The sequence below is a fragment of the Mercenaria mercenaria genome, chromosome 17 (genome assembly GCF_021730395.1).
Source record: "Mercenaria mercenaria strain notata chromosome 17, MADL_Memer_1, whole genome shotgun sequence".
In the NCBI taxonomy this organism is placed as follows: domain Eukaryota; kingdom Metazoa; phylum Mollusca; class Bivalvia; order Venerida; family Veneridae; genus Mercenaria; species Mercenaria mercenaria.
Window position 1 is genome coordinate 31107877 of NC_069377.1, and position 64228 is coordinate 31172104.

The 64228-nt window shown below is 34.4% G+C and overlaps 2 protein-coding genes across 2 annotated transcripts; one reads left to right on the top strand and one right to left on the bottom strand.

The window, feature by feature from the left end:
- The first annotated feature begins 794 nt into the window (after positions 1-794).
- On the top strand, positions 795-21397 carry LOC123537104 (interferon-induced protein 44-like). Its single transcript, XM_053527575.1, has 7 exons — positions 795-908; positions 14170-14721; positions 15232-15302; positions 15921-16118; positions 16646-16789; positions 20049-20220; positions 20519-21397. The coding sequence occupies exons 2-7, from the start codon at positions 14187-14189 to the stop codon at positions 20833-20835; spliced, it is 1437 nt and encodes a 478-aa protein (XP_053383550.1). The 5' UTR covers positions 795-908; positions 14170-14186; the 3' UTR covers positions 20836-21397.
- Positions 21398-57106: 35709 nt separating this feature from the next.
- LOC128549951 (uncharacterized) lies at positions 57107-58378 on the bottom strand. Its single transcript, XM_053527746.1, has one exon. The coding sequence runs from the start codon at positions 58376-58378 to the stop codon at positions 57107-57109; it is 1272 nt and encodes a 423-aa protein (XP_053383721.1).
- Positions 58379-64228: the final 5850 nt, after the last annotated feature.

The window sequence follows — 64228 nt, forward strand, 5'->3', positions numbered from 1 at the left end:
CTTTCACATTATATCATTTCATAATTCATTAAAAAAAAATCAATATTATTTTTTGAAATGTATATATAGTCTAAATAATGAGACCTCGGGTAGACCAATTTTAAATTATGATATTTTACATTGTCTACCTGAAGGAGGGGAGTATCGCCCAGTCAGAAAAATATAACGATATTCAACTCTCGAGTACAATTATTTGGACTAATAAAATGTAATGACTGACACAAAATGAATTGACAAACACTTTTTAATTATCATTTATAATGTATAATGTTTCTTCCTTCTCAATATTTGACAATTAATTCTTAGGTGATCAATTAAAATTCACAATATGTTTAAAAATGAGTTATTAATTAGAATACTGTAATAATAAATACATCTGAAAAAAATAACCATATCTTAACTTGACAAAATTTTGAACCAGCATTCATTCTTAAAACATTTACAAAAGAATTAAAATCTGTTGGGTTAAGCTTAATATTTTGCATCCAGAGTAAACTAAAACTACACAATTAACTTTTATTTCTTTAACAGCATTTCAGTGTATTTAATTTACCATCAACAGTAGATTATTATTGTACATAGCTATAAGGCTAACCTTTTTTAATTCTCAATTAGAAGTGTGACAAACACTTTCTATTTAATCAAATCAATTATAACTTGAATAATCAATAATTATTACTGCCTACACAATAGATATCTATAGTATATAAATAAGGGAGGTGTAAAGTCCTAGGGTGTAAAAACCTGGGGGAGTAAAGTCCAAGGGTGTATTGTCCCGGAGGTGTAATGTCTTGATACCATTGCATGGCATTAAAGCCGCGGCGATCAGATTGTAGCGTAGCTAGGCAGCACCCCCATAAACGACTGTACTCCCCCTCATTCCTGTTGCAACCGATGAAAGGCCGAAGGTAAGGAATCGTCTTCAAATTAATTATTTTGCTGTATACGGTATCTATGTGTATGCAAGGGCGTAGCAGCTGGGGCGAGGAGCGGCGAAATGCCGAACTCGTAAATTTTTGAAAAGGCTAGAAAATATAATTGAAAATAAATACAGCGGTCTTCCATTTATCATGAAGTGCATCGGCGACTGATATGTACATCTTGTCATATCGCTGACACCTTGCTAGATCACCTTGCAATGGTGACATGGTATTGTACAAATCGATAATCCGCAACGACCAAGGTCGCTGTATTTTCACGCACCACAGACTCGGATTACAGGCAATACATTAATTAATGAAAGTTAATCGTATTTAATTGCTTACTGCCAGTTGTGTCTCAAATTCTGCCGCCAAAGGAAAGTATGTTGAGTAAAACACAAACGCAAATCGGGATCTTTAGATGTCTTTACATAAAATATATTAAGGTGATGTCACTTTTTGAATTTCCAGTGAATAACAAAAAACCAAAGAATATTCAGTTCTTTCCAAAAACCGTTATATCATGATTCAACCAAATAGTTTCCTTTGTCTACCAGAAAGGAACAATTCTTATATCTTAATATTGAGATTTGGTACCTTTATAACAGACAATAAACTAAAACAATAGACATTCATATGTGACGTCGGTGAGCTCAACAAAGCAATTTCAAGCACAAATATTAATGTGGAATGTAAAGTAAGTTACACATTACAATATCCGTCCAAGATACTTTCAAAAACAATGCATTTGCAGAATAGAGAGATAAAAATAATTTTGACAGCTCGTGAAAACTAATGACAAATTTTGACAGGTATATGATGACTCATGACCTAATTAATTTTTTTCTGTTATTTCTAACTTCCAGTTTGATTTTCATAAAATGGGTATTCTTTATTGTAGCTTACAATTCATACATTAAAACAATAAAAGAATATATCGTTACCTCACTGTCGTTTTGTCTATCCATCTCTCGTACGAATTCCTATTGTTTCAGTCATTTGTCAGTAATTAGAGCAACTCACAGTGTTGCAATCATACAAAACACATCCCTTATTTTCACATAGATATTGAGGATTTATCTAATGAGCACATGTATTGGAAACACAATTTCAATACCGACTGTGTATTGTAATAATGCTAAACTATCTCAGCTGTGACATCTCCTTAAATATGTTTGACACTTAAACATATTGTTTGAAAATCAAAGGCACTAATCATAATGATTAAATTCAACGCATAAAATGTAGAAAAATCCTCATAGATTTTACAGATCTAGTTAAATTAACAAGTATTACAGCTTCTACATAAAAATATAAAAGGTCAATCAGCCTCGCAATTTTGCATTCCCTAATCGATCATTTGGTAAAAAGAACCCTGAACTCCGTTCATTCAACCCTAAACAATGAATTGCGTTTTAACTTTATAATGCCATTTAATGACTAAAATGCCACAATGATTGGATTACCCTTTTAAGCCAGGGTCTTGTGCTCGATCCCCTACTTAGGACATTACTGGTTTTACCCTGGCAAGACATTGTCCTATCTAACATCGTACTGCCATTACAGTGTTTAAACATAGTAAACTGTAAATAGGGGGGAAAACTCGAAAAAAAACCGAGTATGTTCAACAGATACTGAGCAGTCCAAGAAGTCGCGAGATTGCACCATTTACTCTAGCTATATGCAAAATTTTCCCGGGGCCACCCCGGACCCCATTCATAGAAGGGGGACCCCACCTCCCAAACCCACCCCCTCCGTCGCCCCAATGCTCAAATCGTCCCTACGCCCCTGGTATGTGTTGATATAACAGATAAAACAGTCAAGTAATGTTTACAAAATGCTGACAGAATGTCTATATACTGATCACACTTCTTGCATGGAATTTCATTTGGTGAATAGCGCATGTGAAATTTATTTGCAGTTGTTTGCATAGCCTACTCCATAAATGTAAATAAGAGAATTTAGAGAAAGGGTAGACTGGCTCCCGTCCCTACGTTTGTTCTTATTTACATATATCAGTTTTCTTCATTAAGAGGGAAGTAACTCCAGAGGGTTGTTTCTACATTGACATTTTTTATTGCCCCTGGCTCCAAACATAACTTCTGAAACTGCTCCATCTGCATTCGTTTTTTCCATTATAGCAGCACACAATGTACCATTATTGCTGAGTCACCTCTTGCATTGGCCAAAGTATGGCCCGTTTTGGACTTAGAAAGTCCTGGTTAAAGTTTTGTGTGCAAGTTCCCATCTCCAAAACTAATGATTGTATGTATTGAATTGAACCTTCACATGTTTCTTCAGGATAATAAAACCAGGTGATAGCATCAAGTTCCATAACTCTGACATGCATTTTGGCTGAATTATGCCCCACTCCAGACTTAGAAAATCCTTGTGAAAATAAATTTTGCATGCAAGTTCCCATCTCCAAAATTGAATGCAGATGCAAGATTGAAACTCTGTAGATATTTTAAAAATTTTAATGTAGGGTAATATTCCTGCTTCTGGCAAAACATTTTGAATAGCCGAGCATTGGCTGTCTTAGGGACAGCTCTCGTTAAGGTATTAGATGCCTATTATTAATAATAGTAATGTTTACAAAATGGCATTTGCTTGGCATATTCATAAAGGTGACCGTGTTTCGCACTGTTTTGCAATTTTTAAACAATTTTTACCGTGCCGTTTTTTTTTTTAATTTTGTATAACTTATGGTATCTCCTCAAGTTCAAGTAGAGACAAATTTCAAAGTGATGGCCACTATCCAAAACGTTTGCAGAGAATTCACTTTACCATTAATTTTAATAAAAGAAACATCAAACTATTGGTAAACAATTATAAAATACAAAATAAAAATGTCAATATCATTTTTTCTAGGGTGCCTCAAGTAAACAGAATTCTAACTTCAACATTGAAAAAATAAGGTCGAATCCTGTATTTCTGCTTTGAATTTTGCTTACTTCATTCAAAAATTACCTTGGGGCAGATGTAAAACCTACCTAATTTTTTTCCACGATATGTAATCTAGAGAGTGAAAGCAAAATAGAGAACTTTTACCGCATGTAACGCAATATTTTTTAAAGATATGTAACTCTGCCCCTTCTGTTTTAGTAGTAAATTCACTTTGAACAGCCAGAAATCGCTTATCAAATTTTTTTTCTTCCCATTTTTGTACAATAAATCAATTATAAGTCTTGAAAGAAGTAAAAACTTACTAGAAAAAAAGGAAAATAAGGGGAAAAAATTCGGTCCCAGTAGGGCTTGCCCCCCCCCCCCCCCCTCCCCACCCCCCGAGAAAAGCAGTAAAAGTAAGTTTATGGTAGAAATTGAATACTCTTCAAAAAGGAGGTACCCTATTACGCTTCTAATACCTTAAGAATAACACCCAAACACACAGACCAAAAAAATGTGATTAACAATATTTATAATTTAAACTCTTTATAATACACACAGTTCATCACAGAACTGATATAAAGCTTTGTGTAAAATTTCATTAACCTTAGAACTTTAAACTATGAACTCCAGCGTCTGTCATGTTGTCATTAGATATAAAAGTGAAAATAATCTACTGACTTGGTGTCATCTAGAACTGGCCTCACTGACGACAAAAACAGATTTCAAGGCGCTAAACACTTTTAAGCTCACCAGCACCTTTTTTATTTCTTTGTTTAATTAAAAAAATCATTTAAAATACAAACTTTTCTCCAGTGAAACAATATTATTACCCAACAGTCGGTCAGTTAATTACCAGTATAAGTCTGTTTGTTCATGAAACAAGCGCTTTCTTTTCTGTTTTCTTTCATTTCTCCACATAAAAATACATTTTGAACTTTTTTATGTACAGGTTAATTTTACCATAACAGTAAACACTTTCTGCAGCTGGTGTTTCCATATTTAACATTTAATAAAATCTAAAAATTCATAAAAAAAGATCCTGTCAATGAGTTTATGTCACCTCCAAATAATTATCCACATACAACAATGTACAATATTTCACACTTACATTTACTAGTAAACTGTTGAATCATGGATGGGCTCAAGATCATTCTCTTCTAGAAAATAACAAAAAAATGACCCTATCAAATTGGTAAGGAGAACTTGTCATTACATTGGATAGTTAATTACTTTACAATTGATAGGGTTCTCAGTAGTTAACAGTTTACAGGGTTAATCTAGGGTTACATTGGCCAACTTTCACCAGGCTGTATGGTTTAGCCATCAGATAAAATTGTGCTATTTTTTCTAATAAAATGTTTCCTGTATTTATATAAAAAATAACCATGCAGCCAGGGAGCCAGGCTAGAGAAAGGGCTGCGGACAGACGTGATAGTCATGGACTTCTCGAAAGCTTTTGGTAAAGTTGACCATCATAAGCTTATATACAAACTTAAAAATTCGGAAATTGCGCCCTGTAACGTAATTATTCTTGACTTATATAATTGATCTCCCCGGTACAATGACAATTAGACGCAGAACAGCTACAGAATGATCTTTCCTCTCTGGAATCTTGGGAAAAAGACTGGGTCATGGAATTTAATCCAGATTAATGTGATCGAGGTGCTGAGGATCACCTAAAAGAAAAATCCAGAACTTTATCCATCCTTACATCCTCCACGGTACAGAACTAAAAACATCCGACTCAGCTAAATATCTTGGTGTAACCATCGCAAAAGACCAAAACTGGAACCAACATATAAACAATATAATAACAAAGGCAAATAACTCATTAAGATTCATAAAAAGAAATGTGAAAACGAATAAACAGGTCAAACAAGCAGCTTATAACACATATGTAAGATCCCAGTTAGAATATTGCTCCATTGTCTGGCACCACTGAAAAAAAACAACACCTTACCAGTAAAATTGAGAGTGTCCAGAGAGCTGCTGCTAGATATGCGTCTATATGCGTCTATATGCACTATGACTTTTCTGATAGCGTAACTAAAATAATTCAAGAACTCCATTGGAAGTCTCTAGAACATCGTAGAATTCAAAACTCTCATATCGTTTTATATAAAATTCAGTATAATCTTGTCTTTGTTGACCACAGTGAATCACCTGATACAAACTAGAAACCTAAACTTTCTCATACCCCAGTCACGCACCCAGTATCACTCAAATTCTTTTTTCCCCAGAACCATCAGATACTGTAAACTAACACACTGTTTTTCCAGGCTCGCGCGCCCCCAGTCATAATCGTGAACGATTGCTCGGGAGTAACATGTAGATGTAGATGTAGATGTAGATAGAATATGTTGCATAATGGCCCGGACACAAAAAATGGTCCGACCCTATTTTTGACATTTGACCTCTAGTGTGACCTTGACATTGGAGGTAGGGAACTGTGTCTTGTGCGCGACACATCGTCTCATGATGTTGAACATTTATGCCAAGTTATTTCAGAATCCCTTGTATAAAGAAGTTATGGTACGGACACGATAAATGGACTTTTTTACCTTTGACCTCTTAAGTATGACATTAAAGAGAAAAGAAAAAGAAGAGGTCAGGCATTAACTACATATTGCCTATGTGTGTGTGAAGTATGAGATAGGTAGATCTAGGTGTAGTAGTATTCAAGTAATTGCCGGACCAAATTTACGAGGACACGCATACAAACAGACCAGACAGACAGACCGCATGGTGCGTCTTATATACCCCCTCCTTCAAACTTCGTTTGCTTGTTATGCATGTAAGTAAGAAGAAATACTACAAGAGCAAGAGAAAAGCCGATATTTAATAAATAAGTCAGTTGCTTACAGGCATACAGTCTTTTTTTACGAAAATCGCAAACATTTGTACAGTACTGCAAGCAAACATGCATACGGTCCAATCACACCGAATCGTTATAAGCAAATTGGAGGTTTTAGCAATGATTTTATTTAATTTTACGAAACTAGCATTGTTTCTATAGACTTAAAAAATTCTTTGTTTCCGGTAACATGCTAAAAAGATAGGGTAGGTAGGTCGGAATGTTTTTTTTTTTTATTAAGAGAGACTTTTCGGAAATTATTTTTGTGTCAAAAATGAATACTTTTTTGTCAAAAAGTTGAAAAAATTATTCTCCAAGGCCATAAAAACATTTAGGGTCGGGCCAAAAATTTAGGATAGGTCGGGATACCGGAAACAAACAATTTTTTACGCCTTATTCACGAAACAGTAGAATTTATATGTAGATCATTTTTCAAGCAAAAGAATGTACTTTTGGCGCCCACAATATGCAAGTTCCGGACAAAATTAGTGATCAAGCGAGTTTTTTTTTGCTATAATTTTACATGTTATCGGACTTACATATTGTTTAAAAAAATATATATATAAATATAAACACTAACAAAGCACATAAATCACTTCAAAATATATTTTTACAACTTTTAGCGGTTAGTTTATTTTTTGATCGGTCGCAACAGGAAGAGGGGGAGTACTGTCGTTTAAAGGGGATGGGTAGTATGCATAAACAGTGAAAGCACTCTTAAAAAAAAGCTCGGCGTTTGTTTATTTAATTTATCAACTTCTTTTTTTTAAATGTCGTATATATTGTTAAAAGACTCATATATACGATACTTGACCATGATATATTGAAATAAGAAATATCTTTAAAAATGATGGTCGGCGAATTGTAATAAGGAAAGAAGTGTATGAATTTTTCATCTAACATTCATCTTTTATCTAACATTTTTCAAATTGCAAAACTAAACACCGCACTTTAACAATTTAAATGGTTCTCTTTTAATTTTTCGCAAAGGTTTCGTAGGGTTGCAATTTTGTTTCGTTTATCCTTAGACGAATAATTACAGCAGTAGTTTGATGAAGATTCAGGAAGCGGTTCATGAGAAGAGGTCATTATACGTGTTTATATTTTTAGCTAAATTGGTCCCTATCCCCATTTGTAACAAAATAGCAGGAGACCTTACACATCGAGTTTGATAAAAATCCATTACATTTTAGTGGTTAATGCGAAGAAAGGCATATCTACTTTTAGCTATAACGGCAGCATGTCAATACATGCGATCAGCTGTTTAGACGGCATAGAGGCTATGACTACTCATCAAGACGATGTGCAGAACCCATGAGTCAGCCTTGTCGGTTTAAGGTCAAGGTCACAACTCAAGGTCAAAGGTTTGAGCCTGCCATTTTGTGTCCGCTCTATATCTCCTAAACCCCTTGAAGGAATTTTATAAAACTTGGGTCAAATGATCGCCTCATCAAGACGATGTGCAGAACCCATGAGTCAGCCATGCCGGCTCAAGGTCAAGGTCACAACTCAAGGTCAAAGGTTTGAGCCTTCTATTTTGTGTCTGCTCTATATCTCTTAAACCCCTTGGAATTTTATAAAACTTGGGTCAAATGATTACCTCATCAGAACGATGTGCAGAAATTATGAGTCAACCATGCCAGCTCAAGGTCAAGGTCACAACTAAGGGTCGAAGGTTTGAGCCTTCCATTTGGTGTCCACTCTGTATCTCCTTAACCCCTTGAAGGATTTTCATCAAACTTGGGTCAAATGATCACCTCATCAAGAACTCATGAGTCAGTCATGTCAACTCAAGGTCAAGGTCACAACTGAAGGTCAAAGGTTTCAGCTCTGTATCTCCTAAACCCTTTGAAGGATTTTCATGAATCTTTGGTCAAATGATCACCTCATCAAGACGTTGTGCAGAATTCATGAGTCAGCCATGTCAGTTCAAGGTCAAGGTCACAGCTAAAATCAAAGGTTTAACCTTTCACTATCCATAGCAGTGGCGGGGGATTTAGCTGTCTTTCAGACTGCCTTGTTCAGTTATAATATGGCTAGAGACAAAACTGCGTGTAAGCTACTTCAGTATCTTAACAGGACAAACCTGCCTGTTAGTGCCCACTACCGCCATCCATATATTCACTTACGTTAACTAGGTATCTTGATTTTTGTCAGTCAGTTATGATTTACACAGTTTTGATTTATACTCATTGATTCCATATAGAGGACCGTTATTCGCCAATTTGGGTACGGATATTAACTTGATAGCAAGAAAACTTTCACAATAACCACTTATCTATGTGAATATGTGGATTGCAGAAGTGCGCATTAACAGTCAGTTTTGTCATTTTAACATAATTATCTGGATAAGGCCTAAAAATTCTTTGTTTCCGGTAACATCATGCTCAAAAATATTAGGGTAGGTAGGTCAGAATTTCTTTTTTTTTTTTGGAATTTTTTTTTATTAAGGGAGGCTTTTCGGAAATTATTTTTGTGTCAAAAAATGAATACAATTAAGGGGGTTATGCCTTTAGAGCATCAGTACTTTGATTTCTAACATCACTGGCCATGTTTAAAGCATAAAAAGTGTAGTTTTGCAACTTTTTGTTAAAAAGTTGAAAAAAATATTCTCCAAGGCCATAAAAACATTTAGGGTCGGGCCAAAAATTTAGGGTATAGGTCGGGATATCGGAAACACACAATTTCTTTTACGCCTTACACGCAATTTTGCCACTTGCCTGATAATAACTGGATATGTGACATTTTTTTGAGAAAACTGTCTACATAAATAAGTGGATATGTGGTTGGCAGAGATATGCCACCATAGTTTTCTCTCTCCTGAATGGTCAGCGCCTATATTCTATCACTTATAGCATTCAACTACCGTATAGGTATAACCCCGATGCCTTGGCTGTACTTCGACAATAACGCTGAACCCCGTCTTTAATCTGGAGCTCCCCTGCTTTTTCAGTAGATTACCTTAACCTACGTCTCTGTCTCTGCTTTCCGATGCTCGGTCTATATTTGCTGTCGTCTATAGCATTCAACTACCCTTAAGGTAAAACTCCTATGCGCTGGTCCTACAGCTCGAAACCTTGTTGAAATTTTGCAACTCTGCTTTAGTATATGAACTTCAAACGTCTCCTTTTTAATAATTTATCCGCCCTGACAGTGAAGTTGCAATAACTTCCTTATCAAGATACTCAAGGTAGATCTTCACCAAACTTGAACAAAATGTGTTTGGCCATACGTCCTTGGCCAAGTTCGATAACTTGCCGAATCGGCCCAGGCACTTCGGAATTATGGCCCATATTTTCCTTAAATCGGCCCTTTTACTCTTGTCCGCGCTCTAAGTCGAACATTTCTTATCCGATCTTCGCCAAACTTGAACAAAATGTGTTTGACCATAAGTCCTCTACCAAGTTCGATAACTAGTCAAATAAGTGTAGGCACTTCGGAATTATGGCGTTGAATTACCGAAAATCGGCCTTTTAACTCTTGTCCGCGCTCTAAGGCGAACATTTCTGACCCGATCTTCACGAAACTTGAACAAAATGTGTTTGTTTGACCTTAAGTCCTCGACCAAGTTCGATAACTAGCCAAATCGCCAGAAGCACTTCGGAATTATGGCCCTTGAATTACCCAAAATCGACATTTTTACTCTCTTCAAAGGTATATTTGTAGTGAGTAAACTATATATTAAGACTGACTTTCTGTTTAGATGATGACATACATTTATGAAATGGTATAATGAACACAAGGACAAAGAGTTCAGTTTTCAGACTGAACTCAGTTTTTAGACTGAACTGATGGTTATTGTTGACACATTAAGAGATTGCGCTCTGAAGTTTCGTAACGACTTTATGGGTATCACAGACATTGACTGTTTTGCACCGTGCGTTAATACTATCGCCTCCGCGTGCAATCAATTTTCTACCAGCCGAAACCATTGCCTTGATTCCCCACCATTGCTACAGTCCAGAACAAAAGGAGACAAGAAAAGCTGTACAATGACTAAAATGAAGGGGTGGCATACAACAACATAGAAAAAGTGTTGAGAAAAGTATTAGACCATATCTAGTGAATGCTCACTATGAAAGTGCAAACAGAGAGAAAGTGGTTTTAGAATTTAATTGATTTCTCAGTAGCACGCAAACCCAGCTAGATAATTGAGTTCTACTATTGATCGGTGACAGAAATGACCATGGGGGTCTTGTATGACAAGACGATTAAGAAGAGAAAGTGTTGAGAGGACCTCGAGTACACATATAAATGTATATGGGGGACTTCATTCACAAACAAAACCCGCCCGCTGAGCTCATTAGGGAGAGTGCGTTTTGTTATACGGATTGGAGGGTCGTAAGTCCGATCCCCGGGCGGGCCATATGTTCTCCGTGACGATTTGATAAAAGACAATGTGCCTGAAAACATGCGTCCTCGACCTCTGATTCATGTGGGGAAGCTGGCCGTTACTTTCGGAGAACACGTTATACTGGTGCAGAATCCAGGAACACTGGTTAGCTTAACTGTCCGCCGTTTCATAACAGAAATACTGATGAAATACGGCGTTAAACCCAAAACAAATTGACAAACAGTGTAATGACAATCTGTTATAAAGTCGTATGTTGACAAACTGGAATTGGTTACGCCATTAGAACCACGTGGCGCATTTTTCGGAGGTCGAACAGAGGCCTGGTGCTTCTGTCGATGAAGACATTATTATGACGTGACATCGCCCTATCCATGAGTAAATAAAACGGGGAAAATTCCATTAGGTCATCATGAAATTATCACAGAAAACCTTAAAAAATTAGAGGACTACGAGAGTCTAGTAAAGTGCAAATTCTTCCACCAAAAAGTCTTTTCCACCCTGCCCTGCTTAGTAAAATGAATGGTAAGCTGTTGTTTCACCTGTGTTGCTAAACAACAATCACGTTGCACACATACTAAAGAAGAGAGAAGATTTTTAGGTACCTGTTAGCCATACTTATTTGGCTGATCGGGATCTGTTATTTTATAGTTCTCATCCCTCTAACGGGACAGCGACAGTTAAAAGTTACCACGCTGTCCCAATTGGACTTGGTACCTGTGTAACAAATGAGGTGAAACAAAACGGTAAAAAATGGAATAAAGTTGTCAAACTGCACAAACCAGTAAGAAGCACTGGGTGTTCAAATCGCTCCTAATAGGGATCATACTCAAACCTAACTAGCCCTACGTGTTGACCATTTTTATGCCCTAAAGAGATGATCTAAGGCCATGGTGAGCTTCCTGTCAATATGGCGGCGCTAATGTCAAAATCCATGTCATATGTTTCCTCACGCGAAGGGGTAAGTTGCTTTTAACTTTCACAGGGTCACGTTTTAGTGCGCACATGTGCCCTTTGATATTCCATAGATATCGCGGGACGTTTGTATTTTGGTACTTTCGTTTTCGGAATAGGGAATAAAGGTATGTTGAGTTCGTTTAAATTGCAATCATATCAAAAAGAACAATACATTTTTGTAGTACATACATTTTTTGCAAGTTTTATCGTTTTAAATATGTAGACCGTTTCAGTTTGTTGTTGCAAATTAAAAGATATATTTCGATACGCCAGCTTGTGTTAGATCACAAACCTACTTTCGTTTTCAAACTCCAGTGATAAATTCAGGAAAGCAAACAGGAGTCATTAGCGTTATTTTATTTATTAGTAAGAATGGAGGCATGCTCTTTTAATAATACATTATTCACTAGCTAACTCCTTTTGATGTTTTGTAGTCCTATGTATATAAAGTAACTAACTCCCTTTTAGGTTGTATAGTCCGATACCTCTTTATAGGTTCTTTAGTCTTTTATTATTATTATTATACCAGATCTTATATGTATATAAGGAGTAACCAGCCTCCGATTTAGCTCACCAGAGCACAAAGTGCTCATGATGAGCTTTTAGGATCGTTAGATATCCGTCCGTCCGTCGTCCACAATTTCTTAATTAAAAAAACCCCTCCTAAACCACAATGCCAATTTCAACCAAACTTCACAGGAATGTTCTTTCAGATTCTTTCAAATCTAGGTCATCCATGTAGAACTCCACGGCAACCAAGAAGAAAACTTTCAAAAGTCTTCTCCCCAGAAACTGCTGGCCTTATTAAAAAAATGTTCCTTGAGTGACCCTTTACCAAAGTTCGACTTACATTGCGACAGGTTGTTAAGTTCTGACATGGCGTGATTTAAAATGTCCATAAGAACATTATCTTTGAATTGATGAATAATATCGGTTTCCCATTTTTCTTTAACCTAAATTTGTTCACTTGAAATGAAAGATCGACTGTTCATTATGAATCCCTTATTATCAGATACTAGTATAAAGCGCATTAGTCAAAGTTTCTCATTTTGAGCAAGGCAGTTGCGGATGTGCAAAGGATTACATCTATTTTTCCTTGTTCTACACTGGTAATCTATTATAATACAGACTGATATTGACTAAATTGCTTGAAAAGATATTGAGATGTTATGTTACTTAAAGGAAAAATAATCTATTCTGAGAAAACATCACCCTCTGAAAATGCTTCTATGAATTTAGCGGTTTATCAGTTACGCTTATGTAGAAATAAATCTGGAACCTGGAACTTCACAATGAAAGTTGACTAGATCTTTTTTCGATACCATAAGCAATAAAACTAAGCCAAAAAAAAAAAAAAAAAAAAATAACTGCCACATCTTTATGTGGCTAATCATACCATATTTCATCAACAACAATTACATTTTGGACTTTTTCACATTTAACTCCTATGTAGTGTAAACAGTCCTTTTTGCCCTACGTAGAGTCTGCAGGTGCGAAATTTTACTTCCGTTAATAAATCCCACACGCTTAGCGCAATACAGAAAACGCAGACCTACGTATCGTGGTGTCGTGAATTCGATCCCCGGGCAGGGCATATGTTCTCCTCGACGATTTGATAAAAGACAGTGTGTCTGAAATTATTCGTTCTCTGCCGCTGATTCATGTTGAGAAGTTGGCATTTACTTGCAGAGAACAGGTTTGTACTGGTACAGAATCCAGGTAACTGCCCGCCGTTATATAACTGAAATACTGTTTAAAACAGCGTTTAACTCCAAACAAACAAACAAACAAACAGACAAATCTTTAAGATACGAAACGTGCATGCACTCTGCACTTTCACATATGAAGCAAAACTAAATGTATTTTTTAAAGTAAAATGTTTATGATTTTAATGGAGAACATTTTTTCTTAACACATATTTTACATCACAATTATATTAATCATAATCTAGTTAATTTTGAAGAAGAAAAAAGACACGAAAAAGGAGGGCCGAAAAGTGGGCTGCATAATACCAAATACGTGAAAAATGGTACCAGTATCTCCCTTGCTTGGCGCCCAAGAAGTTCATATGGTAAGAGTTGAAAATGACAACAAAAATGTATCACCTTTCTTGAACAGATGGTTTCTGTTCTACTAGTATAATATTAAATAAAATCTACTTCTTGAGAGAAGTGATGGTTTTCTTTTACTCATTTAAGGGGTCAAGCAGTGAACAATGACGGAAGGAAAACTCTCGGAGAAAGATATGGATCAGCTGGAAAAATGGATTGGAACGGGTCCTAAAATATTTACACTTCGGTATGCTATCACACGAGATGGATGTGATCCTACAGTCTTCCATCAGAAATGTGACAACCAGGGTCCTACTGTAACAGTGCTTTATAATCAACACGGCTCCGTGTATGGTGGTTTTACAAGCGTCAGTTGGCAATCAAAGAGTCCCATTTTCGTCAGAGTTGATAAAGCATTTTTATATCAGCTGAGGTATAATGGAAGTGACAGGCAAAATAAATTTCATGTTAAAAACCCCGATAGAGCTGTTATACACAGTAGATCGTGTGGACCATTATTCGGTTCAGGTTGTGATCTTAACACATTTAACACTAAGATAAACAAATCTGGTACTGTCTTTCCTCTCGATGGAAACATGAGCACTTTCGGAACCGATTACAACAACAACGGAGTGAGTACTGACCAAGTAAACAACGGTTCGATGCACGTCACTGAACTAGAAGTATACAGTGTAGCAGGTATCAGTCTTTACTTTTACGATAGATAATTCATACATCTTTAAAAATATATATACTGTATATACAATAATTTTGCGAATCAAAAACCACCTGTCATTTTGATACAAGTGCATGGCTTCCTATCTTAAACTCATCTTCACTTGTAACCTATCAACCAATCTGTTGAAAAAAAAAACAACAAAAGACAAGTTATGACGTCGAATTGGAAACAAAAATGCTTACCCTAGAAAAGGGAATAGTCTTTAGTATCAAGTACTTTATTTCCTTTTATATTGTAGTAATTCTCTTCATATTGAAGTTAACTACATATCGTTATGAGGCAAAAAGATATAACAATGAAATTAAGTTTGATTTATTATTTGTTTTTTTATCATCTAACATAATTAACGTAAAGCTATTCACTTAAGTTCTAGTGATGTCGCATGGCGTTTATTCGAAGCTGGTTTCTATAGAAAAGCTTCATTATCTCTTATATATAGGCATGTAGCGTTCAATGCTTTTCAATTTTAGATGGCCAAAGAAGAAAACCCTTACAGGAAGAAAAAACACCATGGCGAAAAACTAAAGACTGGAACGAAAAGGTTTGATTACAGCACAGAAGTTAAATGAAAGTACCAATAATCCCTCGGGGACATGACCAAACTAAATTTACTTTTTGAGTTTTTTTTATTATAATATTACCTACCTTTTCCGTATAATTTTTCGTTAAATTGTATAACACTTTCCATAATACACATCATTCTTAAGAATTCCATGGGTAGTAACAAGAACTTTTTAAATTGTCAAAATCATTTGAAGTATGTTGTTTGCTACTATAATTTTTTTATGGTCAAATTTGACTTTATCTGTTGAAGAATTGTTTTATGATTTAAAAGGATATATCGAAGTTTCAATAAACACGCAAATTTACACAAGTAAAAGTTGGTTTAATTTTGAAAGAGATTTTACAGCGAAAAAATACATTTTTGGCTACAAAATTTACATTAATGAAGTTATCATAAAGTTCCTTCTACTACCCCCAAAAGCCTTTAGAACATAGTGTTCTTGCAAGATAAAGCCGATGTTCGTGCAAAACGACATAGAAGCAAATGCTCTAGTACTTTCAATGACGTATGCATCACCGTCATAGTATTGTATGTTCAGGAGCTCGAGTTTGTTGATTATTTCAGCTGAAAAAGACCGTGTGTTCATTGTTTCAGTACTTAGATGAACTCAAAGAGGAGACTGTTACATTTAAACCAGTCCAAGACCTACAGATAAGCGAGGCTCGAATTTTGATGCTAGGTCCGGTGGGTGCTGGCAAATCCAGTTTCTACAACACGATAGATTCAATATACCGGGGTCGAATTACACAGCGAGCCTGCAGTGGTAGCGCAGAACAGAGCCTTTCCACTGCTGTAAGTTAAATTTTCTTAATAAATACTATGTATTTTATTTTAGAGGTCTGAAGAAATATTATATAAAGACATAGAATTTGTATCATTTAGTATCGCCACATATTGGACTACAATATTTTTACTATACATGTATGTTCCCACTAAACTGGTGAGACTCTATCACATAGTCAGTAATAAATATTATGAAGAAAACGACTTACCCACCATTTGCTATTTGCCAATGCAATGTCATAAACATTACTGAAACTACATTTTTGAAATTATTGAACAAAATTATTCCTCACATGAAGAATTCAACGTCCCGTGTGAGTCTCGAACCCAAATCGATGAGGGACAAGTGATTTGAGTTCTGCGACCGTAACCACTAGGCCACGGAGGCCCCCTATTAGAAAAATGAGTGAATACCTTTTATAAGGATACAGAGGTGTATCTATTTATTTTTCACTGGAATAATGGTATAACGTTGCACTTGAAAATGATTAAGTATCATTTATCACCTATTTGATTGTTGAAATATGAAATTGCAGTACATACCATATACGGTGAAAGTAGGGTCAGGTGCCTCCTTGAACTTCCGACTGTGTGATACACGTGGTCTAGAAGAATCCATGGGTATCGATGTGCTAGAGTGTAACTATCTTCTTGATGGAAACGTACCAGCTTATTACGAGGTAATTGATATTGGCCCAGCTTCCTTCGCAGTGAAAAAATAACTCAGTAAAATGCCAAGGACGTATACAATTAACAACTAAATAAAATTCGCACCAGGTGAAGTTATTATAATAAAAGTTTCAGTCATACAATATAAATACAGCTGATAACGTATTTAGCTCACCTGAGCATGGAGCACTGTTCTTCCGTCCTTCTGTCGTCTGTCCGTCTGTCCGGACAAACTTTTCTTCAGATGACATCTGCACTGAAAATACTAGTCAGAATTGAACAAGTAACTTAGTCAATAGCATACTGGCATGTTTTTTTCTCTCAAAATTTTCAGCATGGCCGCTTTCTTTGAAAACGGACAAAAACTTTTAAATTACTTCTCATAAACCGCTAGATGGGCCTCCACCAAACTTGGTCAGTAACAACAATTTAAGGTCCCCTCCCACACTTAACATGTGGTCACTTGAAGCCCCATTTAGGGGCTGTTAGAGCTTAGAATTGAAATTCCTTTAAAAAGCTTCTTGATGCATCTTCATCAGGCTTGATCTTTGAAATTATTTTAAGGTCTCTACAAAATATTTTTCAACTAGGTGAGATTAGCCCTTATTAGGGGTTACTGCAGCCTTTTTGTTCCAATGTCAAATTAAATAAAATTTGGACAACCGTTTCTTTTGTCCGGGCCGCTAGAGCTTGAAATAGAAATAGTTTAAATAATTTCTTCGCATGAACAGGCCGGTAGATCTTCACCAAATGTGGTCTGTAGCATCATTGTAAGGTCCTCTCTCAAACTTGTTCAAATGAAACACTGAAGCCTTCTTTTAAGGGCCATTAGTTAAGCACAGAAAAACCTTTCAACAACTTCTTCTCATGAACCGCTGGGTGCATCTTCATCAAACTTGGTCTGTAGCATAATGTTAGGTCGGCTCCAAATTTAGTGCAATTTGGACACTTGGCCATTTTTAGGGGCTGCTATAGGTAAAAAAAGAACTGTTAAGAGACTTTCAGCCTGCTCCAATTATTGTCCTCCGCTTTTTTCGAAGAAGAAAAGGGGCACAAAAATAGGCTGCGTCCGTCCGTCAAACTTCGTGTCCGGTACATAACTCTGCCAAACACGAAGGGATTTGAAATAACTTGGCATAAATGTTCCCCATTATCAGACGACCTGTCGTGCGCAAGACCCAGGCCCATAGCTCCAAGGTCAAGGTCACATATAGAGGTCAAAGGTTAGCAGGGACTGTTTCGTGTCCGGTCAATAATTCTACCATTCATCAAAGGATTTTGAAAGTACTTGCCATAAATATTCCGCATGATAAGACAACATGTCATGCGCAAGACCCAGATCCCTAGCTGTAAGGTCAAGGTCACACCTAGAGGTTAAAGGTTAATATTGTTCTGTTTCTTTTTCGGTCAGTAACTTTACCATTCATCAAGGGTTTTTTTAAATTTCTTGGCACAAATTTTCCCAATAATGAGTTGATGTGTCATACGCAAGACTCAGACCCCTAGGTCCACGGTCAAGGCCACCTGTGGAGATAAAATGTTTTTGTTTTGGTCTATAACTTTTTTGTGCACTGGTGTACATTCAAATAACTAGGCATATATTTTAACCATTACAAGACATTGTGTCGTGTGTAAAGGTCAATGTTACAGGCACTCTAGTTACTCTTAATTTGTACACGAGATTCCTCCCTACCCTTGTATGTTAAAGTGCAATACATGTGTTTATATTAGTTTTTTCTCTATTTCAAAAATGAAAATATGTTTTAAATAAGATGATTGGTATTGATAGATATATAAAAAGCTGTATTGGACCCTTAATAGAGTACCTCCTTTTTGAAGAGTATTCAGTTCCTACCATAAACCTTCAATTCACAGGGGTGGGGGTGGGGTGGGGTGGCGTAGGTTCAAGCCCCATTGGGACCAAAAATTCTCTCCATATTTTCCTTTTTTTTCTAGTAAATTTTAACTTTTCTCAAGACTTATTATGGAGGTATTGTGCAAAAGTGGAAAATTTTCATTTTATAAGCGATTTCTTGCTGTTCAAAGTGAATTTACCTCTGAATCAGGAGGGGTAGAGTTAGACATCTTTAAAAATTTTGAGTGACATGCCGTAAAAGTTCCCTGTTTTGCCTTCATTCTTTAGACTACATATTGTGGAAGAAATGCAGGTAGGTTTTACTTTTGCCCCATGATTATTTTGAATGAAGTGAGCAAAATTCAAAACAGACCTACAGGATTCGACCTTATTTTTTCAATGTAGGAGTTAGAATTCTGTCTAATTAAATCTGTTTACTTGAGGCACCCTCGAAAAAATGATATTTACAGTTTTATTTTGTATTTTATAATTGTTTAACAATAGTTTGATCTTTCTTTTATCAAAATTAATGCTGTAATGAATTCTCTACAAACGTTTTAGACAGTGGTCATCACATTGAAATTTGTCTGTACTTGACCTTGAGGAAATTCAATACATTATACAAAATTTACACACAAAAAACTGCACGGTAAAAGTTATTTAAAATTTGCAACACAGTGTGAAACATGGTCAGCTTTAAAAATATACCAAGCAAATGCTATTTTTTTAAACATTACTATAAGGAGTCCAATACCTAAGCAATTGTAGCCTACGGACTTGCAGAATGCAAGCCTAGGCACAAGTAATAAGTTAATGGTATAATTAGGTAAATGCAGCATTACTATGGTTGCAATACATTAGACTGATATGTAGTCCAACACTGTATCAACATTTTTTCCTAATGTGTAATTGAAAACAATTTATTTTAGTACAATTTACGAGTCATGCATTTCATTTGCTTATTACTTACCTCCCTTTAAAATAGTTGTGACATGTAAATTGTTAGTATTTTGCTCTGTTACTTAGAATATGTTGTATTGGCATGCAATATGTTTTGTCAAAATATCCCTAGGCGGGGGACGTTGGTATCTCTGTTACAAATCAATTTTGTGTGTGTGGTTTTTCCACCAAATTGTAAGAGTCAAATAGTGATTGAACTGTTTGTCATCTGAAACACTAATTTGTGTAATAAACTTCCACTGGCAATGGAACATTTGGCACGTAGAAAATGTTGTAGTCTCTTCCATAATTTCACCCTACATAACCTGTTTAAGCTCTGAAATTTAGTTGAGCAATTTAGGGCCATCATGTTCCTCTTGTTTGTTGCGTTTGTTAATTTTCAAATCAGAAGCGATACGCGTCTTTTTCTCTTTGAAAATGATAATAAGTTATATTAAATATTTTTATCTTTCTAGTTTAATCCTACATCGCCAATCAGTCCAAAGTATCCAGGATTCAAGTCTGACCCCAGCACTAATGACATTGTCCATTGTGCAGTCTTCGTATTAGATTCAACAACGCTCGAAGTGCTGTCTTCAAAGGTTGTTGAGAAAATGAAGGGACTTCGTGGACTAATGAATCAAAAACGTATGATAAATTTAAAATTGCAATTGTTTGAATCGAAGGTTCAAATGGTTCATGTAAAGCTATTAATTAAATAAGAATTATGCACATTTCTCTTGTCTTGTATATTTAATCGCGTATATCGACTTTGTACGAGTGTCTTTTTTAAGAGAAATATTCATCAGAAGGATAATTTCAGGAGAAATTTTAAATGTCTCAAGAATACTTCTGCTTTTTATCATTGGTTCAAATAAAGTAATTTTACAAGATGTGTTCAGGTATGAGGACTCATATTTCTATATGTACATATATACTTTTTCAGGAATACCACAGATTATTCTTTTAACAAAGATAGACAAGCTCTGTAAAGAAGTAGAGAAAAACGTATCTTGCGTGTATCACAGCCCAACTGTCAAGCAAGCTATAGAGAAAGCATCGCAAATTCTTGGTCTTCCACGAGCTCACGTACTTCCTGTGAAGAATTACGAGGACGAGGCTGAGTTGGACGACAACATTGACATTTTAGCTTTATTGGCTCTTCGTAAGATGCTGCATTTTACTGAGGATTTCATGCATAATCTGATTGACAAACGAAATGATGTGCAAGTCGAGATGAAAAAATTGAAGCTCGAAAACTGAGAATCTGCAACGTTTAGCACAATAGAGACCGTTATCTCAAAGTTGATGACTTTTCATATATCTTTTTTTTGACAAATTAATCAGACATGGCACAGCCTGCATAAATGTTTTAATGTAATCTTTCACAACACATTATATGTTCTGCTTACAAAAGGCCACGATACCATTTAAACTTGAAAGCATGATGTAAAAGGTCTTAACAGGACAACTTCAAAGACTTGAAAGTGGTTATGCTAAATTCTTTTCTTTTTTGAACAGTTTGTGTTGACTCCTATTATTTTCGCTAGATGTCTGTCTGCGTTTACACTTGTGATGTGTTCTTTGTTTTCAGTCATTTTATATCGTTCCGTTTAATGTGTTTGTGAATTGTTATCATTGTCATTGATTTTACGCGCATACAGTATGTTAGGCAGAATGCAGTAAGAGGGCTTGGTACTATTGTACCCATTTATAGAAAGAAGTTTTATAATAGAATTAACACTGTTTCTGTTGTCAACGATTGACGCAAAGTCTTTGCTTTTAACCGTGGCATTCGGGATTTAATAAAGTGGGAAGAAATCAGTGTCTTCGTCTGTTTTTGTATAGTCGTTTTTACTGTAGTACAAGGCGAAAAGATGATTTTGTATCCATGTTCCAGATAAACTTATTCACATAATAACAGTATGTACAAAGACACAATTTGACAATACGTACAGGAGACCGATGTCTGCAAAGAATATATAATACAGATTGGTTTTGTTTAAATTTAATACTGCAAAGAAAGGTCTGCATTTTTAGCTCATCTGAGCACGAAGTGCTCAAAGGTGAGCTTTTGTGACCGCTCTGTGTCCGTCGTCCGTCGGTCATCCGTCCGTCGTCAGTCGTCCGTCGTCAACAATTTGACTGTTAACACTCTAGAGGTCACAATTTTGGCCCAATCTAAATGAAACTTGGGCATAGTGTTACTCTCAATAAAATCTTGGATGAGTTTGATATTGGGTCAAAAACTAGGTCACCAGGTCAAATCAAAGGAAAAGCTTGTTAACACTCTAGAGGACACAATTTTGGCCCAACCTTAACCTTCACCCTGCTAAATTTCTAAAATGAACTGGTCCATCATTCAATTTGAGCAGTACCACTTATTATTCAAGGGGTGTTCACTGAATATTTACTGATTGAATAGCGAACAGTGCAGAACATCCGTGCAGTCTGATCTTGGTCTGCACAGGTCGCAAAAGCAGAATCATTTGCCGCCATCAGGCTAAAGGTTAATGAAACTTGGTCAGAATATTACCCTCAATAAAATCTTGGACAAGTTCGATATTGGGTCATCCGGGGCCAAAAACTAGGTTACCAGGTCAAATCAGTGGAAAAGCTTGTTAACACTCTAGAGGTCACAATTTTAGCCCAATCTTAATAAAACTTAGTCAGAATGTTACCCTCAATAAAATCTTGGACGAGTTTGATATTGGGTCATCCGGGTTTAAAAACTAGGTCACCAGGTCAAATCAAAGGAAAAGATTGTTAACACTCTAGAGGTCACAATTTTGGCCCAATCTTAATGAAACTTATTCAGAATGTTACCCTCAATAAAATCTTGGACGAGTTTGAAATTGGGTCATCTGGGGTCAAGCACTAGGTCACCAGGTCAAACCAAAGGAAAAGCTTGTTAACACTCTAGAGGTCACAATTTTGGCCCAATCTTAATGAAACTTATTCAGAATGTTACCCTCAGTAAAATCTTGGACGAGTCGAAATTGGGTCACCTGGGGTCAAAAACTAGGTCACCAGGGCAAATGAAAGGAAAAGCTTGTTTACAGAGTAGAGGCCACATTTATGACTGTATCTTCATGAAACTTGGTCAGAATGTTAATCTTGATGATCTCAAGGTCCAGTTTGAATCTGGGTCATGTATGATTGAAAACTAGGTCACCAGGTCAAACCAAAGGAAAAGCTAGTTAACACTGTAGAGGCCACATTTATGACCATATCTTAATGAAAATTGGTCAGAATGTAAATCTTGATGATCTTTAGGTCAATAGGTCAGAATGTTAATCTTGATGATCTATAGGTCACATTCAAATGTGGGTCAGGTGGGGTCAAAAACTAGTTCACTAGGTCAAATCAAATGAAAAGCTTGTTAACACTCTAGAGGCCACATTTATTACTGTATCTTCATGAAACTTAGTCAGAATGTTAATCTTGATGATCTTTAGGTCAAGTTCAAAATCTGGGTCATGTGGGGTCAAAAACTAGGTCATCAGGTCAAATCAAAGGAAAAGCTAGTTAACACTTTAGAGGCCACATTTATGATCATATCTTAATGAAAATTGGCCAGAATGTTAATCTTGATGCTCTTTAGGTCAATAGGTCAGGTGAGCGATACAGGGCTTTCATGGCCCTCTTGTTTAATTACCGCAGTCAGTACCAATGTACATGATATGCTTGTTACTGTTATTATGAAATTGTGTGTCCAAATCAATGTTTTTCCTCACAAAATACACACAAAGCTGAGTTTACACTTGAACACACCAATTCAAATATAACCATTGTAAGTATTAGGCAATCATTTCGTATTGTTTTGCGTTGTCATATTCATCTGTCCTTTTGTCTGTATTTGACTTCACATATAACATCTCCTGACTTCAGAAATCATCTCCAGTGCGCATCTCTAGTCAGGACCTATACCTACGTAGCAGGATAGCCTGCCTACAGGGATCCGCATGGATCATAAACCGAAAATAATGGACCTAACTAGTGCAACTTTCTAAACGTAGGCTCTACCTGACCTCCCTGTTAGGCCCTAAAGTGGTCCTAATTGATGACTGATAGGGGCCTTATGTTGTCCACCTGTTATAATTGGTTAAATTGCGATGTTTTCCAGGTTTGAGTTATATCGGACCTGTATGTAAGATGCCTGTTGGCGTAGGAAGACTAATAGCAGACTCTGACAGCTCTAGATTAAGTCGTATACGGTCAGTTTTAGAGTTTAACCCCGAACAATCGGGTTTGACCCAGAACCAATACAAAAACGTAAAAAAGTTCGGTCTCTGCGAAACGCCAGATTGAATTTTGCGTTTTCTCCCACTGCATAAAAATGCTAAATTTGCGATGTCGCGCTTTTTTCCTTCGATTTTTATGGAACTTAAAAATACTGTCCTGTTGAGTGGTTTGGCATGTGCACTGCTTTTGTAGCACTTTTCGTTGTGTCGTACTGGTGCGTGCGCCAACGCACCATAACGAAATTTTGGAAGTTTTGTGTGTCGTTTTGTTGTGCGTGCCAATGCGACAACACGAAACTTACAACGCGACAGAACGAAACATAGAACGCGGGAGAATGAAACATTTTACATCGTTTTGTCGTGTACGGCATTAACAAAGGTTTCGTTTTGGCGTGTTGGTGCACGTACCAAAACGAAATTAAATGTTAAATCATTCAAAAGACATAATCAGGTACTACTTCGTCCATATATGCACCGTAGAAAACATTGTATACTGGTATCATGCATTTATACTTTATGCTTGCATTTACTACTCACAGTATCTTGAAAAGGACCCAGTCATGGTTCAATACATCGGCTTGTTTTAGACCCTTGTTATTTCTATGAAGAATTGGCAATCATACGATATCAAATTTAGTTCTCCCATGTGAATCCATACATACAGAGACATATATAGTACTTTATCTTCCATACAGTCATTTCAGTCAAATTAAGTACTCAGAAATATCTTAATCAAGAAGAGGCATTGTTTGGACTTCCAACAGTTTGGAAAGTATTTTAAACAGCCATCAGCATTTGACGGTTAATATAGGACTAAACAAAATGACAAAGTTCCTTCTAGACACGCCCTGTGTCTGAACTAAAACAAAACTCCACATTCAATTTATAACATTCTACCAAACGCCGCATACCACAATCTAAAGCTAACAACTCGAATTGATATTGATAAGGATTTGACATATATATTAAATTACTCACGTAATATTTTAAAGCAAACTTCTTACGTTATGGCTTCGCTCAATGCTTTACATTAGGCGAGTTAGGTGAAAGTGTTCCGAATATATCTCTACAATAATTCTAGAAAAATAAAATCAGTTAGGAGTTTACTAAAGGACGAGTAAAATGACAACATGGATCCCTCCCTCTACATAATTTTCATTTTACCCGCTTAGAGTAATACCCAATAAATCATCAAATAGTTTTAGAATCATACATGACCTTTCTCTCCATAGGTATGGTCAATCTTTTCAAAAGAAATTCTACAGCGACTTTGGAAACTTCTGACCATGTCGTTAATAGTAACCTCTTCATATAAAAGCGGGAAAATGCAGCCTGATTGCAAAAGCAGATTTGGAAGAATCATTTTCGAAATTTCCTATTTTAGCGTTAGACTATCACATAAACTTTGCTTATATTCGAAAAGAAAAAAGAAAACAACATTTTTGACTGGGTTTTGCTGATGGGGTCTTCTAGTTCAGGTCAAATGTTCAAACATTCTTTTACATTGTCTCTCCCAAAGATATCTCATGTCGTTGATGACTTCATTTATTACTAGAGCTGACACCGATGCAGTTCTAAAACTTCGCACAGACCTTAATATACCAGTCAACATGAGAAAACGCTATTGCCTGCAATATGCGTCTCCGTACATGGTATTGAGATTGACACAACATTGATGCTGGTTCGACTTCCTCCTGATAAGGTCAAAACACGAAGTTAAAACGTACAAGGAAATAATAACTCAAGCAAATTCAGTCAACTTTCTGACACTGACTGATTTTGCCTGCAGGTCATAAAACCAGGACGGTGCTTTCTGAGACGAATGCGCAACCTAACAACGGGTCTTCAAACTCAGACAACTTCATAGAATTATGTAAGGAATCAAGAGGAGACCTTGTTCTTTTCTCAACATTTATCAGTCAGTACAAGGCTTGAACATTACTCACTGGGGACCGGTTTATGTGCAAGGTGCTTTAACATTATTTACTGATGCAGCGAGGTCCAAGGTATTTGGTTGTACTTACTTAGAAAAATGGTTAAAAAACTGAACATTAACATACTTGTGTTGTAGCCGACAGCATGAGATATCATTTTGCTTCCAAAGGATCTTACAGATTTCATTACCTATCACATCAGCAATCTTTATGTGCCGTATGGCGGCTGTAAAAGGTCTCTCCGTACTTGGATTCAGCGTTGTTATATTTTCTGGTCCTTTGGGAACATGAAGCCAATTCAACACCTGTGTAATAGAGTTCTGCTTAAGCCGGTGCTAGGGGCATACGAGATGTCGCACTTCCCATTACGTCTCATGAACAGACTAAATCAAATCTGCTATTATTTTACTTGGTTGCATTCTGTGCTCCCAGAGGACCTTCTAGATAACAGATTTTATCATTTATTTAGTATAAACAGAAACGTATCAGTATTATCGTGAACGCACCGTTAAATGCTTTCTGTACAGTGACCCATTTGAAAAATGCCTAAAATTGCGTGGTGTAAAACCGGGTCCTTTATATTTTACAAGTTGAAATTAATCTGTTACAACTATAAAATCCAGTTATTATTTACTCAAAGAATTTTAATCTATTTAGATGTCACCTCTGAAATATAAACATCACAGTTTTCTCATCGGTGCTGTGCACAGGCAACCGTAATAGTTTTTTTCCAAAGAAAAAGTAATGCAAATAATACGCTGGAGGTCTGCAACCTTCCGACGATACATTCGCTTACTAAAGTTGTCTGTATAAATACGCACTGTTAACATTTCACATTTGGGTGTGAAAAATGTCTGTGTAGTCTTATTAGATTCTATCAATGCTACTTGTTAAGCTAGCTGACACATTTGGAGGGGGAGGGGTGGGAGAGGGGGGCGGTTTTTTTTATTGTTGATAAGAAAAAGAAAGATAATGTCCTACATTCTGAATGCCATTACAATTTGCAACTTTTATTTACCAGTTAATGCGCATCTTCAAGATTGAATATTATTCACTGAAACTTCACGTAATTATTATCTACAAACTTAGTATTGTATAGGTACGCTTTAGTCTATATTTATTCAGATGTATTAACGTTGTAAAATAGTGAGTACAGTGGGATGTATCCTCTTAATATAAGATAGTTAACTGGTTTTGTATTATGAAGACGCTGGAAATGGAAACCTTACAAATTTCATATTGTTGTACCTTTCCAAATACGTGCATTATTAACCTTATTTTTGATTGTAAATTGTATAGTTGTAACGAAATTTTATTTTGAAATACATTGGGGGTGAGTATTTCTATTTATAGTTTTAATTATACATAATATCAGACGACGTTACTCTAGAATGATCATCAATATTTCAGCGGTAATTTACATTTAATTTTCAAATGTTGAGAAGTTCATTTGAGTGTGTACTACCATATTTTGTTATTAAGGCTTTGCAGTTGATTTACATTAGAAAACTTACAACTTACTTTGTGTCTCGAATAAACTACCTTATTTCACTATCAGATTGTTAATGCTACGTTGTTTATATTTATAAAATTGTATGTACTTTGAATTCAGTTCTTACATTTAGTAGTCATCTATTTTCCCTTGCCCATCTCATTTTCGGTATTCTGTCCTCCTTTTCGTCAAAATATATAAACACTGAAATTAATTTTTGATGTAGTATAATATTGATATATCAAATATATCGTATGGCCATCTGGTCAGAGACGTTCAAGCTTATTCACTGTTGTTTTCACATAGACTTTAGGCACAAATCAACTTGAGGTTATTCCTTGTTGCTTCCATATATTCTTTAGGCACACATCAATTTCAAGGTTACGAGGAAGGCTTACTAACTAATTGCGTAGATAAAAATGTTTTTTGCAGCAGAAATGAAGTAACTGTTGTGTCGATTAACGATAACAGTCAATGTGGATATAAAAAGTTTCCGATTACACATTACATGTTGTTCTACGAAGGGAGGTTTATACATTTGGAATATATTTTTATATTGTTACTGCTTCCTCAGATTACACCATACATGAAATCAAAGTTATAAAGAAAATTTTAGATGGTTCTCATACAAAATCAAGTATTAGGTCATAAATAAAATAAACACACGCATTGCCAATCAATTTACAAAATATGTGAAAATCAAAATCATTAAAAATTAAACATGTTCTCATACATAATCAAGTTACACAATATGTGGTGTAAAACATAAGTCATAAAACAAACTCTTGTTTCGTTACAAAATCTGGTTACACGGTATGTGGAATCAAAGACATAAATGGAATTGTAATTGTTATCATACAAAATTAGGTTATTTAGTATGTGGAATCAGAGACATAAATGGAACTATAATTGTTATCATACAAAATTAGGCTGTACAGTATGCCAGTATATGGAATCAAAAACATAAATGGAATCATAATTTGTTCTCATACAAAATTAGGCTACACAGTATGTGGAATCAAAGACTTAAATGGTATTGTAATTTTCTCTCAAACAAAATCAGGTTACACTGTATGTGGTATTAAAGACATAAATGGAATTGTAATTTCTTCTCATAAAAACAGTAGTACAGAATGTGGGATCAAAAACATAAATGGAATTGTAACTGGTTATCATACATCATACAGCAGGTCACACAGTATGTGAAATTAAGGCATAAATGGAATTGAAATTTGACTCATACAAAATCAAATGACAGGGTATTTGGAATCAAAGACATAAATGGAGTTGAAATTTGTTATAATAAAACACCAGGTAACAGAGTATGTGGAATCAAAGACATAAATTGAATTGTAATTTGTAATCATACAAAATCAGGTTAAACAGTTTGTGGAATCAAAGACATGAATGGAATTTTAATTTGTTATCATACATAATCAGATTAAACAGTATGTGGAATCAAAGACATAAATGGAATTGTAATTTATTCTCAGACAAAATTGGGCACCAGCCTATCCCTCGGGATTCTGCAAATGTTATAACACGAAATAAAACGTGTCATACCTACAACATATCTTAAGACATGACTATTACATACGACAAACTAAGAAATCATCCATTTTTATGGGGTCTCATTTTCTAGGATTTCGTGGTTGACTTTTGAGATGAAATTTTTATAAGAATTATATCTAAGAGAAAATAGTTTTATTATTTTTTCTTGGTTGCATTTTTATGCATGTTGTTAACAGTCTTTTGGTGTCATCTGACCGCCGTAAAATATCTCCCTGTATTTTGGCTCAGCATTGTGATATTTTCTGGTCCTTTTGGATCGTGGAGTACATTAAGTTGTGTTACTCTCATGTATATACTCAATAAAACTAAATCTGCTTCTGTTTCATTCTAATTCTATTTTTTCAAAATTTATAACCAAGAAAAATTTATCATTACAGCAAAAAAGCTTTTTACCTACATACATTTTAACCAAAATACAATACTGAAACTAGTATATATTACATTTTACAAAGTACATAAAAATATACATGTTTTTTTATACATGATCTAGTTCTCAACAAAATACATAGATGATACTATTTGTTGTTAAATGAGAGTAAATTGAAACAGTGTTTTATGGATGAGTTATTTTCAGACACTTATCGCATATCTAGCTTCTTTCAGCACTTGGTGTGGTCAAATTTCATCTACTCTGTCAGTGTTATTTCATTGTTTTCAGCTTACCATAGTGTCCAACAATGTAGACCTCTTGTTTATGATGATTGTAGCATAAACACTCTGGGGATTTTACTTCATCTAAGATTGTGTAACCTTGCTTCAAGTCTCCTGTGATGTAATGTATGTTTTGTTTTTTGTTGCTACACACCAGCAATGATCCGTCATCTAACATCAGCATCCCACGTGGTTGATCAAGATCCTTGTGCGTGTATTCTTTTAATGCAGTACCCTGTAATGTTACTTTGAGTAAACTGCGGCTATCCCAGTTACAAATGTAGAAATGTTCAGCATTTTCACTGAGTATTATGTAGGTAGGGTAGTTAAATTTGCTACTGGTCAGTAAAGTCTGGTCACTGACAGTACCCTGCCGATCTATTATTTGCACAATGTCAGGACAAATGCAAACCACATAGAGTTGATCTTGATGATAAGTTATACCTTTACATTCTCCTTTATCAAGTGAAATCCTGCGAATATTGAAAATTTATCAGCTGTTGCCATTACCAATATCGTCTTCTCTTTTGGTATTGTCACAGCAACCTGGTCATCAGACAGTGAAGCAATATCCCATGGGGCTGAGTCAAGTATTTCCTCTTTTATCACATGTTTACTTTTTATGTCCACAATTTTTAGTTTACTGTTGATGTGATCAGACAGCACAACTTTGTTAGAGGACAGTACTGCAATCCCCGTGTTCATGCATTTTTCCTGATCCTCTTTTTTCTGTATATATATTTCTCCTATTTCAGTTAACACGTCAATTTTTTTTTTCAGTCTCGGGGTCATTAGGGTAGTGGATAGGCTCAACTGCTCAACGTTATGTTTTCCCATGTTTTTTTTTGTCAAGACGTTGGTGATGTTTGGAGGCCTTTGTTCGTTGGTGATAAGCAAAACAGTCCTTGCACAAATATTCCTGACAGTCCACACAAAATCCATGAGCTTCTATATGCTGACATTGTTTACAGTAACTGTTGTGGTCGAAATATTCTGCTGAACCTTTAGACACTGAATCATGAAAATCAGAAACCTTCCGACCTGACACTGCCATATTTTTGTGATATTATAATTTCTTAACTGGTACTTCTTATTCGCTGTAGACAAAACCAATTTTCTGGTTAGATAATATCCAAGTTTTCACTATAGATGAAACATTTCAGGTATGAAAAAGTAATATAGATTTGTTGAATAATAACACTACGTTAATTTTCTTCTTATTAATAAGATTCAGAAATGTTAAAAGAATCTAAAATGTATTAGAAGTCTTTAATTAAACTGAACCTTCCTCTTTTTTTTTGGCTAAAATCACAATCAAGATATTTACACAAAGCAGCAGTTAAAGTATGAGTGCTTACTGAAACCTCACCTACGAATGATACTTTAAATTAACATCCAAAACTTGCGATAACACGAACAAACTTTGTGACTGATATGTAACATTTCGTTTTTTTGCCATGCTACCCCGCCAAACGATAACACGAGATGTGCGAAGTTTAAACGGCGGGGACGCGGAGTAAGAACTTGCTTTACATCGGGACTGGGGCGAAAATCCACTAATCAGCGAGAACGCGGGGCGAAAAGTCGAGAATTTAGAACTCATACCGTAGGATTGTGAGACGGAAAGTCGACGAAAACAGAACGTTCAGTAGTCTTTTCGCTCGGCGGCTTTGTCATTATATCTCTTAAATCTCGTCTTTTACATTACATGGCCTTTCTCCAGAATGTTTTATCTCTTGACATTCGCATGATATGCTTATTTTACTCAATTTATATTCTTTGTATACACTAAATAGCTGTTCCTCTTTATTCTTTATAAAGCTGACATAATTCCAATGGGTGCAGGACACATCAGGACCCATCTTAAATGTCTGTAACTTACAATTTCTTGAAGAATATTGTCAGTGCTGAATAAAAATCAAAAGAAAAGTGGGGGTCATTTTTTTCGAAAGAAATACATTTTCAGTCAAACACACAACCGCAAAATCAGCTAAAAAATGAGACCCCAAATTGTAATGGTGGTGTATGACCTAAGATTCCATGACAAATCCTGTTAAGCTATCATTTCATTATGAAAAGCTTCCAGAAATGTCGAGCATAGATCTGTCATGAGATTTCAGCAAAAAAATGCAAAGAAAATAAGAAAAAAAATGCTATACAGTACATCCCCGCCCCCCCCCCCCCCCCCCCCCCACCCCCCAAAAGAAAACAACAACAAAAACTGAGGACTATTTGATCATTATGTGATTACCAATTTTTTTTCGCGCCCTTTTCCTATTTAGTGTCTGTAATGTTATAATTTTTCCTACATAACGGACCAAAGTAAAATGATCACTTCTTTCATCGTCTTTGACAATGTCTAAGATGTCTGCGATTTTTATGGTGACTGGTACCGAACATAATTGAAAGTCTGCATTATAGAAGCAAAACCATCTATTTACTTTACAAGTCAATATATACCAGAATGTTTTGAATCTGACAAACTAAACTATGTTTTCCGAACTTTAATAAATGTTAAAACATGTATATATACACGATTTTCAGCCTTGATTACGGATACTTATATATCTAAAGAAATCCTTCAGATACTTCATTAATACTTTTTCACTTAAATATATTGTCTGCCAATGAGTCATATTTTTGTAGATTTTGTTGCAACTACTAAATTTTGTATATATAGATATCTTGGACAAAAATATCTAGACTAAGCGGGACATTCAATACGTCATAATTATAGCTGATGTCATATCACACTGTCTATTTATCTTACTAAATATGCTTCTTAATCATTATAGATATCGAATATTATATAGGCATTTAAATAAAACAATTACAGTATATTGTGTGTCTCGCATCTTGGGTCATATAACATGCTTTTTGCAGATTTTTACAAGTGCTAAGAAAAAAATATTTAAATGGTTTCCCGAAATGGTACTAGTATTCATGTACAATAGAACACAGTACTTCCATCTTATTTATATGGAAATGAAGACCAATATATTGTTTATCTTGCTAGGTCAGATTTGTTTTAAATGATTAATCCATTATCATAATGTTGTTAATTATATTCAGTATTCTTTGACCTACATTTATTCATAATCATCCCTTGAGACAATTGAAGACATTCCCCGTAGTGGTAATTTATTTCAAAACAGAAACATTCAAAGGAAGTGAATGTTTTTTTATCATTTTAATCGACAAATTATAACCACCATAATACTCATCTTCACGCCAGGTTTCTTTGCATGACCTCATATTATCTGATACGAAGACTCAACGCAAGATACGACATCAAGAACGTGTATAATAAGTATGCAAAGCATATTTAATTTACTTTTTTATCCTTAAATGGCCATAATGCTTTTGTCACATTTTTGTTATGAACATACAATTGTTTGCTCATGTATTTGTCATAGGTTTGACTACATGATTAAAATAACAGAAAGAACTATGAAATGCAGTGTGTTTAGTATCTTCCTTTATGACCCTGACTTCATAATTTCATGAGTAAGGCCATACCAAATTGATTAATAGTTCTTCGGAAAATTTTCAAAAAAAATAGGAGCGGGCGAGCGAAATTTTTATTTCATTTTTTTTTCTCAATTTTGATTTTTTCAGAGGCGGGTAGATTTTACATGGAGCGAGCGGGTTTTTTTTATATTTTTTTCCCAGCTTGAACCCTTGAGGAGGCGGTTATGATTATATATAAAGTTAACATTTCTTTAGAAATAACACAGAAATCAAACATTTACAGTGTGGGTAACACAGTATATAGCTTTTCTATATGTTTTAAAAACTACATGAATGATTTTGCCAAAACTCACTGAATCACTTTATTTTTTTTATTTTGTAATTTTAATTACTAAGGAATGAGTGTCTTATTTTCAATTTTGATTTTTCTACATTAATCTGAAGACGTGCCCATTAATGGCACAGGATGAGGAATATTTAAGACAAAACAGGCACATGATTGTGTGGAATAACATTTCTTCTGAAACACAGTTAGATGGCATTGACACATGAACAAATTTGTGCCCCTAGTGGAACTCCAACCCATAGAGGTGAGGGGAAGTAATAAACCACTTGACCAGTGAGACCAAACGGAGTTGGGCATACAGATGCTTCGACATTGCTCGAATCCCTTTGGAATAATTTCTTAACAGATCATGATCAGGCTAGCTTAAGCTTTTGTGGTAGAGATTCATTTCAGGCAAAAATAATAACAGACGGACAAAGAATGATCCCAATATGGCCACCCTTAAAAGTGTTGTTTGTTGTGCTTTGACTGAACTAGAAATTTAGAGTTGGGGAAGTCTGTTTTTGTCACTTTCTTTCGTTCAATCAATTTACAGCCAATTTTAAATATATCCTGGCGTCATGTGTACAAACAGGCAAAACTGGGGTTACAAAAGGACAGATTTTGTTAGAAATTATTTTCATATCAACACTACTTATTTGAAAAGCTAAACAATTTTTAAATTGACTAAATGCGTTTTGATAGAGTATCTGACTGCTGTACTAAAGAAGCTACGTTCAAAAAGATTTGGGCCGAGACAATGTGATAGGTCGGTCAGGATCTGTGAACAAATATTTTTTAAGATAGTAGTTGGCCTCAGCTTTGGGCTCTAGATCTAACATGCTGAATTAAACAACTGATAACAAATGGTTTGAAAACTTTATATCTGAACAATATTTCCAAATATTTTTAACTGCATCCCCGTGCAGGTCTTACAAGTTACAAGTCGGGCTTCGTTCTTTTCACTGTATTGAACAAAAGTAGAATGTGCCTACCGGCACATCGAAGGCCATGTGTGGCACTAGCACCAGATTTAAAACAAATGATGAACAACACCATAATTCCTGACTTTTTGAGTTTGGATCATCAGCTACATGTATTACGGACGCATGAAATCCGATCAATATCACTTTGACGCATTAAAACAGCGATAAAACCTGTTTTGCCGTTATTATTCCGGATCGCGTAATCGAAAAAAATAAATTTTTTTGGAGATTTTTATGTACGTGCGGGCGGGTAATTTTTATTTTTTTTTCTCTGGAATGAAATTATTGATGCGGTAGTTCCGACGAACGACATATCAATTTGGTATGGCCTAATATTGAAAGTAGCGTATTTCGTACTATTCACTTATGTTTAATCTCTATTTCGACAGCAGCATTATCTGTTTTAACATCAAATTAAAAGCCGTAAGGAACTTAGAATTGATTTCGCGGGCAATAAATTTTTAATCGGTGGCGTCCGTTTGCAGAGCATCGTCAATAATTCAACTACATGTATAGTAGTCGCAACTTGACCGCGATGGTTGACCTTAGGCTGATTATTCATATCGATTATTTCATTATAGAAATCAAGGGTGCTTAGGGTAGCCGTATATATTTATATGGAATTAGTTTGTATATTATGCAGTTTCAAAGTATATACACTTACATTTGATCAGTTAAAACTTTCCAATACAGTAATTTATATTTACACAAATTTTTATTTCCTTATCCTCGTGCAGCTCGTGTGTTACGTACACTCCTTTTCAATAATAGGCTGTGCCTCATTATGTATTATAATACAAAGGTCAACCATCGGGGTCAAGTTGCGTCCACTATATTCTTAATAGAGAAATGTAACTTTTCATACCGGTTGTCCGCGATATGTTCAATCTAATAAACCCAATACCATGTTTACTTTGGACACACTGGATAACCAACTAGTTTTTAATCAGAGTTAGGTCACTTTAATTAAACATGAAAAAGAAAGCTGGCTTATTTATATTTTACTGTGTGCAAAAAATCTTGAATTTTTTCACATAGACACTTTTATGTGCTTTTATCAATTAAAAATAGAAAACAAAGAATAATTTAAGTAAAGGTTTGATAGAATTCGAAGAGATGCGCTTTTATACAAGATATATAAGAAAATAACGTGTTTAATCAAACATTAAGAAGAATGTGTATTACAAACATGTAGAATCTAGTTACTTTAGTTACAGCAAAAAATATGGAAGTGTCTAGGGGTACGGATCCGTACATCTAGAATCTGATTCTATATGTACGGATCCGTACCTCAAGACAAGCCTGTTAGGGGTTTTCTAGTAGCACGGACCTCCGTTTTATTTTCTGGAAAAGGATTATTTACATTGTAAATTTTGTTGAAAATGAAAAAAACAAAACGAACAAACAAACTCCACAGTATTCATCTTAAAACTGGATTTAAATGGTTAACAGATAGCAACTTTTACCCGATTGGTTACATTTTTTTCTTTCGAAACGTAAATAACCGAGAAACATCAAATAAATCAGGCAGAAAGAAAGACTAAAAATTTAACAAAACGTTAAATAATTATGTTGTGAAAAAAACTATTTTTCATTATAATTAACCCTTAGGGTATTTATGTTTTCCACACATTTGGTAGCCGTACAAGTCCAAGGGTGTATTGTCCCAGAGGTGTAATGTCTTGATACCGCCGTTACGAGATACAAAAGACCTTTTCACAAACAGCTTATTTACTGTTTCTTATGATTACTAAACAATCACTTCCGTGCCGATTATCATTATACCTTGTTACATAACAAATAAAATACTAGGCGCTTATTATAATGCCCATTTTTTCTGCTGAATTTCAAATACATTTCATTCAAGGGTTAGTTATCAACAGTTTATTTTACAATAATCGGCACGGAACAGTGTACTCATTTGGAGTTCCTCAGTTATTTTCGTTTTGAAAGAAAAGGTAAACAATCGGGTGAACGCTGGTATCTGTAAACCATTCAGATCCAAGTTTTAAGTAAATTCTGGTTACATCTTATTTGTTATTTCATTTTCAACAAATTTAATATGTAAATAACCCTAAATCTCAAGAAAAAGTAGGTCCGTACCCGTAGAAACCACCTACCACCTACAAATTCTAGAGGTACGGGTCCGTAGCCCTGGACACTTCCAAAAAATATTGGCGTGGCTTCGGTAAGTCGACACAATGATGTTTTTTTTCTAATAAAAAAATATAATTCAATAAATTTAAAATATGCTTTGGAATTGAATTAATTGAACACAAAATTACTCATCACAAATTAATATTGAACAAATGTTACATAATTATAGCTCTTGCCTGGTAGCATTTCATAGTAAAAACAAGGGTGTCCATTGAGCCATTTATTAGAGGCCATATAAATATCGATTTATCATCATGATACAAGAACAAACAATAATTCCGTTCTAATCTATGCAAGTGTCGTTTTTAGATAATTGCAATTGTAATATCTTAACAGCCAACCATGTCCTAATATGAATGGCTTAAATGTAATGCATATATGCATATATGCCACTGGCCAGAGTTAGATTGTTAAATGATAGTCGTGAAATGCAGTACTAGAAACAATTTAAATAAACCAATAAACCTACGATTTTGTCTTCCTTCATCTCAAAGCAAAAACCCTACACTAGATACATTACAGCTATATCACGTGCTATTAAACGCGGTTTTTTTATTTTAATAGTGGCGCATATTTTTGAGTCCCGGATATTTTAAGAATTGTACTATAAAATATTGGATGGTAATGAATTTCATATGCGTGTATTTATAAACCATTTCATAATCACATATGAACACACTACTATGGTGGCTGATTTCTGCCATTTCGCGTGTTGGTGTCGGCGAGTCGAAATGTCGAAGTAATGAAAACCCGAAAGGTCCAAATAATGCTTATTTGTCGTGTGTTCGCCTTTCGACTTTCGAGGCGAATACACGAAGTAACGAAACATTGAAGGCGAAATAACGAAATTTCAGAGGCGAACACACGAACTTTTGTATTAATCACTTTTTGTATCGGCGGGTATTAAAACTTCGTTATTTCGCCTTCAATGTTTCATTACTTTGTGTATTCGCCTCGGAAGGCGAAAGGCGAACACACGAAAATTGAGCTAATTCCGACCTTTCGTTACTTCGACCCGCCGACACGAACACACGACAAATGTTTCGTGTAGGGTCTGCCTTAATACACTATAATACTGGCGCAAAATAGGGCGTAATGTATATATGAATTTAATACCAGAACTGAAATACCTGAAGAGTGACATGTTTTATTGCATATGAAACATTTTCTATCATAAATTGAGGAGACCTTTCGTATAAATGGTAAACATATTCTCTAGATAGCATTCAAAGTTCAGGTCGGCGTAATGATATGCACCGTAAGACTAACAGAAGCTTAATTTAATGTATGTACAAATTTAATACTAGTGATAAAATATCTACACAATGACATCTTTTATGGAATACAAATCATTATCTTTCGTTTGAGGACAGATATTATTTTATAAATGGTAAAACACATTATTTAGATAGCATATTCACTTCAGCAGCATATGTGTAATTGTTATGCGCATGCCTACCGGAAAGCGAATACACGAAAGGACAAAATGGCACATTTGTCATGTGTTCGTGTCGGCGGGTCGAAGTAACGAAAGGTCGAAAACTGCTTATTTGTCGTGTGTTCGCCTTTCGGCTTTTGAGGCGAATACATGAAGACACGACAAAAGAAGGTCGACAACACGAAGTTTTGATACCCGCCGACACGAAAAGTAATTAATGCAAAAGTTCGTGTGTTCGCCCCAGGAATTTCGTTATTTCGCCTTCAATGTTTCGTTACTTTGTGTATTCGCCTCGGATGTCGAAAGGCGAACATACGACAAATAAGCAGCTTTCGACCTTTCGCGTTTTCGTGTCTTGGACATTTCGAACCGCCGACACGAACAAATACGCATTATTTCGATCTTTCGTGTTTTCTTTACTTCGACATTCCGCCTCGCCAACACGAACCACGAAATGGCAGAAATCAGTCACCATACGCATGCCCTCTGCACTTAAACATACGATCGGGTTAGTATAAAGCAAAACAAATTGTAATTTTTAAAGTAAAAGTGTCATGATTTTATGTAGAAAATTACAGAAAACATATTTTACATCATAATTTATTGATTATAATCCAGGACACTTTGAAAAAAGAAAATAAGACTAAAAAGGAGCCGAAAAGTGACGATTTCTGAAATCGTCAAAGGATACGAAGTAACCAGAATGATGACGAGGTGACTAGGATGGGGTGCGGGAGTGAGTTGACGTGTAGACTTAATCGTTTACGTGAGATTACTCTGTATCTTTATGAGAAATATTCAAGAACTTGGCCCATATGACATCAGCCTTGTAAAGGCGACAGACATTTGCATGCACGTACATGTACATAGAACAAAGCGTATCTGTAATAATACATAGCAGATACTATAAAATCTTACTGTCTTACTGTATGTTTTTAACGGAAGATATATGCATACCTGACATAAATCAAGATTTTTTTTCTAGCACCAAATTGACAGAATATTTTTTTTTACCGAGTAACATACATAACTTTTCTTGTAAATAATGCAAGTTTCAAGAGAAGGGTTTCATAAGAACCTTGAAACATTGAGAACTGTTATCATTTGAAATCTGGTAATGAAGTGGAATTTTCAATAGGCAACCTATTATGACGGTATCTGAAATGGCATAAAGATAATGCAAGACCTGATGGTAATAATCTGAAGCAGTCTTAAAAGGAATTCCTATAGTTCTTTATGCACACCTTTCTGCGCAGCCGACACTTTCTATGGAAAACTAAAATGAAGTCAACATTTTGTTGAAACATGTGACAGACAATGTTAAATATGAGGAATCTTGAATGAAATAATATTTTTGATAAGTGTTATCAGTAATCAAAAGTTGATACTGGTTTATATTGTATTGACAAGTATCATGCCTGACAGGTATCTTGCCATTTTTGTGGTTGTGTTTTCACATCGCATTTTAGTACAAAGACAGTGTTGTTCATATAATGTGAGACAATTGACTTAGTAATGATAAGACAATATCACCTTTCAGATTATTAAGTATTCAATCATAGAAAGAATTGAGAATTTTTAAAACTTTTTTTAACTTCTAGCAGATATACATGTAATCAATTTGGTCAGGTTCGCGCCATTTTTGTGTTGTATTCAAGCGGTCTTAACATAAAATTTAGCCTGGTGACCCATACATTTTTGCCATTTTTATCCTTACAATACAATTATTTATACACAAGAAAAACAGGAAACGATTCTATGAAACAGTTTTTTCAAAATATAAAAAAATATTCTTTACTATGGGTATTTTTCATTGAAAAAAGTTCACAAAAGTGAATATGAAACAATATTTTTTTTCATTTGTACCCATTACTGTAAGGATATATTATTACAAATATGACTATGATATCAAATAAGTATATAATAAAATCTGTAAAAATAATAAACCTTATTGTGCTGTCTTGATGTATATTTTAGTTGGTATTTATAAAAAAGCAGAAAATTATGAAAATGTTAAAAAATCGCTGGCAGTTTCAGCAACAGTGGGTGTGTTCTAAACAATTTTTCACAAAAACAAGCCTGGCGACCCATTCTTTTATTTGTTCATTGTTTTCAGCGCATATTTTCCTATCATATATATGAATTTGAAAAAATTCTATGAAAGGAAAGTTAGTTTAAACATATTGTATTGCTTATAATACATGTATTTATATCATTACATTATGGATATTAACAATCGATTGAATTATAGCAATAGGGTCGGACCACAAGTTCTGCCAACATTAGTAAACGGCCCTTCCCTCAAATGAATGAAAGGAACAACAAAATACTATAGGAATTCTCTTTAAAGAGTTTAAAGAGTGTTTTTAGATACTTTATAACGCTCACATTTTATTGAATTTTGAACCATTTTAGTCCATGTTTGTACTAAACCTAACAATATAACAAACATGAAGTGGCGAAGGAATTGACTGGTTAATCCGATATTCTGGAAATCCAAGCTGTTTTAATGCATCCGTAACATTTGAAATCCAAGGGCAACAATATCCATCATGAGTATGTAGCATACGCATTGACTTGTGCAGTATATAGCTGATCTTATCTGGTTTACTTTCAATAACCTTGCGCCAGTAATTAAGTACTCTACTTCTGATAATAACATTAATTGGCATTATTTTAGAGGCGTTATTTTTCAACTGATTTTCATGAAATTTGGTCAGAATGATTGCCTTGATAAAATCTAGGTCGAGTTTGAATATGAATTGTCAGGGGTAAAAGAATAAGTCACTAGGCCAAATCAAAGAAAATCCTCGTGCATGCGATAGAGGCTGTATTTTTTCAATTGATCTTCATGAAATTTAATGGGAATAATTGCCTTGATAAAATCTATGTGGACTTTGAATATGGGCTATCTGGGGTCAAAAACTAGGTCACTAGGTTAAATAAAAAGAATCTTGTGAATACGATAGAGACTGTATTTTTCAAATGAGTTTCCTGTTTGATCAGAATGATTGCCTTGATAAAATCTAAGTCAAAATTGAATATGGGTTATCTGGGATCAAAAACTAGGTCACTAGGTCTGGGACATGGGCTTTCCAGTTGGTCTTCTGGACTGAGAGGGTGGCAAGCATGTTCAACAAGGTCTTGTTGAACCCTCTCCGTCATGACATTTCCTTGTGAGTGATTAGGGGTTGTTCGAGACATGTCACTGTTGGCATCTCATGTATCAAGTACGCCCTTGATCACTATAAAACCGGACTGGGAAGCCATAGTAACAAATAAATTGTCCAAAGAGAACATTTGAACATTTGCAGTGGTGCATGCTGTCTGATTTCTTGTGGGTATAGCTTTGGCAAGACGGGTAAAATGTTCAGTGATGATCAAAATGTTTTCGTAACCTCTTGCAAACATCTATGGAGAGAGGAAATCCATACACACAAGCTCAAGAAGATACGAAAACTCAAAAGAACCAAAAGTCCAAAACAACAGCTACTTTAGATGGATACTTGCGGGTAATGCAAAAACTTTTGATTTCATCAGACTGTGCGATCTCTCCCAGTTCTGGTGTCAAGCGTCATCATGAAGGCCAGCGAAAGCTATTTCACGAAGACGAAAAGTCGATGTAAACAAAACGTTAGGTAGCGACTTTTTTGTTCCGCGACCCTAACATTACATCTCTTAAATATCTTTCTCGCTTTTTAACGAGTTTTCGACCCGTGACTCGCCATTTTATTCAAAGGGAAATTCAATGCTGTTCTGAGTTATGAGCATTTAAATATTTGATAAAAATGACAGTCATTTTGTTTCCGTGGCAAATTTATCAAAATTTCAGATATATATTGGAACTGCATTTACGTACTTATGTAAAATGATTTCTCTATTTTTTCCAGCTATAATGAAAGAAATTATCCTGTTTTACATCTTACACTTAAGAAACATGAAATTAATCTGTTTAAAAGGTTATTTGCAAAATAAGAAAACAGCAGTGTGTAAATGACATCATAAACTTACAAAAATGGCTGCCTCCAGAACAGCCATTTTCTTACTTTTCAAACTAAATATCTTTTTCAATAGTGGTCCGATTCAAAAAATTCTTCGAGCGTTATGAAAGGCTTGAGGATTGCTTTTACTTGAAACTGACTTTTTGTCAGGCATTCCTTGCCCTTTAATAGATCTCGACTTACGTTCCACGATCTTGCCATTCAGAATCTTTAAATGTAACTCGTGGTTTTGCCCTGCGACCTAGCAGAGCGAAAACGCAAGAATAAAATACTTTTAGCGGCGGGGTTGTGCAGCGAAAACAAAATAATTATTTTGATCGTCCAGCGAAAAGTGCATCTGCTGTTTATCGAGTTTTCGCCCAGCGCCTCACCGTTTTACATCTTAAATCTCTTTCGCCCCGCGCTCACGCTTAAAATCGGGTTCTCGTTGCAACCTCCTGTAGATTTATTTATACTTGCACAAATGGTGATACATATCGTACAATTATTCATTGATAAATTGAATAATTGCAATCATTGTTTGATAAATTGTTCGTTTGGAAAAAGTGTTTCATATTTCATATTTATTCTCTATAACCTGAGACATTTTGGGCGAATGTTGGTTAGGTTTCTTTTACAGTGTGTTAGATTTCAAAATCTCACTACCAGTATTCATAAAAAGAACTATCCTGTCCAAAGAAATCATATCAGAGTTGGGATATAACCTTAGTGTAGGATTCTACCATATATTATATAGTAAATATCAACGGCATTTAAACGTCATTTTACGCCATGTCTAGAAACGCAGAAAAACATTTTTAAGCTCCTTTATTTGTTGACTTAGGTAATGACTCATACACCAGCATTATCAAGCGATGAGTTTGACATAATTCCGCTTCATCTATTTAAGATGTCATTAATGAAACCCTTCCTATATGCAATATTAAAAGGGAATCGACGATTTAGTTACTCCACGTTTAGGCTAGATTTATTTATCTGCATTCATTACATTCGAAATTAAACGTAAGCGTCTAAAAATAAATTCATTCGTTGAATAATTAATTGAGATTTTACATTTTTATATTGATGTGTAAAATAAAATATTACTATTTTTGTCACGGGCAGCCGAAAACACTGCGTTGATAGGCTCTATATGGCAGCTAATTTTTGTCAAAACGTGCTCTTCAGCGCAATGGTGAAATTTCAATAATACCGGTTGATACGTTACAAAATTACTGGCCGGGACTTTTAGTTGGAGCAAAAATGTAACTGTTAGACACGTTGCTGCCAGGTTAAGGGTATTTTTTTTTTCAAAAAAGCCGTGCTGTAACACATTTCTTGTACATTCAGTTTGAAGTTACTTTTGAAAAGAAAATAATATAGCATTCGAAAATCAAGAGGTTAGGTGTTTAAATCAGTGCTCAAATTAGAGAAATTTACAAAAAAAAATCAAGATTGAAGTGATATTGCCTTTCTCCAGTATGTCTTATCTCTTGACTTTTGCATGATATATTTATTTTGCTTGATGTATAGCTGTTATATATGTTATATTTTTCCTACATTACAGTTCATAGTACTAGTAAAATGATCTCATCTTTCGTCCTTTTTGACAATGTTCAAGATTTCTGCGAGTTTTATGTTTACTGGTACCGAACGTAACGTACAAAAAAGATCTGCATTAAAGTAGCAAAAGCATATATTCAATTTACAAGTCAATATATATATATATATATATAATATATATATATATATATATATATATATATATATATATATATATATATATATATATATATATATATATATATATATACAAGACTGCCAGCCTTGATTCCGAATTCTTATATTTAAGTCTTTTAAATACTTCATTAATAGTTTTCACTTATATCATTTATTGTCTGCCAGCGGATCATCTTTTTTTTCAACTTTTGTCACCTGCTACTAAGTTTCGTATTTATAAATAACTAGGATAAAATATGTACACTAAGCAGGACATTCAATGCATCAAAAATATAGCTGATGTCATACTCAAACTTTCTACTTTCCTTACTAAATATGCCTCTTAATCACTATATATAGGCATTTTAGTAAAACAGTTACATATATTATGTGTTTCACACTTTGGATCATATATAGCTTTTGCAGATTTTCACAAATCATTAAATGTGCCGTAGTAAGAAACAAATGGTTTCTAGAAATGGTATCTAATACTCATGTACAGTAGAACACAATACTTCCATCTCTCATGAATAGACTCGGGCAAAACGAGTCTACTAAATCATTTGTTTATTTTGCTTCTGTAGGTAATAATTTTCAACATAAAAGTATGATAACATATTTCCTCTGCACAGGTTTATTCAATGTCAGTCATTATTCAATGTAAGTCATTATTCAGTTTTAATTCAGTGTCAGTCATTAATAAATAAGAAGTGTTTTGTTATTTTAATATGGTACTGAAATATTCTTGACTTATACTTATGTATCATGAACCATTTGATGACAGCATAGACCTTGAAAATTCACTCATGAAGGAATGAATTCAAATGAACGTATTCACTTGATCTCAAGTGGACTCCAAACATATTCGATAATCGAATCCAAAAGGGTGTGTCGAAATACAGTCGGAAAATAATTGTAAGTATATTCATCGAAAGTATACTCATTTTTCTGACACTCATACAGTTGTCACTTATCAGTTGTTCGTCACAATTAAACAAATTTTCAGACTGATTTGACAAATGTTTTAAAAAGGTATGTTATATCTGTCTTTCAAATGCAAATGAAGTACATGACTTAGAAATATGAGCATAAAAGAAATAGTGAAAATTTTGGTCAATATATTTATGCATTTACACTTTTTGTAAAGCTTCTTAGGTTTGTTGTTTGCTTTATATTTATGGAAATGAAGACCAATGCTATGTCAGATTTGTGTTTAATAATTGTTTCGTTACCATAATGTTGTTAATTTTCAATTTTCTTCAGTACTCTTTGACCTGTATTTATTCATAACATCTCTTTAATTAGACACCTGCAGGCATTCACAGTAGTCGTAATATATTTCAAAACAGAAACATTCATTATTTCAATCGACTAATAATAACCACAATATTCATCATCACGCGAGGTTTCTTTGCAGGACCTCAAAATATCTGATACGAAGATTTAACGCAAGATTCGACATCACGCACGCGCATAATAAATTTGTTATGCACATTTGATTTACTGTGTTTATCTTTAAATTAATTTCGCGGGCAATAAATATATATTTGGTAACGTGCGTTTGCATTATAAAACTTATCATCAATAATTTTACTATACAGTAGACTAATGTAACATTTCGCAATATGAGTTTTCGTAGAACGCCATTAATTTTCCATCAGATAGCACGTTCGATGGACATTTAGGGATATATCACATTACCTGTTCGCTTTAGCGTTATTTAATTGCAATATTGAGGATTTTCTGCATTTTTATACACGTCGACACTTCTGGTGACCCATTTAGTTTATTCTATGTCTGGTAAACGTAGCTTATATAGATACGGCTATAGAGGTAGGCTTCTACGCAGAAACTATTTTATTAATTGAACACAAGGCTAAAAGTATGGATACCAGATGTAAAAAATAACAGACCAAACGTATCAGTAGGTTTGGTTGCGCCATCGAGTCAAGAGCAAACAACTGTCGGCGACCTGACACAGCTCTCGAATATTACTTTATTCTAATTGATTATCGTTTAATCGCTAGTATCATCTTTTTCAGTACCGATGATATGTAAGGTTTCTTTATATAAAGGAAATACCAACGTGTGAACACTTTGCTCTTGCATTCAATATGGAACGGAATGCACACATTTCAAAAGAATTAAGTTGTTGTATGTCCTTAAGTGCCATTTGAACACACATTGTCAGTTAATTCGTCAGATATAAACCAAAGTCCCAATTAAAATGGGAGAATTACTTCCCAAACAGATCCTTTAACTGGCACGAAATATATCCTTTCGACTACCGCTATCGTACACCGACGCACTACCCGAGACGCCAAATGCAGACTATATTTTTGGGGTTCTCCATTACCGCTACTGTTTTGCAGGCGGGCTACCGCAGACGACTAAAACGTACCAGAAAAATGAGGGTGCTCATTTCCATAGCGCATAATGCAGTATTTGGGTAACAATTGTATTTTTTCGCAATTGAAAATAGAAGGAATTAACAAAAATATACTACATTTTTATGCTGCGGTAATTTTCATGTAAAACGGTTGCTACACTATGGTAGTTATGTCCATTTTGTGGTTATTGGTATAACTACACTGTGGCACAACTTATAGTTTCTTGTTTCCTGCAATAGTCTACTATGGTATTTATATGCAGATAAAACAAACAGTTAATATTATTTATTGAAAGTCACATATTTAAACGGCCACTGCATCACTGTGGCAGTACATGCTATTTTGTGTGAATATGTATTAATACCTGGGGCACTCTTTTTGGGTTTCGCATGCCCTGCATTAAACTACTGTGGTAATGGGGGAATAAATAATGCCTACAGGATAAGTTTTGATTACTAGTATAATCCTTTCGCAGGGTAACTTTCTCAGCACTGTGGAAGTGCACTTAATTTCATTTAATATGTATAACTACACTATTGCACTGCCTTAAAATTCAAGTTTCTCACAAAAGTCTACTATAGTTCTTAGTAACAGGACGAGTAAAACTACACTGCGGTACTATATTGAAATTCGTTCTTCCTGCAAACGTCTACTGTGGTAATTATTTGCAGAGGGGTTTGGTTGCTGTACCACTTTCTCCCTATGTCAGCCCCTCCCCCTCCCCAATCCCGTCTAACAAGACATATGCATCCCCACTCCTAAACCTAGATCCTCACTCCCTGTAATTACTATAAGTACTCTTTTTCCAGGCACCATAGTGTTTTGGAATTCCCTTCCAGTACAACTTGTGCAAGCCCCAACCCTGAACCAGTTTAGGCAGGGTGTAACCAAACTTGCACACAATACTTAACATGATAGACCTGTTTCTTTAAACTGCTTTTATCTGTAAATCCTTCTTGTTTTTAACACTATCAACTGTATTCATGTTTGCAATACACATCGTATATTACTTTTTCTACTTTTAAAATTCTTGTACAGGCGCGCAGCTGCACGTAATACTCGTAAAGAGGAGTGATGCAGTATAAAAAGATAAATAGATAAACATTTAGTTAATAGTATGTATTAAAGAGAGGCTTTAAAATATTCGTTTTAGCAGATGCAGTTTCTGCATATCTTTGGAAGTTTAAAATTTATATTAGAGGAAAACAAATAAGTAGAACTAACGAGGAAGGTTGTTGAACATCTGGTTGAACCGTATAGTGTTTCTAGACACATCCCTCTGGCACAGGCGTTCCTTGCCTGCTCAACCCATCTTTGTGGGTCTTTTAATAAGGGCGAAAATTCTTGCCATATGATTTGAAACCACAGAAATTAGTCCGACAGAAGGATGTTTCGGCAGGAATAATGTAATACATGTAATACATTTTAATTCCTGGTTTCGGTTAGTACAATGAACAAAGGACAGCATATGACACGTCAAATTAAAGATGGAAACATGGTAGCTAGAGTATGGAAGGTTACCGTTCAGGAATTAGGAAACCCAAACAAACGCAGGTAGTTGATACCATTGACCGAGAGTTTGCAGACTCACATGAAATTATCTCAATGTCAGGGCGAACAAATGCTTGTCAGTTTTGCAGTATGAAGAAACTAAAGACCGCCGGTGGTCTCCGAACACGAACGTCATCATTTGGTTGTAAGCAGTGTAAAGACAATTTACACAGGTATAACAATACTCTTCTTATTAAAAAGTTATATTGATCTAATGAGTAGTTTTAAAGATTTCGTGGTATTATTGAGTCATTGCTATGTTACGTGAACTTACTTCCTTTTACTCCATGTATATAAATTAGGTCTGAGTCAACAAGTCGCTCAAATCCAAAAATGTACTCAAATTATCGCTCTGGGCCAAATTTCTCGAAATATTTAAGCATGTCAGAAGAGGAAAAGTCTGTTATTGCATTATATATTCGACTGCTCTTAACAGGTTAATCTTCTTAGTACAGGATAAAATGTTTCGAGAAATCCAGCCCTTAAGTACAAAAGCCAGTTCCAGAGAAGTTGTGCAATAATTGTAGTTGAAAATCAAAATGTCTTGCTTACATAAAAATATTATATACATATGTATATATATATTTTCAGGGTTAATCCCCGTGATCTTTTAAATAATACTTTCAGGGAATGCTTTCTTTCGTATCATGCGTCCAGAACTGGGATTGGCTAACTAAAGGACAAGTCCATACAGACCTCCAATCCGAAAACGTCCGTAAAACTTATGGCAAGAAGAGCAAAATTGGACACTCCAGAAAATCGATTTTAGTATATATAACCATTGCAAATCACTAAATGTTATAATTTGATACGTTTTAGTATTGCTCATTATTACTACAATTTAATAAGAAATCCCTTCCTTCAATTTAGCTACATAACGGTTGCAAAAACTCACCCAGGAAGGTACGGTACATATTAAAATAGAAACACCCCGTAAAATGCCAACAAAATTATCTTGGAAATCGACGAAGAAGAAATGACTGTCTGACTAGCGGACATTAAGCACAAACTGGAGAAAAAAACAGACAGTGTCTAAGATTAGTGACAACATTACATGGTGTACACATTTTTACTATGTGTCGTGTGTATATGTACGTTTTTTTTTAGTACGAATGAGAAAGTTTGATTGATTCATCTTTTGATAATTAATTTTCACATGTAATATACTTTTCTAATATGAGCTGTCTCAAGGGAAGAGTTTTGAAATTCAAGAAAAACATGTTTCATAAAGTTTGGCTTCTTGTGAATTTTGATACATTGTAATATGGTATAGAAATAATAATCATACAACCGGGCATATTAAATATAGACACATAACTAACTTATTAAACAGTTCTACCGATGACATGTTTATCACAGTGAATTTTGGACATTTTATCTTTCTATGCGTCATTAACAATGCTAATTACCTTACCCCCACCCCCTTGCCTTTAGACGGCTATTCAAAAAATACATGTATATATAGATTAACGGTTATTGTCGTAAGTTGTTGACAAAATTGTTTCATTCTTACTCAGTTTAAACGGACTACAGTACAAATTCAACAAAAAACAGTAAATATTTCATGACTTTTAGTGAACTTTGTGTAACATTACATATGCTCTATGTTACCCTTTGCGATGATTTGTAAGTAATGAATGATCCTCATCTGTTATAGCTTTTACAACTTGCTTTCGTTTAAATATTTTTTTTTCTGTCAAATGTTTTTGTTTGCTTTTAATGTTTTACTTTTAGTCTCCTACCCGTTTATCCGGATCGGACTATAGGTAGACTGCCTATCATGAACTTTAGTCCAACATACGTTGTTCAGGTTGTGTAGCATTTGATATATGATTCTTCTTACTCATACCCGTTCATAGGAGATTGCCTGTACTGTAGTGTTTTCATTCAGTGTTAATTTTATTGTTTTATGTTATTATTTCTGTTATAAAATGTTTTTTTTATTTTACTTTTAGTCACCTACCAGTTATGTCAGCGGATCGGACCATGTAAACGCGTCAACTATACGTTATTTAGGTTCATTTAAATTTATTCATATTCATAATCTGTTTTTGTGGTACGATGCAAGTGCCAAAACAAAACTCAAAAATGTCGAATGACACTTCGTGGTAAAACTTATAATAGTAGCTAAAAGTGTCTTTTTCTTAGTTTGTTATGCTATATTGACTTTCAAACAGATTTTAAAATAACTGAATTTATTAATAGCATTATATCTAAATTAGAGCGTATCCCAGTTGCGAGCTGTATTCCGTTGATACTTTTCTTTAAAGTCACAATTAGGGTATCAATTGTTTAATCATATAATGAAGAATTATAAGATCTCATTTCACCGAAAGCACATTCATGTACGGTTTTGGAAACAGATCATTTTAGAGTCTGTTTTTGTTTGAATTTACGGCCATTTTCAACATTATTCCAGTTATATCAGTTAGCCAGTTCAACTAACCATCGTTCCTGGGAAAGACAAGTACTAGACGCCAAAGTCCGTAAGCAACTGCCTACTTTCTCACATAAAAGTCCTAGTCGGTAGCACAGCTCGACCCTCCGTGAGTGAGAGAATTCAGAGATTACAAGTGCACGAATGTATCTCCTACATTACGCACCCGGACTATAAATTAATATAATGAGTATACAAAGGCACATGTGAAATACGGAATACTGTACCATTTATATAGCATTCCAGAGTATCCATGCATTATAATGCATAATGCATGGAGCTCAAAGTCAAAATTACAATTGTGTACTTTGGGATAATTTAAATGCATTCTTACCTAAAGTTTGAGTTTTAAATTTGAAAAGTACAATACTTCCATAGTGGATAAATTTACACACGTCTAGTATGCAAATGGAAGAAGCGATACGTGCATATGTATTACCGTTGCGCGTAAAAACGATGAAGCGTTCTGTAGAGAATTACCACAGTGTATATATGTATGTTCCATGTGCAATAACAATTTAAAATATTACTGCCGTAGTGTATAAATGTACACTATTTCTGATTACCACAGTGAAATTTTGTATTTCATGGAAAAAAGTTCAGAACTACCGTAGTGCCAGAGTGAAAGTAACTGGTGAAAAGTCTGCAAAACGCATCAGTGGCAGACCCATGGTTTTCAGACTTCTAGAATGCCGGAGCCGCATAATGCAGACGTAGTAAAATAGCTTTAAATGCCGTAGCGTAGAAATGAGTAATTAATTAAGTTTTAAAAACTGAGTTTGGTAATTACCGCGACGAGCAACCATCAAAACTAATGGGTATTTTTGGAGAGTAATGATCCCTTAATTGTCTAAAAAGGATTTTCTTATCAACAAATTGCGATAACAATGATTTTAGAACATTATTGCGCACGAGACGTTTGGTTTTGTTTTTAAATTTTATGGAGACCTGTAATTTGTTGCGTAATATTATTTAGTATGTCTTATGAATGATTTACCTTATTAGTTTAACTGATTTTATACCGTTTTGTTAATAACATAAATGAAAGTTTACACTTCAGATCAAATTCTGCAGTAAATAAAAAACATTCAAATTCCCCCAAGATACAAAGAAAAATTAAAAAATTCCGGTAGTCCTACGCTGTCGGTAATCTGGACCCTCGTTTTGATGGTACGTTTTAGGCGTCTGCGGTAGTCAGTCGGTGTATGATAGCGGTAATAGCGACCCCCGTTTTTATGGTACGTATTTGTCTGCTATGGTAGCCGAAAGGATATAAGAATGCATTTGTTATCTGTCAAGATAATATTCTAAAAAATTTTCATTACAACTTTTTGCACAGAAATATTGCAACAAACAAGTTTCTTTTTAACTGCAGGTTAAATGAGTCCAGACTTTGTGACTTTTGTAATATGGAAATAGAGAGTCAAGAACATCTATTTTGGAGTTGCCAAAAACACAACTTTTTTGGAACGAATTGTTTCAATGGCTTATTGAAGTTGGTATAGATGTTACTCAAGATAAATTTATATCCTTTTTTCATTCAAGAAATAAAATAATATCATTCATTCTCTTGTTTTCCAAATATTACATATATAACTGTAAAACGAAGAAGACAATACCAAACATATCTATCTTTAAACAAAAACTGTCTAACAGATTAAAAATCAAAAAGTATAGAGCTTTTTAAAACTCTTCTCTTGACAGTTTCAACAATGATTGAAGAAATTTCATACCAATGTTGAATATGTAATATGTACAAACGATGTTTACTACCAAGGCCGTTACTTTTTTTTTCTTTACATTATTCTTGTTCATACTCTTCTTGTTTGTTTCCCTTTTTTTCTAGCTATATAGTGCATTCAAAATTATAATATTGTATAAATATCTGTATATGATGTATTGATATATTGATGTACTTACACTTACGAAAAAAAAAAAAAAAAAAAAAAATTGTCCTTGTTTCACATTCAACATTTGTAACAAAGAATGACTTTCAAATGTTTTAGAAATTTTGTTATCTAGACACATCAAACATATACTTAAGGTAACCTCCGTATATAGCTCACTACTGTAAAAGCTGTTTATAGAGGTAAATGTTTTACATACTTGTTTAACCATGAAATATAATACTAAATATTAATATGCAAATTGACTTGTGTTAAGAGATCTTTTGTCAACAAAAACAACATTTTCAATTTTCTAATGATGGACATTAAAGATAGATATCACCCTGAAGTGATACTAGAAAATAAGCTTATTCAAAATCTGCTTTTAAATTAACAAGATATTTTTCTTGATGTCCATATTAGATATCATAGCATTCAACACAAGTATTGTATTTTTACTTTTTAGTCTGACAATATAAATTTTCTAACTTGATAACTGCATAATGTAGAATTCGATCGCCCGAATTTCCACATCTTATGACTCTGAGGAAGAGAAACACGTGTATACTTAGAAAAAAAATAATGCGATATATAAAATATAGTTTAAGAATCACTTCGTTTAACATCAATACTCGAAATATTTTCATTCAGATTTGCCATGAAAATGGTCATTAAGCGACATATTTTTGTAATTGCTTTTAACGTATGTTTGTTCAATCAGGAAACTATAGAGAAATCAGATCTGTATGATGATCTGTTACAAAAGAATTGAATTAGTAAATGAAATAAGTATTTCATCTAATGAATAATATACTTTACCTGAATTTTTCAATTGAATAGACAGTACCACTTCAGCAAAAATGTTATATTAATCTTAGATAGTCTTAACAGTTCAAAATATTTATATTAAACAAATTGAAGATAGGAACTGGAACTACATATTTCCAAATCAGTAACTTACGTTACTCCTTATTGTTTTTTACATCTAAATAGAATCAATGCCTAAAAGTCTTGAGATGTACAGTCTGTACTTTGAACAGATACTATGATGTAGCATCTGTTATGCAGCAATACGTTGTAATATTGTTATAATGTTGTTACAGTATTATAAATAAACCAAGGTAACGTAAATAACATAATTGCGTGTCCTCATAATATCTAAAATTCTGGATAAAAGTATCTGGTAAATTATGCTTAGGAACACCTCAAAAACATTTAAATGTTTTTGAGATGTACCTTAGCATAATATAGCTATATTCTGAAAAAATATTTCATTTTACATTTTGCAAAGACAGTACGTTACTCAAAACTTAAGTAATACTTGTATGCATTCTTCTGCAATGGTATTTGTTGACTTAGAGCATAAATAAACGATTAATATGAGTCTGTGTTGTAATCAAGTACCACTGCTGGACGAAGGAAAATATCTGTAATTTTTTGGTTGCTCAAAGTGAGAGACTTCAACTAATGCGCATTATAACTGATGATTAGGGATTCAAAATGAACAGGCAATAAACAATTTTTCAGCAATATTGATCTTTCATCTCGACAAATTTAGGTCAAAGAAGAATAAGAAATTGATATTTTCTGTCAATTTAAAAAGTTTATGTATTAGGCTGGTCATTTTAACTTCTTGGGTTGAACTAATTCCAACATGAACAATTTGGTGTGAAATAGGTAGTATATATAAGAAAACATAGAACATACGTCCTCATAATATCAAAGCACAATTTTGCGATATTCAATCTGGAGTAACGTCTACATCTAATACGTACTGTGGCCGTTAATGTGGACCATGTGCATATTGTTCGTCTACTGGTAAACTACAACATAACTGTGTTCTTTGAATACCAGATGATCTCTAGCACTTACTTGTAGCCTACTTTTAGTATTTTACCATCTTTGTCAAAAAACGTTGGGGTGTCAAAATTCAGAACATAGGTGACAAATTTCAATTTCTAACCAAATTTATACATACATATTTCTAAAACATTCTCGTCGGGCGTGGAGTTGAAAGGTTTAAAGCAAAACATGTGTATCTCAAAGTCAGAAACATAAAAAAAACATTCATAGGGCATTCTTGAAACAAACATATATTCACAATGTTACTGAAGATGGGTGGGGTACTTGATAATATCAATATTTGCTCGAAATTCATAAACAGTTACAACAATTATTTATGCTTCTTGAACTGCTTTATATGCAATGCATGCATGTGATAAAGAAATGATACTAATATTTTGTTTAATTGATTCTATTGTAGAAAAAATTGCAATACTTAGTGAAATCAAAATCTAAGGATAGCTGCCCTCAGTAAATATCACCTAATTTTCAGAGTTTGGCTTGGGTTTCTTTGGAGGACTTTTTCTTATATTGTATACTTAACCTTAACTCAAGATTATAAATCAGCAATAAAACTTCATATTGGAATTAGTTTTGAGGTTCGGACATTTTGTCTAGTAATATAACATGCCTATTTGCATGAATATTTCTTAACATAATTTAACAGAAGTTACAAACTGTCGTAATAAGTTTACACGGTAATAGCGTTAAAAGTCGAATAAAAATAAAAGTTTAGTTAAGAGAAGTTGAAGCATGAACTTCAAAAAATTAAAAACAAAAGATTTTTGACAGGGTTACAATTCTATTCCAACGTATGTACCCGCCCTCATCCTCAATTCCAACACGCACACCTATAAAGTCCCCTACATTCCCCAATGCTACCTTTAACAAAGACGGAGGACACAATTCCTTCTTTGGTTTTGTATCCAATTATCCTCCTTCAGAACCGACGTTATATCATTCCGACAGTGTATCTAAGTGATAATGCAAGCTGCCGTTTTCGATATATTGCATCTTGTTAAGTGTGCTGTTTGTAATACAACTTACCAAGCCATTACAATAGTCTAACCGTGAGGTAACCATGCTGTTGACAAGGGTCTTTGTGGCATCACTGTAAGATACTGTCTGATAAGACCTATTCTGCATAGCTATGCATATCCAGCCCGGGATACAGAGCTGACTTGCTGTTCCATATCCATACTGTTGTCAAATACTGCACAAAGATTCCTACAACAATTTTGGATTTTATCACAGAGTCACCGACCTTCACCGAGACGTCCTCAATGTATTTGGAGTTATGCTTTGATGTGAATAACATTACCTCCGTTTTATTAGCCTTGATGCATCCACGAGACAATTTCAGTCAGACAGCTCTCAATGCGGTGTAAAGCCTCACTTCTATCAGTTTAAAGAACAAGTAAAATTGAGTGTACATGATATAGTTCTTTGGACCAATTACTGATCCCTGGGACACACAGTATTTGATTAACATAGGCGTCGACAACTCACCAGTAATCCACACAGTTTAATAGCGGTCACAAAGATATGATGGCATCCATGCAAGTGCTTTGTTTGTGACTCCACAATGATGGTAGAGTCGGTGTACCAGTGTTTGATGGTCAATCGAAAGCTGCAGACAGATCGAGTAGCATGATGACATTACAGAATTTTGTTCGAGAGATGTGAGGATGTCATTCTATACCTTTTATCAAAGCTGACTGAGTTGAATGGAACTTTCTAAAAGCAGAATCACAATCAGTTTGGCTATGCAAAATGTAATTTCTTGATGAGAAAGTCACTAAACTTCCTTTGAGGATGAGTTGGAGGGACAGGCAGCATCATGACTGTCTCCCAGTAGATTTTTGGTTATCTTGGTCAAACCTTTGTGGTCAGTGCCACACGAATATACCTTGTCAGAGAAGTAGACAGTTCCGTTTAGGCGGCGGCTTTCGTGGCCTAGTGGTTAATGTCCCTGATTTCAAATCACAACCGATGTGGGTTCAAACCTAGATTGGGGCATTGAATTCTTCATGTGAGGAAGCCATCCAGTAGGATTATGGAAGGTCCGTGGTTTTACCCAGGTGCCCACATGCGACGAAATAATGCACGGGGACATCTGGGGTCTTCCTCCACCATGAAAGCACAGAAATCACCATTTTACCTTTAACCGTTTCAGTGAGACGTTAAACCTAACACAAAGGTTTTGTATAGGCCGTACATTGTATGGAACTGTGTTACTGTGAAACCATTATTACTCTTGTAGGACTACTTTGTCTAAAAGGTTTGATTCCCAGGGAATAACCGTTACGCTCACAGTATTTCGTACTTGTCCTCAGTCGAAAAAGGGGTATTTTATTATTTGGAAGGACTGTTCCTGTCTTAAAATGATAACTTGAATAATGAGAACAACAAGTATATATTCTAGATAATTTTAAAGATGCTACCACAGGGGAAAAATGACAAGAAGCTACAAAAAACGTCACTCTTTAGATTTGTTACATTTTACCTATCTACTCTATATTGATGTTAAGCCTAGAATTGTGTCTACAGGGCACGGATATTCCCACACACTGCGCGGTCGTCTAAATAGCAAAGACATTATTAAGGGAGAGCCATATTTCTAGTAAAATGTTGCCACAGAAAAAAGTATATTTGTATGGTCATTATCACATAAAGGCCCGTCATCTGTGAAAATTTCAAGAGTATCCTTGAATAGTGTATAAGGAGTGGGACACGCAAGTTTTTTTCTCTATATTCTATTAAGCAAGACTATCAAAGAGCCGTTACTGTAGTAGAAATAATCACCAAAAAGATCCTTCCTTTATGGTCATCTGAACGTCAAGGCATAGAAAACATGTTTTAAACAAAATGTCGCAAATAACAACTGTCTTGAGTAATTTACTCACACACGGGGATGATTATTCGCTAAGCAGACTAATGCTGCATCAGTAGCGCCATACTAGAATTATTCCACAAGACGTATTACAATTTCCGCTCTAGGTGTATAAAAACAAAGGAACGTGACGACCATTTGGCGCCATACATGCGCAGAGAAACCGTCCTATCATATTTTTATCTAAACTTTATCATAAAAGACATTTATGAATCGAAATGATTTATAGCAAAACCGTGTTTAAACACTATTTATACTTTCCGGCGATTATACGTCGTATAAAATTAATAATTAATAATTTCAATTGGGCTAGACCTTCGTGAATTCATTACGCCCGACATATAAACGCCAATCGTGTATAAAATGTGTTAAAACATGGTTTTGCTAAAAATTATTTCTTAAATGAAAAATACAATATTAATTAACAATGAAGGGTGGTAAAATATTTGCATGTTTAATAAAAAATTGAAACAGAACTTGTTCCCTTTTTTATTCATAACTGAAGTTTGATTATAATGACACTTCCCGATATCTTTCAGCACTGTAATGCTACAAAAATTGTATGATCAAATATCTTTTTTTTTCATTCCAAACTTTTTTATCTTTAGCTTATCACAAAGTCCACCAATGTAGACATTTTGTTCCTTGCGATTGTAGCATATAGATTGTGGGTACTGTAATCCATCTAATATTGTCTGACCTCGCTTCAAGTCTCCTGAAATATGATGTATGGTGCCATTGCAGTTGTAGTAGCACACCAACAATGATCCATCATCTAACATCACCATTCCCACTGGTTCTCTAAGGTCCTTATGCTTATATACAGCCGATATATCACCCTGTAATGTGACACAGGATACACTGTTGCTACCCCAGTTACTGAGGTTCATGTGCCTGGCATCTTGGCTAAGCAATATGAAGTTCGGGCTGGCAAATATCTCGTCCTTTAGGGATAATGTGTTAATGACATTTCCTTGTGTATCGACAGTAAACACGCAATTAGGACTTAAACAAACCACATAGAGGTGACCTTGGTGATAAGTCACACCTCTACATTTTCTTTTAACTGGAATTTTGCGAATGATTGAAATGTCACCATTTGTTGCCATTATCAATATCTTTTTCTGATCTGGCATTGTCACTGCAATAAGGTCTAGAGGCAGTATACAAATGTCCCATGGTCTTGATTCAAGGGTCTTCTCTTCTATTACCACTTTACTTTGTGTGTCCACAACTTTCAGGGTATAGTTATTGCTATCTACTAGCATAACTTTGTTATAGGACAATACAGCACATCCCGTGATCCAAAGTTTGTTATTATCTGATGTTGTCTGTACATTTATATCTCCCATGTTAGTCAAAAGAGAAGAGGATCGGCTCAACTTCCCAAATATATATTGTTTATTAAAGAGGTTCACTAATTTTGTGTTTCTTTCAAATATATGTTGAAGGTTTGTCTGATCCAAAGATTCTTGAGCATTCTTCAGATCATCCAACTTTAGTTTGGATTTTGCTTGTTTGATCGTGATGTAAAGTTGTCCATTCTGCTGTGAGTCTTTGTTGTCTTGTAGGCTTGACTTTAATTTCTTGATATCAGAAGAAATAGCAGTACATGTATCAAGCACATTCGTGACTGCTTGCTTTTCCTTGATTGTCTTTTTCTCAGCATCTGTCTGAATTTGTTTTTGCAGTTGATCTAAGCGATCATTTATCTCTTTGCGAAACTTAATAATTTCTTTTATAACATTATCATAAGAGGAATCCAACTCCTTGGCTTGTAGTGTTGCCTTCTTGATCACGACATCAATATCTTTCATCTTCTGATCCAGTTCTCTCATTGTTTACCAGTACTCATCACTGTCCTCAATACCTGGACATTTATCAGGTATGTAATCTATTTTACATGTCCTGTGATCCAGAGTAATACAATCAGTACAGCCAAGAAATTCATGGTTTGTGCAGAAAAACTTGATGATCTCATTTTTGTGAATTTGACACTTTTCAGTGCACACTGTTGAGTCTTTACTATGAATAGTTTGTTTGCCTATGTTCCTTTTGTCAAGAAGTTGATGATGTTTTGAGGCCTTTGTGCGTTGATGACAAGCAAAGCAGTTTTTGCACAGGTATTCCTGACAGTCCATACAAAATCCATGTGCTTCTACATCCTGATCAATAGCTAAGCATGGTTCACATCTGTGGTCAAAATCCTCTGTTGAACCTTTAGATATTGACCAATGAACATCAGAGACCTTCCTTCCTGACACTGCCATGTCTGTTTTTGATACACTATGACTATTAAACTTATTAAATGCAATTTTTAATTTCCTGTCGACAAAACATTTTCATGTTCAACTGAAAATATCTTTAAAGTCAATGGATTACGTTATACTTTCCCCTGTTCTGTCTAAAATCACAGTCCATATAATAATACAATGTTGCTGGTCTGATACATTCTTAAACTATTTATAAGTACAAATGTTTAAATAATGATACTTTGATTAAACAACTTGACAAACACTTAATCAGTCCGGATACTTAAAATCACTGTAAATATTTTCCGCTTTCTCTAGGTTGATTGTTTTGTTGAAACGGATTGTAATCAAGCACAAAGATAGAAATTGTCATGTTTCAAAGAATACAGTTTCCCATAAAAACGAAACCATATTGTAGCGTTTGCATGGATGTACACAACAAATACAAAGACAAAGTAAAACAGTTATACATACATAAGAAGGTTATAGTAACATAACACAGTATATTTCTCATTTGTCCAAATATTATTGAAAATGAAATGTTAACTGTACCCCAAAGACACAAAAAGACAATTTAAGATTTTTGACCTTGACTTGTTACTTTCTTGCAATATATCTTGTCAAGATTAAAAAAAAAACATTTTGTAGTTTTAACTAAAAAGTTAAATAGTTAATAAATTAAAAAAAAATGATTAACCACCTTTTAGTTATCTCTGTACCTGTTTGCAAAAATGTCAGCTATCTTTAATACCATCTCGGATTTTTCTTTGGAAAAATACTTTTGGAATCTCTGATATTAACACAATACATCAAACGTCTTGATGTTGCTTTCAACAAAAGAAAATAATAACACACACGTTTCAATGGCAATGAAAATACAATTAATATTACGTATCCAAACTACGACAAATGTCTAGATTTAACATAAAATTTGATCTTGACAAATTACGTTCTTGTAAATATCACTTTGGGGAATCGCATGATCAAAACAATCTCTAAACTAAAATAAAATTATGAATAATATGGGATAATATTTAAGCAAGTTTTGCTGTAAATATAAAATATAGCCTATCATATGGCAACATAGATGTATCCTCAAACTACATAGATTTCAATTACAATCATCTTCTGATCATCTGGGGCACTTAAAGAAACTGAGACTACTTATTTTCCTTAGTGTTTGTAATTACAGGATATCTATCTTTATTATCAACTACATAACAATTTGATAATTTTAATTAGTCATATGCTAGGCTATGTTTAAATTTTACATCTTAGCATGGCAGGAAATTTATTCATGTTTTTCAAAACATATCTTTGGTTTGGAGATTTTTTTGATCATGTGATTCCCCCCTCAGTGAAATATTCTTTTCAAGATTTTAAAACAAGTTTGCCCTTTTCTAGTTTTAACTAAACTGTTTGATAGTAAGAACTAAATTGTAATAATCTCGATTTTTTTGCGAAAATGTCGACCATCAAAAAGACGCTAAAATACAATTTGAGGTTGGACCTTTAATTTGACCTTGACCTTGAAGTTTCTAAAGGTTAAAGGGTCAGTAATTCAAATCCTTCTTTGTATTATATAAAAAACGACAACTTCATGTCGTCTTTACGATCTTTAGAGAACATCACTTTTCCTACAACCAATTTTTCATGAAAGTTCTATCACAAATTAACACAAAAATGAAAAGAAAATAGGGGGTTGAATAGTTCCTAGTGAAATGCCAGTCAGTTGGGGTCTGCTACCCTAAAAATGGCGCATATTTGCTCTCCTCCGCGCAATAAACACCTACTTCCGGTTTTCGATCTGCAAAACTTGTCATGTGGGTTGTATGAACATGAAAACCGTCTCATTTTATGCAGAATGTATTCTAGTAGCGAAAAAGTGTGATTAAAGCACTCGTTCTACACGAATTTGCGCAGAAAACGGGAACATTAGGATCTATTTATTATGGGCTTCTCACAGAAGCACATTTTCGACCGAATTACTGACCTTATTCCTAAACATTTTTTCTTAATTCATATACTTTTTAAAAACCTTTCTTCAGTATAGATCTATATAAGATATAAATTGTTCAGTACATTTTTATGCCCCCCTTCTAAGGAGGGGAATATTGTTTTGCAGAAGTCGGTCGGTCTGTCGGTCGGTCGGTCTGTACAAATCAGTTCACGCGGAAAACCCACATTCCGTTTTCCCCCTCAAAGGGAAAAAAAATCTGCTAAACGAGGAATTTCTCCGAGTACTGCCTTATTCTGACTCGGAGTACCTACTTGTATAGTTTTATTACTTTAGCGGAATTTCGTCGAGTCATTCCGAGAAATTACTTGACGGAACTCCGAGTCGAAGCTATGCAGTTAACACTATATTATGTACCGGTATTTTATGGCCTCTCCTCGCGACTCCGAGTCTAAAACAAACAATCAGCCTGTCATTTCGAGTGCCGCGAGATGATTTCACAAACTCCGAGGCAGTATTTCTTTACCTGGATTGATTTTTTTTAATATAGTTATCTTGTTTGTGTTGTTTTTTTTTAACTGTTTAAAATTTGTGAATTTTGATATTGAAATATATCCGCTTAAACGTAAATTGTTAAATATGAGATTGAAATGCTCTCTGTCTATGCTCTTTAAATTAGAAATGAATTTATGTAAAGTGAACTTAATTTTAGGAATATATAAAACCAACCAAACGTTCTAATACCTGCCTGCCGTTCTATTATTTTGAAATACTTTCTGAAATTGTGAATTAAATTTAATTAGATTTATGCAAAATTGACTAATACAAAACTTTGTAACACTAGACATGAGGAAGAATTGACCTCATAACCAATATGACAGAAAAGACAATAGCTTGATATCATTTCCTATCAGTTCATCACCATCACACATAGAAATGACTAGTCTGCGTAATTAATCAATTCTGCCATATATATTTAAGAAATATGATCTTTACATTTGTTTTAGATAACGCTGTCTTTAAGAAAGATATGTATAAAAAACTTAAGTATCCAAATTAATACAAAAAAATCGAACAATGTGACTATCGTCATACGATTTTATAAATTTTACGGCCATTACCCATTAATTAAACGAAAATTCTGGTATGTTTGTGAGATAAATTAAAGGGAGAATTGTGTCGCCCTTGGTCATTTTCTCTTTCTTTTAAGAAAAAAATATTGGCAATCAGCGGTACAGGCATTTTGATATATTTAAGCAGACTTTATACAATGAATATAATTAAGAAATAATATATCTCATCCAGTGATTCATCGTTGAATAAATCATTGTTTGGAGTTCAGATGCGAAGGAATTATATCACGAGGGCGCAGCCCGAGTGATATAATAATACGTATCTGAACGACAAACAATGGTTTATTTAAGAGCAAATCACTAAATGAGATATAATATTTCGATTCTAACACGTTACCAAGGATTTTTAAGTATATCCTTGACGACATTCATTAAAATTTTGCCCGTTTTCAATCGGTTTCTTTTCCAGAGCGCCGCTATGCCGTTTGACGCCATGACGTAATAATTGTGACGTCAGAACAGTGATTTGTTGTAGTATAATTCACTGTTTTCTGCCTTCTTTGTTTAATAGGAAAATGAATCGGATCGTGTTAGAACTAAACATATTTCACCAATATATTCAAACATTTTGCAAATTAAAACATGATGCAGAAAATTAAAACGGCATTATAATTATATCTTAAAATTACCAACAACTTCCCGTAAATTCAATGCATTTTGAAAGCTTCATAATGTAGTAATTAAAATTACCTTGATTTTCATGATAATTGAAACGATCATGAAACAAGGTAAAATTGAATTTCGTGTGTTGTAAAATTTATGATATTAACATAATAAAGAATTGTTCGTGAAGTAAAACGACATTAAAACAACAATTGTGCCTAATAAAACATTCAAACACAAATTAACTTAACTGATTATATCATTTTCTTTAACCTTTTGATCACAATACTGCATGTTTACGTTGCATTATTATATCGTCTTCATATGATGCTATAGCAACAACTTCGCACTAAAGTGAATTATTCTTCAAAATAAGTCGAAAAAAAAAACAAACAGTCTGCGGCTTTTATTTAAAAAAATTAAATATATAATATTCAAAAGATATATTCATTGAGAGAAGGAAACTACTTGCACCCTAGCATTCATGTCAATGGATTTATACAAAAAAATGCTTTGAATAAACGCATATTTGAGATTCTTTTACATATATTATATAGAAAATGGAAGAAAAAACGACGAAATGATGTCATTATAAATTTTATTATGTTTATGAATCAAAATGAAAGATAAAATTGATCTCGAAAATAGCATGTGATGAATCAAATTTTGAACATGGGTAATATTTTCGCACATAAGGTTTCTTATTTTTTGTAATTTTGTTATGAAACAAAATGTGTACATGCCCTTCTTATTTCTATTTAGTAAATTCTGACCGCTATCGTTTATTGGCCGCAGGAATATTTTTGGGTTTATGAAAGGGGCCGTTAAAAAAATTTTTGATGGGATAAATCCCTTATTTTTCAATTGAAGTTCCCTTTTTTTTTTAAAACTTTTTGGAAGAAATTTAAAAAAGGGGGAAAAATTACGGGCCTACCTTTTAAAGGTTTTCCCAAAAAATATTAGTGAACAAGAAATCTTTTTTTAATTTTTTTAAATTTAAAAAAAAGTACAAAATAAATCTTTAAACCCGAATTACTCAAAACCCAAAAAAATTTTTATACGGGTAATTTTTTAAATTTTGGGTCTCGGAGTCACTCGAAAGAATTCCGAAAAGCGATTTCGGCAATTTACTTTTATTTTTTAATCTAAAAAGGCTGTCCACCAGAACTTACAAAAAAGGAGGCAGTATTTTCCTCTAAACTATTCAATAAAATGTAAAACAAAAAAAATTGAAAAATTTTTCCATTTTTTTTAAATCAAATTTTTTTTTTAAAGAAACCCTTGGTATAATCCCTTCCAAAAGTTTCCGCTTGGGTCGTGCCTTTAATGGGGGTTTCCATTTGGGCCGGTTTTTTCCCTATTTTTTCAATTTTTTAATTTTTCCGTGTAAAAGATCTTTTTTTTCAGTAAAAGTAGGGGGCCAAGGGAAATTTGCAAAGCATTTAAGAAACTATTCCCAAGACGAAAAACTCCAAAAGGGCCTTTAATGCGGGAAAAAAGTAACAACAACATAACCCCTTTGGCTGCTTTGAACGCAAATCACTGTTAGGATACCGTCTGATAAACTTAATCTGGTATTTTGCAATCCGGGCTCGACACTAGACTGATTTTCTTTTTCCAAATATCCTTACGTTTTTAAATATGCCCAAGATTCCCAACCCAAAAATTTTGGTTTTTAAATCACAGGGGCCCACTGCCCTTTACCGAGATCCTCATTTTTTGGGAGTTATGCTTTGTTTAATA

Coding starts and splice junctions, on each gene's coding strand:
- LOC123537104 (XM_053527575.1), top strand. CDS start 14,187: ATGACGGAAGGAAAACTCTCGGAGAAAGATATGGATCAGCTGGAAAAA. Junction 16,790..20,048: donor ACGTACCAGCTTATTACGAG/GTAATTGATATT, acceptor TTATCTTTCTAG/TTTAATCCTACATCGCCAAT. Junction 20,221..20,518: donor TGGACTAATGAATCAAAAAC/GTATGATAAATT, acceptor ATACTTTTTCAG/GAATACCACAGATTATTCTT.
- LOC128549951 (XM_053527746.1), bottom strand. CDS start 58,378: ATGAGAGAACTGGATCAGAAGATGAAAGATATTGATGTCGTGATCAAG.